This window comes from Chenopodium album, chromosome 1, assembly GCF_948465745.1.
Source record: "Chenopodium album chromosome 1, dcCheAlbu1.1, whole genome shotgun sequence".
Taxonomy (NCBI): Eukaryota; Viridiplantae; Streptophyta; class Magnoliopsida; order Caryophyllales; family Amaranthaceae; genus Chenopodium; species Chenopodium album.
In genome coordinates, this window is record NC_137834.1 from 85,670,756 (window position 1) to 85,742,844 (window position 72,089).

At 33.6% G+C, this 72,089-nt stretch overlaps 5 protein-coding genes and 1 pseudogene across 5 annotated transcripts; 3 read left to right on the forward strand and 3 right to left on the reverse strand.

Annotated features, from left to right (window-relative positions):
- The first annotated feature begins 326 nt into the window (after window positions 1-326).
- On the forward strand, window positions 327-1,203 carry LOC145637795 (uncharacterized). Its single transcript, XM_081688840.1, has 2 exons — window positions 327-397; window positions 522-1,203. The coding sequence occupies exons 1-2, from the start codon at window positions 327-329 to the stop codon at window positions 1,201-1,203; spliced, it is 753 nt and encodes a 250-aa protein (XP_081544966.1).
- A 9,394-nt stretch (window positions 1,204-10,597) lies between these two features.
- LOC145624320 (putative clathrin assembly protein At4g40080 pseudogene) lies at window positions 10,598-12,331 on the forward strand (annotated as a pseudogene).
- A 4,879-nt stretch (window positions 12,332-17,210) lies between these two features.
- LOC145624329 (protein DETOXIFICATION 27-like) lies at window positions 17,211-24,570 on the reverse strand. The gene is made up of 8 exons (XM_081677337.1): window positions 24,191-24,570; window positions 21,760-22,304; window positions 21,000-21,086; window positions 20,103-20,159; window positions 18,882-19,120; window positions 17,890-18,008; window positions 17,691-17,777; window positions 17,211-17,528 (listed from the first exon to the last, which is right to left on the reverse strand). Exons 1-8 carry the CDS (start codon window positions 24,482-24,484, stop codon window positions 17,484-17,486), a joined length of 1,473 nt encoding a protein of 490 aa, XP_081533463.1. The 5' UTR covers window positions 24,485-24,570; the 3' UTR covers window positions 17,211-17,483.
- Window positions 24,571-43,099: 18,529 nt separating this feature from the next.
- On the reverse strand, window positions 43,100-43,870 carry LOC145637836 (uncharacterized). The gene has a single exon (XM_081688861.1). The coding sequence runs from the start codon at window positions 43,868-43,870 to the stop codon at window positions 43,100-43,102; it is 771 nt and encodes a 256-aa protein (XP_081544987.1).
- Window positions 43,871-51,288: 7,418 nt separating this feature from the next.
- On the forward strand, window positions 51,289-54,985 carry LOC145559902 (protein DETOXIFICATION 27-like). The gene is made up of 8 exons (XM_081621183.1): window positions 51,289-51,624; window positions 52,032-52,573; window positions 52,779-52,865; window positions 53,069-53,125; window positions 53,319-53,557; window positions 54,484-54,602; window positions 54,739-54,825; window positions 54,938-54,985. Exons 1-8 carry the CDS (start codon window positions 51,289-51,291, stop codon window positions 54,983-54,985), a joined length of 1,515 nt encoding a protein of 504 aa, XP_081477309.1.
- Window positions 54,986-56,323: 1,338 nt separating this feature from the next.
- On the reverse strand, window positions 56,324-62,199 carry LOC145559893 (protein DETOXIFICATION 27-like). The gene is made up of 8 exons (XM_081621173.1): window positions 61,751-62,199; window positions 60,614-61,155; window positions 59,684-59,770; window positions 58,468-58,524; window positions 57,496-57,734; window positions 57,114-57,232; window positions 56,923-57,012; window positions 56,324-56,530 (listed from the first exon to the last, which is right to left on the reverse strand). The coding sequence occupies exons 1-8, from the start codon at window positions 62,099-62,101 to the stop codon at window positions 56,483-56,485; spliced, it is 1,533 nt and encodes a 510-aa protein (XP_081477299.1). The 5' UTR covers window positions 62,102-62,199; the 3' UTR covers window positions 56,324-56,482.
- Window positions 62,200-72,089: the final 9,890 nt, after the last annotated feature.

Consider the following 72,089-nt stretch of genomic DNA (forward strand, 5'->3'; position numbering starts at 1 on the left):
GAAGACTCCCTCCTTAGCAAGGTCATGAAGGCGAAATACTATCCAAATTGCTCTTTCCTTGATGCGGCTCTTGGCTATGGGGGAAGTTACTCTTGGCAAAGTATTTGGAGTGCTAAAGCTTTGGTGAAAGAAGGGTTGATTTGGAGAATTGGGTCGGGTTTGCAAGTCAATATTTGGAAGGATGCTTGGCTTGCGGATGAGCATGGAAGTTTGGTGACAACGAGCGAAAATGGAGGTCTCTCTCAGGTTAGTGAGCTTATAAATTTTGAAAATATGGAATAGAACACCGAATTGATTGCCAATCATTTTAATGAGAGAGATAAAAAATGTATCTTGTCCATTCCGTTGAGTTTGAGGGGTCCAAAGGATGTTCTTACTTGGGCTTTCTCAATGGACGGTTTGTACTCCACCAAAACTGCTTACATGCTTGGGAAGGGGTGTAATTTTGATGACTTTCATCAAGTATGGAGGTATATATGGAGTTTGTAGGTCTCACCAAAGGTTAGGCATTTTTTGTGAAGATTCTGTACTAACTCCCTGCCCACAAAAGCTCTGCTTTTTCATCGCCATCTTATCGATAATGTTGTGTGCCCTTGGTGTGGGAGGGAAGAGGAATCGAGTGCCCATGCTATATTCAACTGTTCTCGAGTTCAAGAGTTGTGGGAGGACAGTGGCTGCTTGGAGCTGTTCGATGTGAGTGTGATGGATGATCCGTGTGAGTTTCTTGCTAGTTGGAAGAGAGGAAGCATCAAGAAGCAGCAACGTGCGGCTTTCCTTGCTTGGTGCATTTGGGGCGAGAGAAATCAGAAAGTTTTCAGTGATAAAACCACCCCCAACCCTGTTCTTTTAGCACGAGCAATCAGGCTGAGTGAGGAGTATGTTTTGTATAGCAAGAAGGTCCATGTGAGCTTTGCAAAGTCTAAAACTCACAGCAAGAATTCCTGGACAGCTCCCCCTGATGGATTCATAAAGATCAATGCGGATGCCTCTCTTTCGAAGGATGGTTGGGTGGGGTTAGGCGTGGTGGCTCGGGACAGCGCTGGAAGTATGGCTTTTGCTGCAACTCGGAGATCAAAGGCGTGGTGGCCACCGGAGATAGCAGAGGGTAAAGCCATCTGTATGGCGGTTCGTTTGGCCAATAGTCACGGGTATAAGGATGTGATAATCGAGTCCGATTGCCAAGTACTTATTGATCATCTATAGAAGGCTATGACTTTCTTTTCTGATCTTGATAATGTTTTAGAAGATGCTTTGTATTTAAGTTCTTTCTTTAATTCTTGCTTTTGGGCTCATGTTAAAAGAGGTGGCAATGTAGTTGCTCACCATCTAGCTAAGCTTCTTCCTTTCGGTGTAGAACAAACTTGGGTGAATCATGTTCCTATGGAAATTTCACCCTATGTACTCTCGGACGCTTTGTCCATTCGCTAATTAATACACCGAATGATTTCTCTCAAAAAAAAAAAAATATATATATATATATATATATATATATATATATATATATATATATATATAACAATTTATAAAAATTCGAACAAATTAACTAGTGGTAAACCCTAGACTTTGAAATTGATATATTCGATAATTTAAGAAATACTACCTGATAAACTGATTTGATGGAGGGGCTACTTCAATTGGAGGAGAAAGCTCAGAAGCTGTTTCAATGGAGAAGAAAGCTCAAAATCGCTTTAACGGAGAAGAAAGCTCAAAATCCGCTTCAATGGAGAATACGAAGTATGAATGCTCATATTGTGAGGAGAGAGAAAGATTTTACAATTTTATATTTTTGGGTTTGTCTTACTCCGTAGTGTTTTACCCGTCTTTGTTATTTGTGCAAGAAAGGAGCCAAAAAAGACAAATTTTTACAATTCGCCCTTGTTGTTTGGAATTTAGTTTTATCGCCCTTATTGATAAGATATAAGACAACGACTCATTTTTCGCCCTCTTTGATAACAATAAAATAGGGCGAGTTGCGTATGCCCTGCTTGATAGTTTATAAGAAGGCAAAATTCAAATTACCCTCTTTGCCAAAATGAGTCGCCCTCCTTATACTATTTTCTTGTAGTGTATTTATCTTAGCATGTACACGTTTTTTCCTGTTTAGTATTTAAAAGCAAGAGAGTTATAAGGTCAAAAAATTTACATACATCTGTTGGATGTGTAGCGTTTCAAAATTAATATGCCCAAGCAATTTTCATATACTCGTTTTTATTTTTCGAATGAGCTTTTCTTTCTACAAGGTTTGATACTTAAAAGTTGGTAAGCTAATGTATGATCAAAGGACTGATTAAATAGCTAGAGTTAAAATGATTCAACACATTGATTAATGTTAAACAGTGCTCTAGTTTGCTTGTCTTGGTTAGATTTTATATCTTTATTCAGTGAACTTGGGTGTATTTAATTTGTGGAGTTATTAGTATAATGCTTGAGCTGATGATCGATTAAGCAATGAATGTAAAAGTTTATGATCTTGCTTTTGTTGTCTTCCTATTTTTTGATTTTGGATTTTAAAAAAAAATAAAATAAAATAAAATAAAATTGTTGGTTTAATTGGAGTGAGCTTAATTATTTGAATTCCTTAAAAAAAATTTAAAAAAAAAGAAAAAGAAAAAAATAAGCTTATTTTTACTTAAGTAGAAAAAAATAGATAAAACTCATGACTCTACTGTAGTCTTATGACTTTTGACTGCCACAATTTGTTTTTAATGGACAACTAAGATTATTTTATTTTATTTATTTTTAATTGATAATTTCAATTAAAAATATTTTTTCAATTATTTTAAATATATTTTATCTTCCAAGAACTATTTTATAATATTGTTTATATTCTGAATAAAAAATATATATATAATAATTAAAAAATTATTTTTAATTGAAATTACTAATTTAAAATAAATCGAAAAACAAATAATCTAAGCCCTCCATTAAAAAAATAATAAAAAAAAAAGTGCTTAGAAACTATAAAAAATAGTGAAACACTTAATATTATTACTTAAAATATGAAATTTGGATCAAATAATCGGGTCGAATTCGGGTTGTTCGAGTTCAGTACAAATTAGGTTTGGATCTCTCTCACTAACTTCGAGATTGTCAGCCCTACCCATCCATTAAACATTCTTCAGTGGGTCATCTACCCATCTTGTATTCTTTTACTATCAACCATAAAAAAGTTTTTTAGTGTCTATTGAGCTCGCCGTAGTTTTTCTATACTATCATCCACTGTTCTTAAACGAAGTTAGTAATTAAATTAAAAAGATAACAAACCTTAAAGAAAAAAAAAATAGATAAGCAACTTGACTCTTTGAGGTTTTTTAAAGACATTTTCAATGGAGTCAAAGATCAAAATACACGTAATCCAATAATAATCGGAACACATCAATTATATGTACTGCGTTCCTTACTTTCCTTCAAGTTTCATTGAACTATAGTAGGAACGCATGTTTACCGTGTTCAATTATAGAGGACGTTGATCACGGCAGTACAAGACTCGTTTTTTCTTTATTTGCTGGCCCCAATTAATGAGTTGATGACTTTCTATCAATAATAATGGTGATGCATAGTTTTGCTCCTTGTGTATTCCATGTAAAGTGGATTTTTCTCACCCACTAACTTTCTTCCAATTAAACTTCTTGTATTTCTTTCCTTTTATATACAAAGATACTACGTCATGTTAATACAATCCTTAACATATGTAGTTATATACAAAGATACAATCCTTAACAACAATAATAATGGAGTTTTTTTTTTAAAGACAAAGTAAACCATTCATATAACATCTATATAATTTAATAATAGTAAAGATGTAGTATGTATTCTAGGTTTCCAAAACCCAAATCCAAACATCTCTATGATTAATTTGTGGTTGGTGCACCCGAGTGCATCATGCGCATGGTGCACCCAAAAGAACATTTAGTATATTTAAAAGAACATGGGTAAAAAATGAACATGTTTTTATTTTCTTGCAACTTCAAATCCATCACTCTCTTCTCCTGCAATTTCTCACTCCTCTTTCCCTTCCTATCACTCTCTTTCTTGCTGCCAATTTTTACTCTCCTTTACACCATCGTTTTCATTTAAGAATTTCAATGAATTTGGGTAAAAATCATTTCCAAAGTATTCATTTTCTCTCTCCATAACTTTTCTCTCTATCTTTTTCTATTTTTCAAAAAAAATTCAAAATTGTTCATCTTCAAAGTGAAACCCAAGGAAAAAATTGAACTTATTTCAACAATTTAACCTTCAAACTTAAACAAATGGTGGATTCAAGTAAAATGTAAGTATAAATTTTGTACATGGAAATTGTTTTTCTTCAATAATTTTAAAGTTAAAGTGTTTAATTTTGTGAATTTGGGGTTTTTAAAAAAAAAATAATAATTAAAGCTATAAAGTACAAGTGTTCAAAAAAGAACAATTAGAGGAGAAAGAAGAATAGTAATGAATTGAAGCCAACTGGAAAATAACCAAGCAAGGTTAATTTTTCAAACACTAGCTTGTTCTTTTTCAAACACTAACATGTTCTTTTTATTCCATGTTCTTTAAAAAATGCCTAATGTTCTTTTCGGAGGTCATGTTCTTTATCAAACACAAACATGTTCTTTTGTTGAACACTATTATGCATGTTCTTTTTCAAATACTAGCATGTTCTTTTTCAAACATTGGCTTATTCTTTTTCAAACACTAACATGTTCTTTTTATTCCATGTTCTTTAAAATATGTCTAATGTTCTTTTCGGAGGTCATGTTCTTTGTCAAACACAAACATGTTCTTGTGTTGAACACTATTATGCATGTTCTTTTTCAAATACTAGCATGTTATTTTTCAAACACTCATATGTTCTTTTTTTTTTTTTTTTCTCATGTTCTTTAAAATAAGCCTAATGTTCTTTCCGGGTGCACCATGCGCATGGTGCACCCGGGTGCACTATACTATTTTCACTCTATGATTGTACAAAATGAAAACTAAAATTATAGTTATATTAATACAAATCGCACATAATCAACATTTATTAAAAGATGGGAAATTTTAGAAATGCAGTGTCACTAAATTTCTATTTTATTCACCTTAATTTTACTATTAAAAAAAAATAATTTTTTACTTAATCTAAATAGTTTTATTACTTAAAATTACTTTTACTGAATAAAAAAATTATAGTTTTTGGTGCTTAGAGAGCCACAAGAACGGATGATGAGATCGATTGGGAAGCTCTAACCAATTGTTTAGTAGGTGCAGTGGAGTACTACTTAAGAGATTGTAATATTTTAATTGTTTGACAAGGTGTATATAAGTCACTCCAAATTAAAGAAATTCAATCCTAAAACCAGTTGATTAAGGAAAGGATAGCTCCTCAACCTATAAATTGATTCAACACTATCATCATCGTTATTATTGTTATGGACGAGCTCAAAAAAACAAGGTTTGAAATTAGCAGCATGAACCCATAGAAAATCATCATTTTGATCTGGAAATAAATTCTCATAAACTCTTAATTATTAACCATCTAAGGCTCTTTAGCAATTGGCGTGTGCTTTACTGCTTGCAAGGCCTCAATCTTGATTTGGCTAGTTCTTCGGACATGTAAATATCCATCCAATGTAATAATTACTGTGTTCCTACTAGGCTACTACAAGCAAGTTCCTATATAATGTAGTATATATATGTGTGCATATCAACGCATAAACATACTACGTACACACAAATAAACTTCATTCTGAAATCATAAAAGAGTGCCATGAGTCCCATATTTACTTTGGTATTCGTTTTTGTTACTCATTTCTTAAGCCTTTTCCACTCCGTCTTGCCCAATAGTGTAGAGCGTGTTGCCCTCTTAGAAATTAAGTCGAAAATAAAACTTGACCCTTATGGAGTTTTAAACTCTTGGAATGAATCCCTTCCTATTTGTGAGTGGCAAGGAGTCTTTTGTGGCACCAAGCATCCACATCGACATCGAGTCATTAGCTTAAGTCTTCACAACTACAATTTGGTGGGAACCCTATCACCTTATGTAGGCAACTTAAGCTTCCTTCATTTTCTAAAGTTATACAACAATAGTTTTGGAGGCCACATACCACCTCAAATTGGCAATCTAGTAAAGTTAAGGGTTCTAGGCTTAGGATTCAACAGATTTGAAGGCCAAATACCAGCCAATATATCTCATTGCTTGAATCTTATACAACTTGGCCTAACACTCAACATTCTTTCTGGAATTGTTCCATCTCAAATTGGCCTCTTGTCTAAGTTACAAGTCTTAGCACTTGATGCTAACCAACTTGAGGGTGACCTCCTAAACAAGGTCGTCGTCAATTTGACTAGCCTACAGGAACTGTATGCAATGCGTAATGCTTTTCACGGAAGCATTCCAGACAACATTGGAATAACAAACAAATATCTATCTTATATCGTCATTGCGGAAAATAGTATTTCAGGTATTATTCCTCCTTCTTTCTACAATCTTTCTCAGCTTGAATCGATTTCTTTAAACTACAATCAACTCCAAGGAACTCTTCCCTTAGATATCGGGTTTCTTCTTCCTAAAATCAAAACATTCCACATAGATCATAATTTCTTCCATGGAAAGCTGCCAGCCTCTCTTTCAAACCTTACCAACCTTGTAATACTTGGTGCTATTAATAACAATTTCACCGGAAAATTCATGTTTAGTGCTAAAAATATGCCCAATTTAAAAGTCATACAAGTTTCCGGAAACTATCTAGGGAGAGGGGAAGCAGATGATTTAAATTTTCTACAAACTCTAGTTAACTGCAGCAAGTTAAAAACATTGGAATTTAGTGGTAATAGATTTGGTGGGATGCTTCCGAAGTTCTTAGGTAACTTGTCCACAACACTCACTAATTTAAATTTTCAACAAAATAAAATTTATGGGAGCATTCCATCAGGTTTATTTAACCTCTTTAGTGAACCTTGATATAGCAGAAAATGCCTTATCCGGAGAGTTTCCTACCACCCTTAGTAGCTGCACTAGCCTTGTTACATTTAGTGCGGGAGGGAACTTATTCACTCGATCTATTCCTCAATCTTTCAAGTCTTTAACCAGTTTGAGTTATTTGAACCTTTCTCATAATAACTTGTCTGCCACAATTCCTCAATTCATAGCCGATTTTCCAATATTGTCTAAACTAGATTTATCGTATAATAACTTTGAGGGGGAGGTTCCTAGGAAAGGTGTTTTTGCAAATCAAACTGAATTCATAATTCTTGGGAATAGCAAACTTTGTGGTGGGATTCCTGACCTCCATTTGCCCGCATGTCCATCAAATCCTACTACAAAAAGAAAGAGGGGAAAATTGTCTGTTCCTGTGATTGTGATCATTGTAGTAGCCTCTTTGGTCGGGAGTGTGTCCATAGTGGCATTAGTGTATTTCCTACTTTGTTCAAGGAGGAAACGAAACAAACCATCTCAAGGATCCCAGTTGAATTTGATAGAGCCGTTCTCGAAAATATCTTATGACATGCTTCTCAAAGCTACAGATAGGTTTTCGGAAGCAAATTTACTTGGCGTAGGTCGTTTTGGGTCTGTTTATAAAGGGGTCCTTGATCATCAAGAGAGCAATACAGTTGTGGCTGTTAAAGTTATCAGCCTTGAACAGAGAGGAGCTACCAAAAGTTTCATGGCAGAGTGTGAAGCATTAAGAAGTATCCGTCATAGGAACCTTCTTAAGATTGTCACGGTTTGCTCGAGTACTGACTTTCAAGGCAATGATTTCAAGGCTTTAGTGTACGAGTTTATGACAAATGGAAGTCTTCATCAACGGATTCACACAGATCCACATTTTAGAAGACTAAGCCTTCTTCAAAGGGTAGAGATTGCAATTGATGTGGCGAGTGCACTGGATTATCTACACAATGGTTGCGACACTCCTATCATTCATTGCGACCTAAAACCAAGCAACATTCTCCTCGACAATGATATGGTTGCTCATGTTGGGGACTTTGGGTTAGCAAGATTTCATTTGCGTGCAACTGCGAATAACAGTAGCTCAATAGCAGTCAAAGGCACGGTTGGATATGCAGCTCCAGGTAATTAATATGAAATAATAACACTGAAATCGAAACTTATAATGTATTTAATTAATTAATCAGAATTTATAATTTAAGCACGCATCTTTTCTCTGCTTTGAAAAACCCTGTTTTGAACAGAATATGGCCTAGGAAGTATGGTGTCTAAGGAAGGTGATGTTTACAGTTTCGGCATTGTGTTGTTAGAGATGATGATTTCAAAGAGTCCCACTGATGAGATGTTCGAACGAGGTTTAGACCTTCACAATTATGCTAATTCAGCAGCATTGTCTGATCAATTGGAAAACATCATTGACCCAAGGCTCCTAGAGGATGGAGGTACAAGTGAAGGAAACGAAGGCGAAATTTTGACAGAAATTGACAGGAAACATAAGTGCATAAAATCTATCATCGAAATTGGAGTAAAATGTTCCGTGGAGTCACCACAAGATCGAATGAGGATCAAAGATGCTATTGGGGAGTTGCAAGTAACAAAGGATGCTCTCCTTAAACAACTACATGTCATTCGTGCAAAGCGCGTCTAGGTACATACTTTTAAATTTCATATTTTCTAGTATATGCCAAATTCATCACTTACAGTACTGAAATTGCTAGGCTCTTGCAAGAATCGTGCATGCTAGCAGCAGAAGTATAAGACTACTGTGAGACATTATTAGCATAAACTAAGTGTAAGTTTTGCTTTCGATAGTATTTCTCTGTTTAAATGATGTAACAAAAATGCTCAAGAATAAAAAATAAAAAAAAAAGAATATCGATTGCTTTTTGATATTTCAATTCATCATGTTGCACTTTAATATTTCCTCCTATATTGTGCTACTCATACTTGTATATCCTTATAAATTTTAAATTGAGTTGGAAGTTTGAACAATGGTAATCCAATGTCTCTTGAAAAGGAATTTTAGACCTAAAAAGAGAAAAATAAAAAAATAAAAAAAATAAAATAATAATAATAATAATAATAATAATAATAATAATAATAATAATCATCATCATCATCATCATCATTTTAAGATATTCATATACTAGGGATTTAAAGACTACTTCACTTCTTCTTTTTTTTTTCAGCCCAGTGTTGGGTTCAGCCAAGTGTTGGGTCCAGCCCAGCCCAAATTCTTGCCTAAAATGCGGCCGTGATCATCTCTAAAAAGAAGAGTACAGTAAAAGAGAAAAAAATCAACATATACGTTGTATTCCAGTAAAAGAAATTTGTGTACTTGTACTTTTAGTGACGCCGCCTAATACATTCGAAATTATTGAAGGATGGCAATGATTCAGTGAAACTGTGAAACAAATGCAGCCTGCAGTTTGTGGGACCCTCAAGACACGAGGATATTTGATCATGATTGTATTATTGGGATATATTGCTAACACCTAAGTTGATATTGTCTACATTTATAAATAGGTGATCCACTCAAATAGTGATCAGCAAGTGTACCTACCTTAATTTATTATTTGATGGTTAGAAGTTGTGTTGTTGATAATTATACTTATTAGACATGAGTGCATGACCTTCGTTTATTATGTGTGTAATGTGTCCCCTAATATAGAAATAACGGAAATTTCACCATACACCACTGAGTTTAAGCTTCATTCACCGTAAAACACCAAAAACTTTCTAATATACCAAATACCACTCAATTATTGTACATTAACATGAAATACTTTTTTGGCTAACTGCCGTTTGGGATAATTTACCATTTCACCATGTACCATATATCTCCTGATTGACGAAGTTTTTTTTGAAAAATTCTTCGTATATTTATAAAATTAGTGACACGGATGACTTAACAAGCAATAATTCACTAATAATAATGATTAATTCAAAAGATGACACTTACTATAAAAGGTGAGACACAATCTTCAAATAAAAGACTACAAATAATTTTAAAAATAACACTGATCAGATTTTGTTGACTACAATACTTTAAAAAAAAAATATCACGTAGATACATCCTCGATTCAAAGCTAAAATCAAGTGGTGGATAAAAAAAACAAAAAAAAAAAGGTTTATTCATCACATATAAAATCCAATTGTTAAGGGTTCGTTTGGCATCGCTGTGGTTTATTGTTTTTTGGTTTTTTGTTTTTTAAGAGTATATTATCTATGTCACATAATAAATCAAAAATTATTTAGACTTATTAAAATAATGATAATTTTGAAAACTGACAACAGAAAAGTGGAAACACTTTTTTCTTGTTTCCTGTTTTTGGTTTTTTTTTAAAAAAAAAAAAAAAAAAAAAAAAAAAAAAAAAAAAAAAAAAAAAAAAAAAAACTGAAAACAAAAAATGATGACAAACAAGCCCTAAACAATCATAAATCATAAGAGTCCCAAAAACAAATGGTGCAACGTAACCTACTTAAAACGATATTAAATGCAAGATCACGAATCAAATCACGACCTTAACAAAAAATTATAGCACCAATCCATGAGTTGGCCAATTTGAAGATTTTGAACACTCAATAGTCAATAGTAACACGCATTGACAAATGACAATATAAGATGGAAGTTTCTCTTTCATAAGTAATCAAAAAGTTGTTTGCCGGTAAAATTTGTCTCTTTAATAATCCCCTTTATCTTTGTATGACCAGTCCCCTTCTTTATTCTTCCTCCTTTACATTTTAACCCCACCCCACTTTAACTTGAACTTAAATTAAATCCTATAACCGTTGTTATCATTTCGTACCATTCAAACCTTATTCTTTATAAAATTCATATCTTACCTTATATTAAAAACTTCCCACCTTCCTTTTTTTCCTACACATTTCCGAAATTTTCAACTCTAACAAAATATAAAACATGGGACTCTTAGGCGACATTATAGGCAAGGTCAAGGACAAGGCTTCAATAGGCAAGGCAGCCCTCCTCTCCCGCAACCACACCACGGCCGCGCTCCGTCTCACCGTGTTACGTGCCACTAGCCACGAGGCCGATACACCACCTCAAGAATCCCACCTTGCGGCAATACTCGCCGCAGGAGAAGGTCCACGTACGGCAGCAGCCGTAGTGATTGACGTTCTCATGCGGCGACTTCACAAGACATCTTCTTCAGCAGTAGCAATAAAATCACTCTTAGCTCTCCACGTCATTGTCCGACGTGGAAACTTCATATTACACGACCAGCTTTCTGTTTACCCCGCTACTGGCGGGCGTAACTACCTTAAACTCTCCGATTTTCGGGACAACTCGTCTCCGATAACATGGGAGTTGTCCACGTGGATCAGGTGGTACGCCAAGTACCTGGAGCAGATCTTGTCTAGTTCCAGGATTCTCGGGTATTTTCTATTTTCGACTTCGTGTAGCCTCGAGAGGGAAAAGGGTAAGGAAATCATCGCCTCGCTTTTATGCAAGGACTTGTTAAGGGAAATCGATGGATTGATAAATGTACTGGAGGAAATTTGTAAGAGTCCTGATTGTGTTCATTTAGAGGGTAATAAGTTGTTACTAGAAGTAATGGGATTAGTAGGTGAAGACTATTTTACTACGGTAGATGAGATTGTTATTCGAGTTGAGGAATTTAAGGAACGATTGAGTTGTTTGAGTTTTGTTGATTCGGTTGAGCTGGTTTGTGCTCTTAAGAGGTTGGAGGACTGTAAGGAGAGACTCGGATCTATGTTCGAGGTAAATGGGTCGGGTTTGGTTGAGGACTTGTGGTGTTTAGTTAGTGAGATGAAGGATAAAGTTGGAGAAGTGAAGGGGTTTAAGGAGGAGAAGATGGTGCTAAGTTGGGGAAGGTTCGAGTCGGCTCGGTTCGGAGAGCGGGTTAAGCCGCAAGACTCGGTTCAGTTTGCGTCTAACCGGTTTGCGTTTCAGTTTGCTTATGGTGAGCTTGTAAGGTGAGGTGATCTTGGTTCATTTAGGAAATTAAGGCTTCTTAATTAATTCGAAAACTTTTATTTTAGTTTTATTTTTTTTGTGCTTTTTTTTGGGTGTAATTGGTGGGGGTATGAGGGAGGGGGTTTACTTTTTGTATGTAAATCTCTGTATTTTAGCAAAATTTGTGACTAATTTTGTCTTTTTTTTAGATTGATTTAAAGGGATGATATGTTAGTATACTTTATTATTGAATTGTCAACTTAAGTCCTAGTCTAAATTTGGGAAAATTTTTCTTCCCCTATAACTTGTATGTACTATGACTACTTTCTCAAATGTAACACTTTTCGTATTATTTTTAATGTGCATACAAATATTTTTTTAAAAAAAAAAATCTTGAATAAAAATAAGTGTTATGGAGTATACAAAAATTCAGATTACTAATATGATAAAATTGGATCTTAATGTCTTAATGAATGGGTGAATATGACAGTCAAACATCATTATCAAACATGGTAAGAGTACTAAAGCGAAAAGTAATCAGAAATTGCATTGATCTGATATGACAAAATTGGATGTTAATGATGACAATAAGAATTCAAAGCCGAATGATTGCTACAAGCCTACAAGCATGACGCGCATACTCTCTACTACTAATCTTCTAATCTAGGAGGGTGCCAAAATGATGAGTTTCATGACATATTAACCACGTAATTAGCATTAATAATTTAATGCTAAACTTCTATTATGAGTCATTTAATTATTATGGAGTGCATTGTTAGGTTGTATTAGGTAGAATAAATTAGTACTAAATGTCTGTAATTATCATTAATTTATTAGTCATGTCATCTGTTTTATTAAGTAAGATGGACATAAATGAAGCAATATTGAATCGTTAGTCATATAACGTAGCCTAATAAAGTAGTAGATAAACCTTCTAGGACGGAAATAAAAAATGTGCAATAAGAAATGTTCTGGATGGCTGTTATGTGACAAATAGATACTCCCTCCGTAGTTTTTTAAGTGTTACGGTTTGACTGACACATAGTTTTAGACATTTTAATTGACTTAAATAAAATAAGAGGTAAAGTGAGGTAGTTGGAGTATTAAAAAATTGTAAAAGAAAGATAGTGTGGTTAATAGTTTATTGAAAAGTAATGAATGTAAGAGGAAAGATATAATTAAAAAAGTAGTTATGGATTTGGGTGGAGACCATAAGAGGAGAGAGATATAATATTTTAATGTAGCTTTTTGCCAAAAAAGGAAGTGTAACACTTAAAAAAACACGGTCGAAAATGGGAAGTGTAACACTTAAAAAAACACGGAGGGAGTACAATATTTTTTGAGAACAACTATCGATTGTAGTCTGAAAATCAAAAATTGTAGTGCTACTCAAATTTTTTGTGTTTTGTGGTAGTTATTTTTTTTTAAAAAAAAAATGATAGGTAATTGTTCTCTAAAGTAATCAATTTAATGGTAGTGTTGACAAAATCTCCTATTTTAAAATATCAAATTTTTGTAATTTTAATTAATTCTTCCCTACTTTATAAAAAGTAGAATCTTGCTCTTATGAATAGGGTTGTGACAATTATAACCCCAAAAATGTGTATTTATTTTGCCCCCATTTAATATTACAATATTTTTTTAATACTGTATATATTCTCTCTGTTATTACGTACTTTTTCATCTTCCCATTCAATCGGTTGAATTATTGGTTTCAAGTTTCAACCACAAAGTCACTGATAATCTTCAAAGGTATTTTTCAATTTTAATTTCAATTGTTTTATAAGGTTTTGATCGATTTTAGATTTTAAGGTATTATCCTTTTTAAATTTTAAGGTCTGGGTATTCATCTATTTTTCCTAAATTTGATTGGATTTTGAAAGAAAAAAATATAGTAGATAATTAAAGTGAATGGAGAACCAGAAACACTATAAGCGAGGGAAATATAACAACTTCCGAGCACTACCCCATGGAAGCCTCACGTGTCTCTTTCTATTCTTTCAATTTGATCATTTCATGAATATTTGTCAGTGACTTTGTGGTTTGTCCAGTTAAGCGCTACCTATACGATTTTTTAGGATTTTTTTATTTTTTATTTTATTTTTTATGATCATCTTTAGACTGTACTTTGGTTTTGATTTTGGGGATTGTAGAATTTTACAAAGGTGGCTTTCAACATTGCTATTAGATTCGTTGTTATGAGATGCAAAGGACATCCAAATTTGGATTATAATTTTGGGATTAAGAGCGTAAAATGAGAGTCCACAACTTTAAAAGATGCAATTTTTCAAGGTACATGTTTTTTAAAGGGAGTAGAATGCATTTGTGCTTAGGCTCTGGATGTATATTCTATATTTGAAGGAAAGGAGGTGTGAGTAGTTCTCTTATCAATCCTAATCTACCTTAAAGGTTTATTGTTACTTGTTAGAAGAGAAGATACCACTTTTCTGGTGAGATTGATATGATGCATCCTAATAATGCTATATGCTCTACATCTAATGAGTATCAACTTAATGATTTACTGTATTTCTTTGTATTGTTGAGTTGAATTAAGTTGAGCTCAAGCTTGGCTGCATTGGATAACTCAGCTCTTCTTACATTGGGTTTAATTACAGAGTATTAAAAATAAAAAAATAAAGCATCTGGATCAATATACAAAGTGAGGAAAAAAAAAACTACTCCATATTTTATTATTTTGGATTTTTACATTGGGTTCAAGCTACCAAACTTTATATTAGATGATCATATTAGACTTAACAGCAATATTAAGTATAAATGTACGTTGCATTGGACTTGAGCAAAATCCAAACTCAAAACTAAATTTAACACCTAAGAGTCCTAACTACTTATAGGGGTACCCAAGAACAAATTGATACAAAATTTCATTATTCCTCTGTTTGTTTCTCTTTGTTTTTCAGCTTGTAATATGTATCAAAATTTTATTCTAGAAAATCATCTAGACTCTATAAGAAAAGCATGTAAATGCTATTTTTTACTCTTTAAAATACATAAGAAAAGGTTAAGGATATATGATTTTGAACTTAATAGTCGATTATTACTCTTTCTAAAGGTTCATTGTATTAATTCTTACCAGTTTCAAGGTATTTAAAGATTGTATAAGACATTTTATGTGCAAAATGCTTACTAATCATAACTATTTACAAGCTAAAATCTTAAGTACAAAGACAAGCCTTGATAACTTCTCCGCATTGGCTATCCATGTCGCGCGCATCGCGCGCGTTGGCCACCCTAGTATTTATATAAGCATGAGCGGAGGTACGGGAGGGGCCAGTGGAGGCCCAGCCTCCCCGGTCTATATTGGCAGCCTAGTTTTTTTAACTGTTGGCACCCATAAGTTTTATGATATATGTAAATGTTAGCTCAAAATAAAAGAAAAGTTGGGCTGCTTAGTTGGTTTGATGAGGGTATGATAATGTTTTGTTGGCATGAGATCAAGGGATCAATCCTTCATCTATAGTTTTATTTTTGACTTTTTTTTACTTTCTATCATTTTAAATGTATATATTTTGATTTTAAGGTTTTTTTTTAAAAAAAAAAAATAATTATACACATGTGAAAATAATGTGATCTCTTCTACTTCTTCTCAAAGCCATTTCATTCCTATTTTTCTAACTAACTTTTTATTATAATATCATTTTTTTATTAGTATTTTTTTTCTTACAAAATCTATATACATATAAGATGATCAAGATTTGACATTGGTATTAAAATTTCAAATAATTGCATTTTTTTTCCTAATAGCTTTTAAATATTTTTTTCTTAAAAAAAATCTATATAAGAATCGGCCCCCCGGTTCTTAAATTCCTGACTTCGCCCCTGTATATAAGTCATAAGTTACAATTGAATGAAAACTTGTTATCATCGTTATACAGTTATACTATACGGATGAACGTACTTTGAGCAGCAACCAGATATGAAGTTCACGTTTATATCACTCAAAAAATCCCCATAACTCCTTAAAGGTCTTAGCTCTAATAACAATATGATATTTTTTTTTTCATATACTTAAAAATAGAAAATATATTTAGGTAACCTAAATACCAAAAATGGTCATGGTTGTAGGTCTAATTTGTTCATGGAACATGTATTAGTTATGCAAATTGCAAAGTGTAAATGTAGTCATTGGCGAGGTAGAACATAAAGAAGAATGCTATCCGTATTTTAATTGGTTACTAGTCTTTTTAATTACTTAGTACATGTGATGACCAAGGTGGGCCAGTGGGCCGGGTTATAAATGTTGTACATCAAGTTGACGGGCCTTCTATTTTTGGCTTTATTAATGAATAAGAATATAGTTTCATTTACACGCTTTGATCAATATCTCTAGTTCTCAACTTCCTCATTAACTCACAATATCATTCCATGCATAAATACGCCGGTAGCATAGCATGTCACATCATTTATCTTCTTTGGTGTAATAAGTGTGTTAAATACGGGTTTGAGTCACACCACAAATTAAAAGAGATAGTCCATTTAACTATATAAAAGGAGATTTTATCCTATAACCATATGGCAAATAGGCCCATTAGCCACTTAGCTTTATAAAATGTTTAACTCTCTCAACTTTTATCAATGTGGGACGCTTATATGTGTTATTTGGTATGATATACGTAAACAAATTGTTTCTATAATTCATTCTTAATTTGATCATGTTTACAATTTACTTCGTATTCAAGTAGTATAATGACTATAATCGTGATTGTGTCTATAGCTTTAAGTGTGATTATAAAAATACTTTGTTCTTAACTAGGTTAAGCCCATGCATCGCACGGATTTTACAAAAAAAATCTGCTCATCTATTTGCAATGTACTTATAAATGATAAATATTCTAAATTAAATTTTTTATACATATTATTTATAGATAGTAGCATTCGCAGCAAGTCTTGTAGTGCCATTGAAAATTTTGTGAAAATAGAAGGGGAGTAGGTCTTTAGGATCAAGGAATCTGATACATATAGAGAATGGAGTGAATATATTGAGGGAAGTTCTTATTGTTAATTTGCATTGATTATGAGCAGCATATTTATAGTAATTACAAGAGTATATACTACGTATATGATAATAATAATAGCTATAGTAATTCTAGGAGGAAGTTACGAAATAATATATACAAGTTAAGCTAAAGTCTAAGAGCCAACTTTGAAATATAAACAAAATAATCAATTGTTATAAATAAGTATTGACCAGAAAATCAGTCAATTATAATCCTTATCAGGAGGTTGTGATTATAGAAGGTATGTTTTGTTCAGATTATTTTCTTTTCATTTCAGTTCTTAAATTGGGAAGTTGGATTTGGTTTAGCTTGTTTCACCCTTTGTATTGCTTAAGCTCAAGCAAGCTAATTTAAATAACACTCGTAAATCAACTTTCAAAGTACTTGATGCGATGTACTCAGTTTCTTAAGATATGGTCCTATTCACCTAAGAATTTGCCATATCCTGATTTGAATTCTCACAATACTAGTACAAATCTTCTACTTGCACCTTAATCAAATTATCACAACACTAATACTAATTATACTACGAGAGTTAGGGATGGTTTGGCTCAAGTGGTTAGAGCTCCCTTCCCGATTCCAAGTGATCCTGGCTTGATTAACAAAAAGTGCATATATATTATATAGCCTCCCACTTATGGACGTGTCTGCTTGCTTTGTTAGCCTGCGATGTGAGCATACATAACACAATATTAGTTGTTGTTATATATCGAATAATATATACAAGTTGTAACAACAATAAGCAAATTCAATCCATTTATTTTTTGAATGAAATATACGTATATACGAGGAATAGGGTCATTTTGAATCTGATCGAATTCCTTACCTCTTTCTCCCAGTTGCATCTCATTGTAATAATGCCTAATATCATTGTTTGAACTGCAGTTCCTACAATCATTCCGCCCCATATACCCTATGTATTCGATCATTAATTTGTCAAATTTTCAAATATTATTGTATCATCGGACTGAAATGAAACAAATTAGAATACTTAAATGTGAAAGGTAAATTAAATATTTACGTACGGTAACACCTCCATGTAATGTCCATCCCAGCAAAAGGCCTAGAGGGATGCCTATGAGATAGTAACTACCAATATTTACGTATGCCACAATACTTTGCCACCCTGATCCGACCGCAACACCTACAAGGAAAAAAAAACAAAAAACAAAAAAAAAAACTAAAGATTAAGGGTCTGTTCTCCTTGACTGAACTCAGCTGAATTGAACTGAACTGAACTTATTAAATCTGAACTGAACTAAACTGGACTTAACTGAATTGAATATTTTATAAGAGGGGGAAATTAGGAGTTGAACTGAACTGAAATGAATATTTTATAAGAGAATAAAATTATGAGCTGAATTGAACTGAGCTGAACTGAACTTATTAGAGCTAAACTGAACTGAATTGAACTGAAAATAATCGTATGAGAACAGACCCTAAGTAGCACAAACAATTTTTTTTTATCTTGTTATCTTGCATTTTTATAATATTTTCTATATGCTTCTTGAATTATTTATATTTTTCGATTTAGACTCTAATTAAGTATGTTAAGGTATTATACGTAACTTATAAAATGGACCATGTGGTGTCAAGTATTTAAGAATTGATTTATAATATACTCCCTCCGTCCCAAAAAGAACGACCCATTTGGGTTGATTACGCGGGTATTAAAGAAGATAAGTAAAAAGAAGTAAACGTATATTGGAAAGATAAATTTACATGGGGTTTGTAAAAAAATAGAGAGAGAAAGTAATAAAATAACATGGAAAATGAAACTTTTATATGGGGAAGCTAATTTTGCACATATATTGTTGCAAATTGGTGGTGTTTTAATGCAAATGGGTCATTCTTTTTTGGACAAAGTTTTGGCTAAATGGATCGTTCTTTTTGGAACGGAGGGAGTAGATAATTAGACATATCGATGGTTAAGCATGTAGCATGTTTCATACAATATACAATTGTGGCACACTAGACCTACTACGTAGGTACGTGTTTTAGAAATTTAAGAACTTACCGGAGAGAACGGGTTGGAGACTGTTGAGGAGGATAGTGAAAGCAAGAAGGACAGAGAGTTTATCAACCTCGTCAAGAACAGGTTGGCTGTTTGAGAAAATTAAAGCCAATTTGTCGTGGAAAATCATAGCCAAAAGCCAGAAGACAACCCCTATGGCTATGGAGGTCATCGATGCTACTATGGTTGCAAATCTAGCTCCTTTTCCATTCCCAGCTCCTAGTTCATTTGCTACTCTTACGCTGTATGTTTATTCATCATCAAATTAAAATTAATTATACCATTTTTAATTTATGAAACTTGCAAGTTGTAAGCATTTCATTATACTTGTTTAAATTAAATCTACCAGAACAATTAAAAGCATAACATTATATATTGAGGATGCCCCATTTTCTCATGGTGTTTCTCACCTGACATTTTCGTAAATAAACCAACATTTTTATTCAATTGTGGAGCCCACAATGATGAAAAAGTTGTTGATTTATTTACGAAAATGCCCCATGAAAACAAATTTCGCTTCTCACCATGAGAAACAGGGAATTTCCCTTATATATTAGGGTAATTAAGCAATTAAAAATTTGGGAAATTCTACATAATACCCCTGAGGTATTGATTATTCCACGTTGTGCCCCTCCCTTTGAAAAGTTCCACACTATAACCTCAAGGTCCCAAATTAAAAGTGATTAAGTTGTACCCCTGCCGTTATCCCCTGATATATGTTGACGTTAGTGGGGCCCACTTTACAACTATTTATTTATTTTTTCTCGATTTACGTGCTAAAAAAGTCCCATTAAAGATTTTTGGGGTAATTTTAGGCTTAAAGGATCCAAATTGAGCTCGGATTTTGCAAAAAAGTAACGTAAAGCCCCGGTTTATGAATTCTAAATTTAACTATGAGAATTCAAATCCACAAAACGAGGCTTTTACGTTATTTTTTTTTTTGCGAAATCCAAACTCAATTTAGAATCTTTAGGAATAAAATGACCCCTAAAACCTTAAATGAAACATTTTTTTTAGCACGAAAATCGAGAAAAAAATTAAGTAGGTGTAAAGTGGGCCCCAGTAACGGCAACATGTAACAGAAGGATAACGGTAGGGGTACAGCTTAATCACTTTTGGAACCTTGAGATTACAGTGTGGAACTTTTCAAAGGGAGGGGCACAACGTAGAATAGTCAATATCTCAGGGGTATTATGTAGAATTTCCCTAAAATTTCTTACATACCCAACACCAGCAAAGAACGCAAAAGGTATCATTATTTCCCACTGGTTGATGCTGGTGCTACAAAACAGAAACAATTAACCAAAATGCTCAAGTTAGAAAAAGAGCTTATCAGAAAAGACAAGAAAAATAAGGCTGAAAACAAAACTTGAGAATCACATCACAAATGTCAACCAAGTTTTCAACAAAAATTGCATGTACTAGTACTTAGCTATCTGTGGGACTAATATTAGCCTTGATTGTTGGCTATTTGTTGCACCTTTTTTGTCAATGCAATATCGTGATTAAAATATACTTCAAGCTAGCTATGTATTTCAAAAAATTATACGTAGTAGTGTTTATTGTAAAACAAATTAAACCGTAAGGTTTTAAAATTATACCTTGAATTTAAATCTAACAAAATATCACATTTTAATCTACATGCCTACAAATCTACCAAAGTACGAGTACAAATCACTAAATATAAGTTAAAATAGAGTATATATAAATTGTTCAAAATGTCTAAATAACTAACAGTACAATAATTTACTAATAAACTACTAAGTTCCAATATTCCAAAGGAAAATCAAAGTGAATATCCCACATTGGTGAGGAGAACAAGAGGTAGAAATAAAACAATTTATCCGTTGGCTATTGGTTTTTATACAAATATGAAAAATTAAAAAATTGTTTAAACTCTCTTGTTCTCCTCACCGATATGGGATTTTTTTTTTTTTTCTTTGAGGAAACCGATATGGGATAATCAGATACATAAAGTATGCCTTATTTCGGTGCATCTAAAGTATTAATAAACAAGAAATTAAATATAAATACTGAGTAAAAAAAAATAGCCTTTAAATAGGAGACAACTTATAATAAAAATAAAATTCACATTGAACAAGTTGATTCAAAACATCATACCATATTGACAAAGCATCCAAGGCGATATCTGCATTCTTCAAATTTCCTGTCATCAACATCAATGCTGTAGAGTACCAGTACTCCAAACTGCCCATTCAATACATGTACACCAATTAATATTGACAACATTCGTGATGATACTATCATTGACTATAGAACAAATTATCCATTGCAACATTCAAGATGACAATTTATCCACTTCACATTATAACAATTTGTGCTTCCAAGAATAATAAATTCTTATAGGTTAACAATACCTACATTTCCTTTATTCATATAATAAGGTCTTGTTCATTTCACCAAATATTTTTCTTAAACTTCAATTATTTTTACTGAACTGTATTATTTTTATTGAAATAAAACTATTTTTACTAATTCTACATTATTTCGTTTTTCTTAATTTTATTTCATGATTACTCGTATTATCCAAGATTGTTGATTTTACAAGTAATTATACTTAGAAAAAAAAAAGTTTAAAATACTTAAAATTGCATGTTAGCCTTAATTTATTTTTTAAATAGAAATTGCATCTTACTTGAATTAAGAAAAAAAAATTGTTTTTTAATATAAACAATACAAAAGACCAACTATAAGCATTTAAATTATTTTTTAAATTATTATAAAATACTTGAATTACATTTGAGTTAAAATGAATAAACAAAATTGAATGTACTTTTAAATAATGAGTTTTTTTTTTAGTATTCGTGAATGAGATTAGATCGAAAAAGTGCAAAACTCAAAGTGTCAGTAACACAATTACCAGATCATGACACCGGAAGCAGCAGAGAGCTTGATAAATTCCCATAGACCAGAAAAGGCTTCCATAGAGAAACCAGCCCAACAAAGGGGGCAACCACCCCAAAAAACAATGTATCCAAACAACACCAAAGCTTGTATCCACCAAGCCAAGCACAAAGCAATGGCTACTCCCATTACACCCCACCCAAGTACCGTGACCAATATCCATGAACCAATAATTTGAAAAATGACACCAACTATCGAAACCCATGCCATGATCCCGGGCTGCAGTTGGCTTTGAAGGAACGTCTGCAGCGGGAAGAGGAACGGGAAACATAGGTGCAATGGTATTAGACACAAGGTCACTGTCCCGGCTAGATCCGCAACATGGTCCGGTTGACCAAATAGCTTTAATAATTGGGTTGAAAAAATGAACAAAGGTAGTAGAAGTATAGAACATGTGAACAAAACTATCCATGACCTTTGCATGTACACACCCAACATGTAATACTTTTTTGCACCATATGCCTGTCCACATAACGTCTCTAGTGCACTTGCCATTCCTACCTATTAAAACAATCACGATTATAATATATGATTAAATTTCACACATTGACAAACACGCAAGTCAAAATGAAATAGCTAAGAGAATTTATTTTTCCGTATGTTGTTTTTGTTGGTCTTTTATAATTTTCACTTATCAATTTCATGGTTATCATATACTAATAAAAGGTTCTATCAGTTTAATTAAGCTAAGATAATCAAGGTGGATTATGTTCAAATAAATAAAAGAAAATTAGGTGAATAAAACTTAGTATCTACCACAACTCTTCAAAACCTAAATTGTCACCGCCTTTACAGTGTTTACACTCCCTCATTAAACAAACAAAATATGGAGTAGTTTCTACACTCTCCGATTCTTTTCGATGTTATTGTTTGAATGCATCTTTTAAATCATTCCCAATATATACAAATCAAACATTAAAGCCATGTAGTGGTGTGTTATATATGTCTCAAAATGTATACTTTGGGACTATTAAAATTTAAAATTAAAGTTTTCTATTATATATGGAATTAAAGGTACGGAGTATTAAATATATGTGTCTAGACAACATCAATAGTCAAAAGATGAACATAAAAAAATGAAGGGAGTTCTTTCATTCTCTTACACTCTCAGCCTTTATTTTAATTACCTTCCCAATTACATTTTGTGCAATATTTAATGTAGAACTTTGAACATTAATATCTTTAATTTTGTATTATACAGTAGAAAATACTCCGTATAAAACATTAATGCTATGAAAAAAAAAATAAACCTAATATAATCCACCTAATATTTTTTTTTTTCTTATTACTCGTAAATAGAAATCACAAAAGACAACTAAAGTTTGACAACATAAATAATACAGAGTAAATAGGAAAATAAAAATAATAAATAAATAAAATAAAAATAACTACTACATAATTTTCTTTTCAACATCCAACGCATTAGGTATGGAGTACATATAATAACAAAAGATTGAAAAAAAAATCAAAGTCAAGTTGATTAATAGATTAAATTATACAGGAGGTGGTTTTGCGTCTTAATTAGCATAAAATTTAGAGGTTAATTGATGATTAGATTTGAGTCACAATCACATATAAATACTCTCCGCTTATTTATATTTAAAACATATATTCTTTTGACACGCATTTAAAAAGAATATATTTAAATAAAATTAATGAGAATGAAGGATTAAATTACTAATCACAAATCATTAGTCACCTAAAATCTGAAAGGGAGCTCTAAGCTTCTAACCACCTGAGCTATCCCTCACTCTGTCCTCCTAACTTCTAATCTTTACCATTTTCATGTTACAATTTATTACTCCCTTCGTTCCTTAATACAATGCCTCTTTTGAACATTTATTCCTTACATAATAAAGAAAAATAGACATTGTATTAAGGGACGGAGGGAGTATTTTTTTTAAAAAAAAAAAAACAACAAACAAACAAATAACAAACAAACGAAACTTCAATTTTGACCACTTATAACTTGTACCCCGTGAGCCGTATATCTCTTATAAGGTTCACTACTTCACTTTAATAAATGGAATCGAAACGTGTATCACGGACTAATGTGGCGGAAAGATAATTTTGACTGGATAGGATTAATCATCTTATATTATTATTATCTGGTAAATAATTCACAGAAAAAAAAAATAAAAAAAATAAAAAAAAAAATCTCTTCCTATGATTAAAAATTAATAGAAGTAAGGTAAAAAAATGTTAATACTCCATACCTTTTTTGTTAATTACACTAAAACCATTTTTCTCTTAAAAAATATTTCAAATGTTAAAAAAAAAAAAAAAAAAAAAAAACAAAAAAAAGGAGATTGTAAACACCGAATCAAGAAAAAGCTTGTACTCCTACTCCACATAAAACATGAGTAAAAGAGTGTAGAACGTAATACCAATAGACCACAAGTAAGGCCGACGATGACGTTGGAGCCAAGGGAGATGGCAGCGAGTTCAACATCACCGATGTGGCCGGCGAAGGACTGAGCGATGACAAACAACGTGTAGGCCGCGATACGAGTAACGATAGTCGGACCAACAATGTGCCATAGCTTCTTAGATTCAATCCATACCCGCTTAGAAAGAGCTAGGTCGTCGTAAAAATAATCATAATTTTGTGTTATTCCTTCATTTGATGTTGAATCTTCGTTATTTTCTGATATCAAAGGAACTGCTTTGTCTAATACCATGGTAGCCTGGTTTATAGGAATTGTAGAGAGAAGACGGAGAAAAAAATGTAGAGAGAGGTTTTTTTTATTACATCAGAATTCAGTAGAAATGAATTCGCATTAATGTCATTTAATGTCATTATTACAATTGTACAGTATATATACTCGAGTTAGTTACACCTAAATAACTTTATAAAATAATAATTGTAATAAATCTAATACACCCCCTGTTAGAAGTGGAGGAGTGGAAGTAGGCACGTGGTGGGTTGCTAAGTTGAGTATTATTGCATGAGTTGAGTGAAGTGAGTACATGCAAGCTCCTATTTATACTAACTAATGTAGGTTACTTCCACCGACTTTGCTCCTTCAATTTGTTTCTCCTTTTTTCTTCTTCTTTCAAGATTAATCTAGGTAGTATGCTTTTGTTTAGTTTTCTAGTTTTTTCTTATTAGATATTTATCCTAGGTTTGTACAAGATATTTCTAGATTACATTTAATATATTACTCCAAGATTTTTCTAGATTAGTCTTTTCAACACTCCCCCTTAATCTGAAAAATCTTGAACACCGAGTTGTCTTCGAAAATGGAGGAATTTATCTGTTGGTAGTGCCTTGGTGAATATATCAACAGCTGATCTCCCGTCTTGCAGAATTGTAGCTCGATCTCCTGTTTCTCGATCAGTTCTCGGATGAAGTGATGTCGTATCTCGATATGCTTCGTGCGACTATGAAAGACTGGATTCCTTGTCATGGCAATAGCTGACATATTGTCACAATGGATGGTTGTTGGATCTTCCGTGTCTTGCCGTAGATCTTGAAGAATTCTCCTTAGCCAGACTGCTTCACATGCTGCGCTTGTGGCCGATATGTATTCTGCTTCTGATGATGATAGTGCCACCGTTGCCTGTTTCTTTGATGACCAGGAGACGGACATCGATCCTATCTGGAACACGTATCCACTCGTACTTCTTCAATCATCAATGCTTCCAGCCCAGTCGCTATCTGTGTAGCCTGTGAGCTTGTAGCCGATCTCGGACTCGTACATTATTCCATGGCTCTTCGTCCCTTTGATATACCTGAGAATCCTCTTTACTGCTGCAAGATGTGTCTTGCTAGGTTCACTCATGAACCTAGAGACAATGCTGACTGCATGTACTATGTCGGGCCTTGTGTTTGTGAGATAGATGAGAGATCCAACCATGCTACAATAGAGCGATGCATCTACTTTCTCCTTTCCATCATATTTGGAGAGTTTCTCATTCGTAACCATTGGTGTCGCCATTGGCTTGCAATCGCTCATGTTGAAATTTTTGAGCATATCTTCAACATATTTCTCTTGTGAGAGAAAAATTCTTCCTGGACTTTGCTTGACTTGCATGCCAAGGAAGTATTTCATAGCTCCAAGGTCGGTCATCTCATATTCCAACATCATTTCTTTCTTGAAATCTTCGATCATTTTTTATTTAGTGCCCATGTAGATAAGATCATCTACATAAATGCACAAGATGAGAAAATCATGTGGCCCTTGGGCCTTGATGTAGAGTGATGGCTCACTTGGGCTTTTTATAAACCCATTTTGAATAAGATAGCCATCAATATTGCTATTCCATGCATGAGGAGCCTGCTTGAGCCCATATAGGGCGAAGACGATACACCTTTTCTTCCTTGCCTTTGATTACATATCCTTGCGGTTGCTCAACATATACTTCCTCTTTTAGCTCGCCATTAAGAAAAGCACACTTGACATCTAATTAAAAAACTTGTAATTTAAGTTGAGCTGCGAGTGCAAGGACTGACCTGATTGTCTCCATTCGAACAACTGGAGCATATGTCTCGTTGAAATCAACTCTGGGTTGTTGTGAATAGCCTTTTGCTACTAGGCGAGCTTTATATTTTTGAATGGAGCCATCTTCATTGTACTTGATTTTGTAGACCCATTTGAGGCCTATTATTTCTTTGTCTTGTGGCTTGTCAACAAGCTCCCATGTGCGATTCTTCTCGATCATCTTGATTTCTTCATTCATGGCGTCAATCCATTTTTCTTCTTGCGCCGCCTCTTGGAAGCTTTGTGGTTCACTGGCAATGAGGGCCATGATAGCATGATTACATTAATATTTATCCAAGTAGGCCGGAGGACGCCTTGGTCGTTGTGATCGTCGAACTTCTTGTGCCGGACTTGATTCTGGTGTTGAGCTTGAGCTTGATGGTGACCTTGGGCTGCTCTGTGGTGATCTTGGGCTGTTTGGTGTTGATCTTGAACTGCTTGGTGTTGATCTTGAACTGCTTGGTGTTGATCTTGGGCTGCTTGGGCCTTCACCTTCATCTAGGCTTGAAGATGGAATGACTGCTGCAGAAACTTCTAGATCTTAAACTTCTGGATTGCTCTCGTTCCATTGCCATTGTGCTTCTTCGTTGAATATGACATCCTTGGAGATGATCAACTCCTTGGATTCGGGCAGATAAAGACGATATCCTTTTGACTCGTCACTGTATCCAATGAAGATACATTTTTCTCCTTTTCCGTCTAGCTTATCCCGATTCTCCTTCGGGACGTGGGCATATGCAATGCACTCGAAAACTTTGAGGTGCTCAACTCTTGGCTTTCGTTTGTGCCAAGCTTCGTATGGCGTCATGCTTCTTATTGCTTTCGTGGGAGACCTGTTCAGGATGTAAATAGCTGTGCGGACAGCTTCTGCCTAAAAATGTTTAGGCAGATTTTTTTCCTTGCATCATACTCCGAGCCTTTTCAGCAATTGTCCTGTTTCTCCTTTCTGCAACACCATTTTGTTGTGGTGTACGTCTCACTGTGAGCTCCTTTTTGATGCCGTGCTCTTTACAGAATTTGTTGAATTCATTGCTTGTGAATTCTCCCCCACGATCGGTTCTTAGAACCTTTATTGAATGCCCACTTTGTTTTTCTGTGAGGGCTTTAAATTGCATGAAGTGGGATAATGCTTCTGATTTTTTCTCCAAGAAATATACCCACATCATGCGTGAAAAATCATCAACAATCAACAGAAAGTATCTTTTTACGCCAAGAGACGGATTCTTGGTAGGACCCCATATATCAGCATGGACAAGCTCTAATGGAGCTCTAGCCCTCCAAGATTAAGTTGGAAATGGTGATCTATGCATTTTGCCATAGATACAACCCTCACAAATTTTCTTTTCATTAGTGATTGGTGGTAGCCCAATCACCATTTCTCTATTTTTTAACAGTTTTAAACTGTCAAAATTTAAATGCCCGAATCTCAAATGCCACAAGGTGGACTCATCCACTGTTGTGCTTAGGGCAATGTTTGACTCCAATTGCATTTTAAGTGGAAATATTTTATTTGGAGCCATTTTAGTGGTAGTGATTAATTGCCCTTTTTTCTTGTCATATATGTGGCATTGATTATTATCAAATTTTACCATATAGCCCTTTTAGACTAATTGGCCCACACTTGGTAAATTTTGTGCCAGCCCATGAGCATAAAAGACGTCGGGGATGAATTTAGAGGAGCCATTTTTTGTTTTAACAACAATTGTTCCCTTTCCGGAAACTTCTTGATTACTCCCATCACCAAGAGTAATTTGTGATTTTATATTTTCATCAAGAGTTACGGTAGGGAATAGATTTCAAGCCTTAAATCCCACTAGCTTGAACCCCATTGTGATCATACACTAAAGTACGGTGGCGTCCAAAAGGGAAGAAGATAGAGCAAAAGAGTCGCCAACAAGTTTTAGGAACTTGTAAACCGTTCACGAGGTGAAGGTTACACCCCTTAACGATCCAAGAGATCGTCAACTCCATAAGGTCTAGAACCAAATAAGGGTTCGGGGGTGAAGGTACAAATCCAACCTAAAAGAGATTGAACCTGCCCTAATAATAGGCCTCTACTTTATTATGATCGTATTCATGTGCGCTTTTTAATTAACATGCAATCAATAGGATTAACCCTAAACCTGTTTATCTATGTTGGTTGAATATTAATGCACAAACAAATCTATTATTGGCGACCACTTGAATTATAATCACATTAACACTAAACAAGATTATTAATTATCTTATTAATCGTGATTACAAGTACCAATTCCCTTTAAACATGCATAAAAGGTGTGATCAAGCAATAAAAATAAATATAATATGTATCAAGCAACATAATAAAAATAATCAGTATCATGAATAATAAAATTATAATCATAATAATAATCATCATAAATAAAATAATCATCATAAATTATAACAATAATAATATTCATAATTATAACAATTATAATCATAATCATGTTCATGTTAATACAAAAACATAATTATAATAGCAAGATCCTAGGCATGATACTAACAAGATTAATAACAAACCCTAGCATGTCACTAAGCAATAAAAATCAAATCTTTAACCCTAACATGATACTAACAATCATAAGTATTAGGAAGAACATAGGAAGCATCATAACAATCATATTTAATATTAAAGTTACCCTAGACATGATACTAGGAATATCATAATAACAATGTAAACATGATTTCTACATCATAATATCAATTAAAACCATTAAAGTACTTACTTTGATGCCTCGTACCTCTTTCTAATAACAAAATACACACGTTAGTAACTTCAAGGAAAATAATAAACAAAACAATTAAATTAAATAATTGAAATAGAGATTTGGGACCAAACCCTCAGAAATTAAAACCTTTCACGTCTAGGGCGAAGGCAACTTCGAATATGGCTAGGTGTTTTTAGATCTTGTGAATGCGGAATTTTGTATATGAAAACAAAGTTTAAAAGAAAAAGAGAGAATGCTAATTAAAACTGATTGTAGAACTTGTGTATGATGAGAATTGGTGAAGATGATTGAAAACGGAGTTTTTAATACGATATTTATAGAGAAAATCAGCCAAAAAGATAAATAGACAAAATAGAGTCTAACGCACAGAAAACAGGGCTGGCGCCAACCCTGGCTAGCTGGCGCCATGCACCAACACTAGCGCCAGGCGCTAGTGGCTAGCGCCAGGCCTGGTTCCAGGCGCCAAGGCCTAGGGTTAGGCGCCAAGCCTGATTTTAACGCGTTTTCGAAAATCCGATAAGTTTGCCGTACTGGAGGATAAAATCATATAATTTGCTCGAAAATGCTATTTGATTTTGATTAAAACTCTTAAAAGTCAACAAAAGTCAATTTATCAATGCTAATTGAATTAGGAATGAAAAGAACCTTCTAGAAGATTCTAGAAGACTAAAACCATTCCTAATTTCATTAGAAATGATAAATCATATTAGGCCCTCCCCTAGATCATTGGGCCGTACTTAAAGCTCAAACCGGGCCCAGTTTAGTAAATTGGCCATAACTTCCTCAATATTCATCGGAATTGGGCTTATAATATATCGTTGGAAAGGTCTTTGCAAGCCCCATACAACTACAATACTATTGGACCCATATCATGGACCAACCAAACTGGATTGGCTGTTTTCTTAAAATAAGTTTTCAAAAACAGAGAGAAGAGAAAAGAAATTAAAATTATCCGCAACACTAGAATTTCCACACTTTCACTTCATTCGATTATGATTCGACGTCAAAGGTACTCATCACTGGGTTTGTTTTGGGGAGACACAAGTGGGTGTCTACAGAAGCCCCCACTTTGACTGAGTTTGGAGAAACGCGAGTTTCGACAAACGAAAGTCAAAGTAACCGACTTGCTGTTTCGATGACCTCCTGCTAGTTAGAGAATGCCATCCCGCTTGAAAACCGCTACGCCCGTAACTGCTTCCAAATATAGAAGATTTCTTCGCCTGAAACTATCCTCCTCCGCTATGATAATATTCCACGTCCAAGGGAATACCATCGAAGATTGCTTCTCTTGAAACAATCCTCAGCTGTTTGTGACAACTCTCCACAATCTAGGGAACGCCACCTTGCTGTTTCGATGTTCACTCGTCTCTGAACAAAGAGCTTCCTTTTGATATCTTCAATTTCCGCTGTGATAGTCTTCGAAAAGATCACTGCTTCTTAATCCTTAATGCTGCCATGCCAGTACGTCGGCGCTTTGCTGCTTGTAAACCAGTATGTCGGTGCTTTTGCTGTGATGACAATCCTCTTTTCTTTGGGAATAGTTGCCAACACAACTCTTGTATGATGTATGACAATCCGATTTAGGAAAAGTTGTCAATGCCACGTAACAATCCATCCTTGGAAATATTGCCACGATGAAACGACAATCCGTATCTCGAAAAATTCGCCAAAATCCAATTTTTGGAAAAGTTGTCAATGCTTCGTAACAATCTTTCATAAGAACTTTGCTACGATCGATAATCCACATCTTGGAATATAACTCTTGAAAGCAATCCACCTTGGAAATTTTCCAACGCTATGCGACAATCCTTTTAGGAAATTATTGCCACAATTGACAATCCGCGTCTTGGAATATTTGCAAAAAGAGTAGACCGACAATCCACTTCGAGAAAATTTGCCACTTACTGAAATGAATGACAATCCACGTTGAGAAACTTTGCTGAAATTTATGATGAATAGAGACCTACAACAATCCTTTGGGAAATTTTGCCATAGGGAACTGGGTGTATGACAATCCAATCTCGGAAAACTTGCCAGCGATCTATGAATGTATGACAATCCGAATTTGGAAAAACTTGCCAAACAGAGAAGGAGCACGACAATCCACGCTTGGAAACCTTGCCAGGGATGACAATCCAATTTTTGGAAAACTTTGTCGTTTAATAAGAATGCGCGACAATCCATATTTGGAAATATTGTCGTTTAAGTGCTTACTTTTGAACCGATTGTAATGAGCCAATGTTTTAGGCGCTTAAGCTAAGTGAGACGATTTTTTGTCAGGTCAATCACTTACTACGATTGTAATCGAGCTGACTACTAATCATGTCAAATTGCTTATAGGGGCTAACTGGCGTACCAAGGAACCTGAAATTGCTGCATGAGGTCGAAATCACCTTTCTGAGAGGCTTCGAGCTCTGTCGTTGCTGAGATATCTCTGGAGCCAAGAATTGGCGTAGGGTCTTCCCTATTCTGCTGCACCTGTATTTATTTTAGACTACAAAACTTTACCAATCTTTTTAATCATCTTAGGGTTGACCTAAGGTTTAGCATTGCTTGACTCATCGACTTGACACGACTCAAGGTATAAACTTGACTCTCTGTGATTGACTGACTCGAGGTTGACTCGACTCGAAGTGAAATGACACGTGTGACTCGTGACCCGTGTGTGCATATTATGACTCAATGTGACTCAAAAATGCAAAAAGCAAAAATTTTCCGTCATTTTTTTGTGGAGGGTACCGACTTTTTCCCGAAAAAAAAACGTGAAAAAAGAATCGAAAGTGTGAAGATGCATGTTGAATGAGCTTAGTCAAATGTTGTTTGATACTGTCTCTCAAGGTGCAAGGATTAATTCATCCTAGGCTATCTCAACTGTTGACTCAATGATGAAAGTATTTAGGTAACTTAGGCACGGAGGCTAAGCACTTCATACTTCAATGTACAATGACAATTATGATTAATGAGCGATTTTGATATGACAAGGCATGCTTCAACGTTATGTTAAGATTTCATGACAAAGGGTTCCTAAGGGAAGTATATTTGGTCATGTATCTGTGCGGTGTGTGAAATTGACACTAAAGTTAGGCCGCAAGGGCTAAGTGTGTGGAGAAATATTATTTTTAGAAGAGTCAAATAATGGTGACTCTTTAGGCTAGGTAAGCTAATGATATGAGGATCAAGCCCCCAAGTCTAGCTCTAAATGAATAGGGATGAGCATAGGGAATCCCTTGATATGATTATGGTGTAAGTGTGTGAATATGAATGCAGGTTTATTACGGCCGCACCTCGATGTGAGGTTGCCTACGTATCCGTTAGGAATCAGGCCGAACGTAGCTCTAGCCGAGCCTCGCACAAATGTGTATGCCTCAAAAAGGTCTTTTTAAAGGTTGTAACGTGGTTAGGCTAAAGGCTGAAGAAGAAGGGGATAAAGGCTCAAGACCCTAGATAAGCCCCTAAGGTGTGCAACCTTGCTTTTGAATGCTTGAGTTTCTACTCTTTTTTAGCTCTCTTTTATCTTTTGCTTTAGCATCTATTTTATTTTTATAAGTGTGAGCAATCTCGATCATGCTGTCTATCACTCACTTGGCATTCATGTTTCTCAGGCACGGTACCGAGCACTCGATAAGAGACGCAATCTGAGACGTGTTCTTATCAAAGATATTTTCATATCAAAGACATTGGAACACTTACCCTTTTGTACACTTTTATTTATTTTTTTGCTTTTGCTTATTTCTGCTATTTATTTTGATCTTTTGAAATCACTCAAGCTTTTGAAATTGCATAAGTTACACACCATCCCATCTCAAGGTTAGGTAGATATGGGTTGAAGAATAAAGGTCTATCGTTAGACGAGGCTCAAAGTGGTTTATGAAGAAAGGATGTATAATTGAAGGGTGAAAGGAGATATGATGTGGCTACAAGGAGTGCCTCAAATCATTGGTATATCTTGTGTTTAATTCGACATGGATTTTTTTTTTTTTATGCAATATAATGAAATGATCATATATAAGGAAATAAATGCTCATTTTATTAAAAAGGGGAAAAGGAAAAAACTATAAAATTAATCTAAAGGAAAAGAAAAGGTGCCTATGCTAGACTTATAGGGGAAAGAAAAAAAATGAAAAAGAAATAGAAAAAGAGGTCATGAAATCTTGTCGTTGAAGCTCGCCTCTGTCTTGTGTTGTTTGCTCCGACATCATCCAGTCTTCTCGCTAGCTAGAGGCAATGGGATCTTGTTTGCTTCTATGAGATCTTGAATGAGATTTTGAAACCTATAGCATTCATCAGTAGTATGACTGCGCCCTCGATGGTACTTGCAATAAGAGTTTGGATTCCATCTCGAAGATCGATTTTCTGGTGTTGGATCCTCGGTAGGGCCAATAGGTTTGATTAATCCTCGATCGTAAAGACGGTCGAAAGCAGCATCGTAGGTCATTCTAATGGATGTGAACTCTCGCCTCGGTTTCCTTTTAGATCCTTGATTTTCCATGGCTAAGACACCACTATGGTCAAAGGCACTAACATTATTACTAGAGTGGGCGTTTTTGGAAGAAGAAGGATTGTTGTTCTTCTTTCCTTTCCAGCCACCGTGGTTACTATTGTTAGTAGCTTTTTGCTTTGCGAGGTCATCTTCGATTTCAATTCCAATGTCACAAACGGCCTTGAAAGTATTCAAATTGTGTTGATATTTCAAATGCTTCGAATACTTCTCTTGAAGATTCTTGATAAACATCCTCACAGACTCCTTTTCGGTGGGGACCTCAATCATCTTGGCGGAAGTTTCCCTCCATTTATTAAAGAAAGAAGTAAAGCCTTCATTCTTTTTTTGTCTTAGAATCTCAAGTTGTCTATGATCGGTTTCAACTTGAATATTGCACTTGTACCTATCAATGAAAGCGTTTACTATCGATTCCCAGGTAGAGGTTTTCTCCTTGTCAAGGGAGAAGAACCATTGTTGGCAAACGGTTTCAAGAGATAGAGAGAACAGAGAGGGAAAAACCTTCTTATCGATACCCTTAATACTCATTATGGTTTCAAAAGCTCTTAGATGAAAGTAAGGATTATATGTTGCCTTGAATTTTGGGATGTCGTTGGCATTGAACTTCTGCGGAAGAAGATCTTTGTCCACCGAGACCCCTTGTGATGTAACTCTTGAAACTTGTAGTCGCTAGAAAACTTGCTTATACTCTCTTGCATGAGGTCCATCTGTTGTTGCTTCACGGGATCATCAATCTTGAGTGCGAGAAGCTTCAGTGTCTCAGTCACAGTAGCCAGTTGGTTCTTAAGATCATTGACTTCTTCTTGAGTTGCCATTATCTTCTTAGCCTTCCTCTTTTGACGATTCGGTTTATCAAAAATTGAGACTTGAATAAAGAGGTTGTCCTTGATTAATCGCCCTTCTCTCCTTGACCAAGTAGTGTGGAAAAGGAATTTGGGGATACTTATTGTTAATTATTTGACTCAAACTTTATTCAACATGCAATGGATGGAGAAAGTGAAGAAAGATTGGAATAGAATGTGAAGAATATTTAGATGGAGGGATATGAAGAATTAGGAGTGGAATGTACCCCCAACTCAAATGACGGAAAGACCGACTCATGCATGAACCTAAGACATGGTCAAGGTGACATATACTCAAAGTGTATGCTAAGACTAGTGAGTGTTGGTGACATGTTGAGACTCGTGTCATGACCATGTGGCTAGACTATGTGACTAAGACTCGATTAATGACTCGACAAGGTGTTATTGACATCGAAAATTAACCGAATTAATTAGCAAACTGGTTAATTAGACACTAGGTGATGACTCGACCAATAATCCAAACTGTCGGCCAAACGACAGGACTGGCGTCACACCATGGAGCTTGGCGCCAGACGACAGAGCTGTCTTCAGACGCTACACTTCATAGTGTGGCGCTACAGCTCAGACCTTGGCGCCAATATTGGAGCTTCGGTCTGGGACTTTTTTCGGTATTATTAGTCAATCGGGGTATGGCTAAAGTCGTACTAGGTCAATTCCGATTGAAATATTAGACTTTAATGACTCTAATTAATTAATTAATTAATTAATTAGGCAAAGTTCTTTAAGCCATTAATTTATTTAATCTCAACACAAGTCAAACAAACGGTTAAGAGAAACATAGAATATATATGCTCAACAAAATAATGCACAATTAGTCAAGTAGGCACAATATGATGCAATGAGTTTGCAACCTAACCATGGCTCTAGTTCTCTAAAGTTCGGGATATGGTTTAGTCAAAAAGGGTCCATGGTTAATTGTCCGGATGCACCGCGCGGAAGCCTAACCGTGAAGGGTTGGCGCGAGTGGATGGGACACCGCGAGTTTTTTTTAGAAAAAACTCGCTTCCATGGTTTGGTGAATTCAACATCTCGGATGTACCCTTTGTTGCACGGAGCGTTCAATCGGGTAGATAGAGCATGAATTCCCAGAGGGTTATGTCCATATGTAGAACACATATGGGTTTCAGAAAAGTGAGAAAAAAATTCAATTAGGAAGTAGGATCGAGCAAACAATACGAAACACCGGTCGAAATTAGAACGCATATTTCTGGCTCGGTATTGGGGGAAATTGGCGCCAGCAATCAGAGACTGGCGCCAGCTTTTAACTGTAGCGCCTGGCGCCAATACTGGCGTCTGGCGCTACAACTAAAATTCTGGCGCCAAGCTCTGGCCCCTGACGCTACTTCCCACATGCCTCAGCAGCTTTCTGTGCTCGATAAAATTTTCCAGCTTCGCGTGGTGTTATTTCAGTCCTAGTTGTGAAAGACATTCCTCAAATTTCCTACGTGTAAAATCCTATGTTTTTAACTCATTACGGATGGTCTTTCCAATGAGATCTTTTTTATGCATATGACAATAATGTTAATCAAAATTACGCACATGAAATACTTAGAACTTTTCGAGTCTCATCCACTCATTCTAAATCATTGCCGAAACAAATTCAGGAATTAAAATAGAAATCCTCCCCAGTGGAGTCGCCAAAAACTGTAGGGAATAGATTTCAAGCCTTAAATCCCACTAGCTTGAACCCCACTGTGATCATACACTAAAGTACGGTGGCGTCCAAAAGGGAAGAAGATAGAGCAAAAGAGTCGCCAACAAGTTTTAGGAACTTGTAAACCGTTCACGAGGTGAAGGTTACACCCCTTGACGATCCAAGAGATCGTCAACTCCATAAGGTCTAGAACCAAATAAGGGTTCGGGGATGAAGGTACAAATCCAACCTAAAAGAGATTGAACCTGCCCTAATAATAGGCCTCTACTTTATTATGATCGTATTCATGTGCGCTTTTTAATTAACATGCAATCAATAGGATTAACCCTAAACCTGTTTATCTATGTTGGTTGAATATTAATGCACAAACAAATCTATTATTGGCGATCACTTGAATTATAATCACATTAACACTAAACAAGATTATTAATTATCTTATTAATCGTGATTACAAGTACCAATTCCCTTTAAACATGCATAAAAGGTGTGATCAAGCAATAAAAATAAATATAATATGTATCAAGCAACATAATAAAAATAATCAGTATCATGAATAATAAAATTATAATCATAATAATAATCATCATAAATAAAATAATCATCATAAATTATAACAATAATAATATTCATAATTATAACAATTATAATCATAATCATGTTCATGTTAATACAAAAACATAATAATAATAGCAAGATCCTAGGCATGATACTAACAAGATTAATAACAAACCCTAGCATGTCACTAAGCAATAAAAATCAAATCTTTAACCCTAACATGATACTAACAATCATAAGTATTAGGAAGAACATAGGAAGCATCATAACAATCATATTTAATATTAAAGTTACCCTAGACATGATACTAGGAATATCATAATAACAATGTAAACATGATTTCTACATCATAATATCAATTAAAACCATTAAAGTACTTACTTTGATGCCTCGTACCTCTTTCTAATAACAAAATACACACGTTAGTAACTTCAAGGAAAATAATAAACAAAACAATTAAATTAAATAATTGAAATAGAGATTTGGGACCAAACCCTCAGAAATTAAAACCTTTCACGTCTAGGGCGAAGGCAACTTCGAATATGGCTAGGTGTTTTTAGATTTTGTGAATGCGGAATTTTGTATATGAAAACAAAGTTTAAAAGAAAAAGAGAGAATGCTAATTAAAACTGATTGTAGAACTTGTGTATGATGAGAATTGGTGAAGATGATTGAAAACGGAGTTTTTAATACGATATTTATAGAGAAAATCAGCCAAAAAGATAAATAGACAAAATAGAGTCTAACGCACAGAAAACAGGGCTGGCGCCAACCCTGGCTAGCTGGCGCCAGGCACCAACACTAGCGCCAGGCGCCAGTGGCTAGCGCCAGGCCTAGTTCCAGGCGCCAAGGCCTGGGGTTAGGCGCCAAGCCTGATTTTAACGCGTTTTCGAAAATCCGATAAGTTTGCCGTACTGGAGGATAAAATCATATAATTTGCTCGAAAATGCTATTTGATTTTGATTAAAACTCTTAAAAGTCAACAAAAGTCAATTTATCAATGCTAATTGAATTAGGAATGAAAAGAACCTTCTAGAAGATTCTAGAAGACTAAAACCATTCCTAATTTCATTAGAAATGATAAATCATATTAGGCCCTCCCCTAGATCATTGGGCCGTACTTAAAGCTCAAACCGGGCCCATTTTAGTAAATTGGCCATAACTTCCTCAATATTCATCGGAATTGGGCTTATAATATATCGTTGGAAAGGTCTTTGCAAGCCCCATCCAACTACACTACTATTGGACCCATATCTTGGAACAACCAAACTGGATTGGCTATTTTCTTAAAATAAGTTTTCAAAAACAGAGAGAAGAGAAAAGAAATTAAAACTATCTGCAACACTAGAATTTCCACACTTTCACTTCATTCGATTATGATTCGACGTCAAAGGTACTCATCACTGGGTTTGGTTTTGGGGAGACACAAATGGGTGTCTACAGTTACAAAGAAATTTTTATTTCCGGTCATGTGGTTGGAACAACCACTATTTATATACCATATGTCATTTTCCTCTTCTTGAGCATTTAGACAGGTATAAAATATTTGATCATTATTTTCAGTGAAGTTGGCCTCTTCTTTTTGCCGGAAATAACAATCTTTTTCAAAATGAGAGTGTCGTGTACATCTTTTGCATTTGTACCGACAATCTCTTGTATTATGGCCATTTTCTTGCATAATATGCAAAAAGAGCTATTATCTCGGCTCCCTTGATTTTTATAATTTCCTCTTCCCCGACCTCGATTATTAAAAATTTTCTTTTTTGGTTGAAAATTATTTTCATGGCTATTTTTATTTTCTCCATTAGAAAATTTTAATTTATCCTGAAAGGCTTGTTCTACTAGCTGCTCATCAAATCTACGCATTCTTTCTTCATGAGCCAGTAGAGAGCCCATTAGCTCAGTCATGTTGAGCAATTTTAAATCTTTATTAGATTATTCTATGGCAGCCACTATGTGATCAGATTTTTTGGTGAGAGTGCGTAGTATTTTTCGGATTATTTTAACATCTTCAATTGTGTCTCCATTAGATCGAATTTGGTTAACAATATTTGAGACTCGATCAACATAAGATTGAATTGATTCATTATCGGTCATTTGTAGGCTATCAAATTGACCCCACAAATATTGAAGTTTAAAGAGTATTACCTTTTCTGAGCCTCTATATTTTGTCTCCAGGATACTCCACGCCTCCTTTGCCGTTGTAGCGGCCATGATCATAGGTAGTATTGTTTCATCTACCCCACGATAAATTATGGAAAGGGCATAATGATCCCTTCTTATGTTTTGTTTGTATTGGCCTCACTTAGAGGCATCCCAAGAAGCCTCTTCATTGGCATCTTTGGGTTTCTCATAGCCAACTTCAATAATTTCCCAAATGTCTTGGGTGATGAAGATTGATTTTATTTGCATACTCCATTGATCAAATTTCTCCCCCTTAAATGTAGGTACCCAATTAACTTGGGGATTAAAATTGTTTGTGTTTGGATTTGGAATAGGGGATGCCATTTGAATTTATGTGGAGTTGTTGTTATATTTGATTTTGGATGATGAATGGAAAATGGAGGCTTTGGATTAATTGGCTCTAGATACCAAATATTAGAAGTGGAGGAGTGGAAGTAGGCACGTAGTGGGTTGCTAAGTTGAGTATTATTGCATGAGTTGAGTGAAGTGAGTACATGCAAGCTCCTATTTATACTAACTAATGTCGGTTACTTCCACCGACTTTGCTCCTTCAATTTGTTTCTCCTTTTTTCTTCTTCTTTCTAGATTAATCTAGATAGTATGCTTTTGTTTAGTTTTCTAGATTTTTCTTATTAGATATTTATCCTAGGTTTGTACAAGATATTTCTAGATTACATTTAATATATTACTCCTAGATTTTTCTAGATTAGTCTTTTCAACACCCCCTTCATGCTGGACATTGATCCAATATGCCAAGCTTGGAAACCAGAGACCAATGCTGTGTAGAAGCCAAAGGTTTAGTTAGCACATCTGCCAACTGTTGGTCAGGAGGAACATGAACAGTCTGAAGAAAACCATTCTCAACCAGTTCTCTGACATAATGCATATCCCTCTTCAAATGTTTAGTTTTCTCATGAAACATGGGATTTTTGGCAAGCTGTTCAGCTGAAATATTATCACAATAAAGAGTCACGGGTAACTGAACTTTGACTGCTAGATCTTCAAGTAAACCACACACCCATTCAAGCTCACTACCTATAACAGACATACTCCTATACTCTGATTCTGCTGAAGATTTGCTCACAGACCTTTGTTTCTTGGTCTTCCAAGACACCAAATTTGAACCAAGAAACACAGTATAAGCACTCAAGCTTCTACTGCTAAATTGACAGCTACTCCAGTCTGCATCACTGTAAGCCTGAAGTGATAAATCAGAATCTGCAGAATACCACAGGCCTGCATTCATAGTACCTTTTAAGTACTTAATGACATGCAATGCTGCTCTCAAATGTGAAACCCTGGGAGTATGCATAAATTGACTTAAGTGCTGCACAGAATAAGACAGATCAGGTCTGTAGATAAAGGAGTTGAGACAGGAATACAATATTCCATACCAGCATCAGAAATTATATCCCTTATATACTTCTTCTGAGACAAGAAAGTACCCTTAGAGTTCATTGAAATCTCAATCCCAAGGAAATATTTCAGATCCCCTAAATCCTTGATTGTGAAAGCATCATCAAGAGCCTTTTTAATATCACCAATTTGAGAACTTAAAGTTCCAGTTAACAACATATCATCCACATAGACAAGAATGATCAGAAATTCATCATTTTTATGTCTAGTAAACATAGAATAGTCTTGAGTAGATTGTGTGAAAGCCAAAGATTTCAATAATTTGCTCAACTCTTTATTCCACTGCCTAGATGCCTACTTTAGTCCATAATGGACCTTTTAAGTTTACACACTTGACCAGACTTAGCCTTGTCATAACCAGCTGGTGGCACCATATACACCTCCTCATCCAGAAACCTATGTAAAAAGGCATTATTTACATCCAATTGACATAAAGGCCAGTTGTACACAGTAGCAAGAGCTATCACAACCCTTACAGTAGCTAACTTAGCAACAGGTGAGAAGGTTTCAGTAAAATCTTGGCCTTCTACTTGCTATAACCAATAGCCACCACCCTAGCTTTATATCTCTCTATTGTGCCATTAGGGTTCAACTTCACCTTGTAAACCCATTTAGATCCAATAGCTTTCTTACCTTTAGGTAAGAAAGTCAAATCCCAAGTCTCATTGGCTTCCAAAGCCTTCAATTCTTTCTCCATTGCACTCACCCAATTAACATCCTTCTTTGCCTGATTATAAGTACTAGGCTTAGTCACTCTTCTAGAGTTGACATTAAAGGATTCAGATTGTTCTGAAGCAACATCTTTATGAGGCATATATGTTGTTTCAAAATCTTTATATTTTTCTGACAGTTTAACATGTCTAGAAGATCGTCTAGGAACATTTTGTGAAGGCAGAATAGACTGAGAAATCAGAGAAACTGATTCAGCAGATTCAGAACTATCTTCTGCTGAACTGGAATGAAGATGTTGTAGAATAGGAGACTGAATACTACCAGTATCAATAGTATCATGAAAAGAATTTTGAGAAGAATTAGGTGTGACAGAAGACAATATCACACTTTCAGAGCTGAAATCAATGATTTGAGAAGGAACAGGAATAGGACATTGAGAAATCTTTTGATCTTCAGCTTTATAGGGAAAAACATTCTCAAAGAAAATCACATCCCTAGAGACAAACCTTGTATGAGAATTGAGATCATACAATTTAAAAGCCTTTTGGCCAAAAGGATAGCCAAGAAAAATACACTTTCTTGCTCTAGAGTCAAACTTATCCCTATTAGGAGACAGATTGTAGGCATAACAGAGGCAACCAACAACTCTAAGCTCATTATAATCTGGTGGTTTATGAAAAAGAATTTCATAATGAGACTTCCAGCCCAGAACTTTAGTTGGAAGTTTATTTATCAAATGAGTAGCAGAAAGTAAACAATCTCCCCAAAATTTCTTAGGCAAATTAGCATGAAACCTAATGGCTCTAGAAATTTCAAGCAAATGCCTATGTTTTCTCTCAACTCTTCCATTCTGTTGAGGTACCTTAGCAACACTTTTCTGATGTAAAATTCCTTTAGCAGCAAACATATCTAAACAAAACTCCTTCACCAATTCAGCTCCATTGTCAGATCTAATTACTTTCACCCTTTTCTGGAACTGTGTTTCTACCATAGCCAGAAAACCAGCAACAGTCTTCTGAACTTGCAATTTATTGTGAAGAAGGGAAGTCCATGTTACCCTACTATGATCATCAAGTATAGTAAGGAAATATGAAGCTCCATTAAGAGCCTTAACCCTATAAGGACCCCATAAGTCGATATGAACCAGATCAAAAGCTTCTACAGCTCTACTGTCACTCACAAGAAAAGGCAATTTATGTTGCTTAGAATGCAAACATACATCACAATTATATTCATGTATTTCAGAACAATCAAGACCAATAACATGCTTTATTTTGGACAAAGAAACATGTCCTAACCTAGCATGAAACAGAGCAACACTCACAACATCTCTTCCTTTATTACAAATACTGGTACTAGTCTTATTTGGCAAAACAAGACCTGCATCATTGCCATTCTCAACAGTATTACACCCTACTTTATTATCAGCAATAATACCAGGAATTACCTCATTGTTGGAGAAGTAATACAAACCAACTTGCCTTAGTCCATATCCAATCACATTATCACTAGAATGGTCCTGAAAATAGCAACCATTCCTAGTAAAGAACACCTTAACACCAAACTGTTCAATCAACCTCCCAATTGACAGCAAATTATGCTTAAACCCCTCTACCAGCATAACATCATTCAACACTATCTTGTCATTCAATCTAACAGATCCAACCAGAACAACACACTTAAAAGACCCATCAGGTAAACATACCCTAATAGGACTATTAAGTTTCTTCTTATTTATAAGCAGAGATTCATCATAAAACATATGATCACATGCACCCCGAATCTATAATCCACACACAATTTGCTCCATAATCATTCGTAGAACAATTAAAGGAGTAAGTGTCAATACCTGCAAAATTTGCAAATGACAGACCAGAACCTCCAGTAGCATGCTTGCCTTTCAAGGTTTTCATCACCTCTTGACAGATCACACTCAGCATATCAGAATCAATACCACTAGCAGCAGCAGCATTATCCACAGAAAGAGGATCTTCTTGAACTTGTTCAGCATTAACATTGGCAGCAATCTTCTGACCGCCACCAGGATTCTTAGCAGCCTTAAGAGCATTATACCAATCTGGATAACCATGAAATTCAAAACAAGAATCCACAGGATGACCCTTCCCTTTACAATAGTCACACTTCTTGTCAAATTTTTCTTTCTTCCAGTCCTTCTTAATTAACAACATTCTGATTGTTGTTATTCCTCTGAAATTTCTGAGTATGATTCCTCTAAAATCCCTAAGCAGCCATAGCACTGCTCTCACCAATCTGCTCAATGCTACCACTAACCTCCTTATGTTTCTCAACTTGTTGAGCAATAGAAAAATCCCTATTAAGACTAGGAAGAGGATCCATGGAAAAAATGTTTGTAATAGTAGAATCAAAACCACTATTCAAACCTAGCAAAAACTGCATCAACTTATCATCAGCTTCAAGATCAGCAAGTCTCTTTAAGAATTGACAAGTACAAGTAGATAATGCACCACATGTACACACAGGAATCTCCTTCAAACTCTGCAATTTATCCCACAACTTCTTGATTTTTCCATAATAAGCAATAATCGACATATTTTCTTGCTTTAAAGCATCAATTTCTTTCTTCAATTGGTAAATCAAAGGACCATTAGATTGACCAAAACGTTCTTGCAATTCACTCCACAATTCAACAGCAGAATCAAGATAAGCAAAATCATCAGCAATTTCAGCAGTCATAGAACTCAAAATCCAATTAATAACCATGTAATCAGCTCTCTTCCACCTAGGATAATCCTTATGAAACTCATCAGATTTCTTCAAAGAACCAGTAACAAAACCATCCTTATTCTTAGCAACCAAAGCACGTTTAACACTACGACTCCATCTAATGAAATTATGACCAGAAAATGGAACAACAACTAGAGAAGCAGTAGGATTATCCAAATTCGCAATAAAAAGAGGATCAAAATTACCTCCAAAAGAATTCGAGTTCGTCTCAAAGGTCGCATCACCATTACCAGAAGCAGCTGCCATTAAAACAGCTCAAATATCTTCAAGATTCTGAAAAACAATAGCAATCGAAGAACAAGATATGCAAGAAAATGATCAAAAGAGTAATCAAATGATCAAGATATGCAAGAAAATTTCGCAATCGCAAAACAAAACCGCAATCGCAAGAAACCTTCGCAATCAATCAGTAAATCAGCGAAAACAGAGATGATTGAAAAAATCAATCAAGAAAAACAAAGAACGAACCCTAATCTCGAGTAAGATTTGCTCTGATACCATATAAGAATTGTAGAGAGAATGAAGAAGGAGAAAAAATGTAGAGAGAGGTTTTTTTATTACATCAGAATTTAGTAGAAATGAATTCGCATTAATGTCATTATTACAATTGTACAGTATATATACTCGAGTTAGTTACACCTAACTAACCTTATAAAATAATAATTTTAATTAATAAATCTAATATGGTTTACTTGCTTGAGAGAAATTACACAATAGAGAGAGGGTTTTTTTTTCTTTGGGATATAATAACGATTATAAAAACTTTGGTCAATTGATTATGAAGTTATATGTAATACCCCGTATTTTCAATGTATTTTATAAATTATTTATTTAATTATAAAATATATTTTGGGTCAAACTATTTTAAAGATTTGGATTATAAATAAAGCAAGTATTTATATTTGGGTCAATAAGTATTTAATCCAAATGTAGCCCATCTTCATCATAAACCCAACCATCCTATTTTTATATTTGGGCCAACTCTTTCATCATCTAAGTTTATAATTTTTATAAGCCCAAAATTTGCCCTAACCTATTCTACACTATGAATACTCCTTCAATCCCCAAAATTTCCCACACAAAAAGTCAATTGGTCAAGGTAATTATTTTCTCCCTTATTTCTTTTTTTTCTTTTCTTTCTTTTTCTTTTCTTTCTTTTTCTTTTCTTTTTCCTTATTATTTTCTCTTCTTTGTTGCTCCTTGGGTTCATACGTGGGTATGAACATGCATGGCCATCATCACTTACTTCCACCCCCTTGCCATGTCACCTTGCCGGCACCGACCCCAGCCGCCGTCAGCCACGTCGCCGACCACCCCTGTAGGTCCGACGACCACCCACACACACACCTTGGTCGTGAGCTTCACTCTCTCCTCCTTGTTGTAATTTAATTTATGTATTATACATATTTTTGGGTATTGATTCTTGATGGTTAAATTATGATTAGTATGTTTTAAAATTGTGTTTTTGATGATTAAAGAGTATAAATTTCAGATTTTGTATTGTTTTAGATTATGATTTTATAAGGTATTAAAGTTAGGGTTTTGAAATTAGTAAAGTGTTGATTTTTAGGGTTCTAACTTACAATTGATTTGGGGGTTTTATATACCCATTGATTGTAAGTGGTAATAAAGCTTAAAGATTGTATCTTTATGGAGTTTTAATGAAATTTTAATGGGTTTTTGTTAATAGAATAATGCTGGAATTTTTATTTACATACTACTTTTGTGTATTAATTAAAAGGAGTTGATTACCCATAAGTAGAGAATATTTTAAGTGGTTTTAATATAATTTTCAGATTTATTTAAGGGGTTTAAGCCTTAAAAAGTATGTTGGAATTTTTATATGAACACTATAATTGAGTTTTCACTTTGTGGTTTTAATTACCCTCTTAAAGAGAGAGTTTTAAAGGTTTTAAACCAAAATTTCAGCTTGTTAGTGAGGTTTTAAAATGTTTAAAATTTTCTGGAAATTTATGTATACTAAGGTAATTAATATAGGTTTATTGTCCCTTTATGTAGGAGACTTGGTTCGAGAGGTGTTGTAGTGTATTTGGCCACTTTAAGGGCTTAATTAAGGTACGTACGTGTACTTAGCATATTTTGATGATGTAGAATCATGCTAGGCTTGATTTCAATCAATTACAAGTAGTATCATGCTAAGGTTTATGTATGGAATTGTGAATTAATGGTGTTGGTGATTGAATTGTGAAGCATAAATTATTTGTGATGGTTATGGATTGGAAAATTATATTTTGGGCATGTTGTGTTTGAACCACATTTTTTATTTATGGCATGTTATAAGGCATGATTAATTAAACTACATGTTTAATTATGTTTGGAATATTGAAAAGGAATTTTATTATGGTTCAAATAATTTTTATTGATGTTTTAAGCATGAGGAAGGAGCTATATAAGTGTCTATGTACACAAAGAATAAATTGTATGTTGGTGCCTTTGTGCACTTAAGGTGTTTTTAACACCGAGGGATAGGATTTTTGGCGCATTATGCGTTTAAGGTGTCTTTGACACTGAGGTAGAATTAAAAAGGGTTCAACAGTAAATAATATGTGGTCACTAGTTATTCAAGAATTAATTTGGTATGTTTGGTTGATTGAATAATTATTGTTGATTGTTTTATGATGGTTTGAGAGTCATCACCAAGTCCAATAAAAGGTAAATAACGTAAAGTGAAAGAGATTACGCACTAAAACTCTTGGAACGTATATACCTTGAGTATGAACAATGGGGGGAGTTATGGGGTTTTATATTTAACCATAACTTCTAATGGAGTACAAGACGCTGTATATTCCTTTTTATTTATTATTATTCGCAGGAATTCCGCCACCTTTGAGTGGTTTTGTCGCTGGCACGGTTAGCTCCCGTGTCAGTTAACCTCAATTTATTTGGGGGAGGTTAGGAGGAGGAAACCCGTTCGATGCGTAATCAACGCCAAATGAATTAATTAGTGTCTAGTCATTGTGTTTTATTGATTGGTGTGTGTGCTTGTGAACAGGTGCAATGAGGTAAGTGTGTGTTGATAGGTGAAAGCATGTTAGTGTGGTTAATTTACGCTTATGTACTCAGCTTTGCTGATTGTGTGTGTTTGTGTATTTGGCCATGTCTTTACCTTGGCCCTATGATGACCCATTTCTAATGGAGAGTAGTGAAAACAAGTAGAGATAAACTTTTCAGGTATTGAAGCATGATCATGATGGGGCATGAGAGAAGAGTGAATCTTACTAGTTTTCATTAGGTTACAAGGTGTTTTATGCTTTATTTATTTATTACATATTTTATGTGGACTAACACAAAGGTTTGGTTTTGGAACGGTTTTTGAATAAGGGCCTTTAATGGTTCCAAGTTGTAGCTTGATTTTATTTGACTTTGTTTGTTGGGTTTTAAACTTTACTTTCGTTTGGTTGACTTTTGAGTTGACTTGATTAAACGGTTTTTAATTTTGAGTCTTCCGCTGTGTATCTTTGATAATTGTCTTAACTGTTTTCACGATGGCGGTAATATCTTAGATATTCCTATTTAAATTAGTAAACAGGGCAAAACAGGTATTTTAAAAGAAATGAATTTCTAGGGTGTTACATTATATTATAAGAGTAAGACAAATTTTTTGAAATTATTGGATCAGAAATCATTTTGATATTGATTAAGGATGTTAGGAACTTTGGTCATGTGGTACACACTTTGTTTATAGTACGGAGTAATACATTACTAAAAACTGCTAATTAGCTGTCATAACTCATAAGAAGAGCTAAAAACAGTACTCCGTAATAAACTAAAATCTACTGTACATACTAAGGGTGAAAATTCTATAGTGGTCGTTTGAATATGACTATCATAATATTTTAATGATTATATAGTTCATAATTAACGTATTTTTATCCAACTAATTAATTATATTACTCTATTTTTGCTATAAAATATTATTATCAATATTTTTTTAATTTATCAAATTAAATTTTTAGTTTTATTTATGTAATTTTACTCTTATTTTTATAGTTTAAATATTTATTTTATGTTGGATTAACATTTTCAAAAATTATATTTGCACTATAGAAATTAGAATACTAATTGTGTCCAATTTATAGTGAAACAATGAATCGCTCATATTGTTTATTATTAAAATAATAAGGTAGTCATATTTTAAACCACTTGTAGAAACTTCCTTCTGGTGAAAACGTTATAATGCATATATGTATTGCTAAATAGGCATATAGCTCGAAATTTGGTTATATACCCTATTAAAAGCAACTTTAAATCTCAATTGTGGGCAATTGTGGCCTTGTGGGTGTAGTAAGGGTCTCCTCATACTCAATACTAAAACGTCAAGTTTGCTCCACATATTAAAACAAAGTTTTAACTTTTACTTGATACATTGAATTTAATTTATTTTAGATGACAACATGCTTTGATTTTAAATGTACTTAAAAGGGGATAAAAATAATAAAATAAAATAAAATAAAATAAAAACACTCATGCACTATTGTTAAACTAATTTCTTCACATACGATGTCTCAAAAAATAAAAAAAATATAAAAAAAAAAAACTTCGCATACAAATATATATACCTAGTTTATAGAAACACAAACAACTTATGCCACATGTTACCTCCTTCAATATTTCTTTTTTTATATGTATGTTTTCTTTCTGACCAAAAAAAGACCTACCTTGTACATTTTTTTTTATTAATGTTATATAATTCATTTCCCCTAAATTAATTTCTTCCACAAGTATATTCAATGACCTTTTCATTCTCTCCTTTCTAAACTATTTTTATTTCCGAAAATATACGAAGTATGTCTTTGTACTACTTATCTTTCATTTATACATGTATTGTAAGTCTTTGTACATCATACATCCACAATTGATAGGCTGCAAGTTGCAGAGAAATTTTCAAGCTACAAGGCCTACAACTACTTCAGTCATATATGACTATAACAAACTTCGTTGGTATTAAATAATTTATAGGTAACTTTATATTATTTAGTAAAAGTTATTCCAATTTAATAAAAAGAAAAGGAAAAATTGATATTTACTACCACCGAAAGCACCCCGTATCAGATTTACTACCCATTTAAAAAAATATTTTATTTTGCTACCACTCAAATCCCTAAAATGTATATTTCACTACCAAAGACTAAGACCGTTACTGTTTCCGTTACTTGGGTTTAGCCACTGTTCAACCACCTTGCGGCCACCCCTCCACTTCACTGCCACCCGTCCCCTCAACTGCCACCCCCTTCCCCCAGCCGGCGCGACCCCACCCCCTCCCTTCCCCCACCTGCGCAACCAACCCCCTCCCTTTTCCCGTACTTGCTGCCCCAACCCCTCCATTCACACCGTCACCCACAACTCCGATCCCCTTCTCTCTCCAACATCACCAAGCCCAGCCCACACTTCAACCCCCACCGCAACACTGCAGCGAGCACCACCGCAAGAAGCTTCGCTCCACCAGCAGCCCTGCACGACCATCAATTGAAGCTGAATACACGTAGCTGCTATTGATACAAGATGAATGCCCCCATTGATGCAAGATAATGCTTGGACTCCATTTCCGTCAACCGTAAACCACCATCGCCACACAAAAATTTCCCCCCTTTTCAAAACCCTAATTGCTTCGATTGTGATTTAATTTCAATCAAAATCTTCTATCAAATCACTTCAATGGCTCTTCGAACCATTTTCGACGCTTTAGTGCTAGGAACCGAAGTCGAAAACGCCGGAATTAATGGAAGTAATTCAATTTGGGGTGGGGGTTGGGCAGCGAGAACAGGGAAAGGGAAGGAGGGGTTCGTTGGCTGCGTAGGGGTGGGGGAGAGGGAGGGGAGTGAGTTCGCACCGGCGCCGGCCGAAGCTCTGAGCGCCGGCCGCCGGTCGCCGACAGGGGGGAGAAGGGGTAACAGTTGAGGGAGAGGGGTGGTTGGGTTAATTTTTTTAAAAAAATCTTTTTTTTTTTTTTTAAAAATAAACTTAACGGAACCTTAACGGATTCCGTTAAGTGGTAGTGAAATTTTAATTATGTGATTTTGGGTGGTAGTAATATAAAATATTTTTTTAAACGGACAGTAAATCTGATACATGGTGCTTTGGCTGGTAGTAAATGTCAATTTATATAGGTAACTTTAAAGAATAAATATGAATCGATAAAAATAATTTAAGGTCGGCAAAATATAATTTTAATTTGGCAATTAAGGTGAAAAAAAAAGTATTAGTTTGTTTAATGGGAAACGATTAAAATTATTCGTCTAATCAAACTACTACTAGATTTAAAAAAAAAAACAAATAAGAAGTATAAAGTCAGATGACAGCAATAAGAATACCTCAAATGGAATGAAAAAGGCATATCAAACCACCCAATTCAAAGCAAAAAGGCAAGAAGAAGTTGACGAGATTTAAAAGAACTGTGAACTTAAAAAAGACGAAAAAAAGGACTAATATTAACTAATCCATGACAAAACTTTATAGAAAATAAATTTGTGAATGGTAGAGATCTAAAAGATTTATTTAGATGTAAAAAATAAAATAAAAAATAAATAAAAAGTCAAAACAAGTAACTTAAAAAATTGATGATTTATTTTCATTTAAATTAGCTAGGAAGACCATAATTTTGCAGTTTGCACATGTGACATGAATGACGCTCCATGTAAAAGTGGACTTTGAAGTTTGAACAATCATTATACGATGATTACAATGAAAGTACTCCATTTGTTTCATCAATTCTCAATTGTTCAAATCATCTATCTTTTTTTTAACATTAAAAAATTCATGTTAGCCATAGATATCTTTCACTGCATATTAATAAAAAGTTAAAAGTTGATAATTTAAAACATGTATTCAATCAATTGAATAATTGAATCTTTGCCAAAAAAAAAAAAGAATTATTGAATCTAACAAGAAGCAAGATAACGTTCAAATGACTATGTTTTTTTTATACTAAGGGCATGTTCACATTTACTTAATTTTAGTCCAGTTTAGTTCAGTTCAGCTCCTATCAGTTCAGTTTAGTTCAGTTAAGCTTTTAATTTCTCTCTCTCACAAAATATTCATTTCAGCTTAGTTCAGTTCAGTTTAGCTCCAATCAGTTTAGTTCAGCTCAGCTCAGTTCAGTAAATGTAAACAGGCCCTAAGTATATCATAGGATATTCATGGACAAAGCTGATAAGCTTTGAATCCAAAGACGGAATTAGGGTAATGGTGAATTCTTCATATGCATCGTACTTAATTTGTAGCTAGTATATTGTTTTTTTTATTCCTTACACTTTTCTCAAAGCATTTCTTTTATTTTACCTTCCACTTAATTTCATTTTTGGCAATTCATATTTTAACCCTTTTTACCCTATTCAAAAGGACGTGTTTTTTTTACTTGTTTGCGTTTTTTTTTTAATGCAAGTATTAAGACTATATTAACAATAAAGAAAATAAATTATCAGATGAGTAGTTTATACTTTTCTCATCATCGATTTATAAAAAACAAAATGTTATTTTGTTCTCTCTTTAGTCATTTAACTAATTAATTAACTTAGCTTCCAGCCTTCCACCAATCCACCATAACCTATCCACTTTCTATTTTTTAAGGATCGAAATTAGAAATTTGGAATATATAGTCATAAAATTATAGTTATATCTAATAACAATAACTCTAAGAAATTAAAATGGATGAACAAAAGATTCCCTTTCTAAAAAACTACAATCATTCAGATAATGAAGCAATTCAATCATCTAAGCAATTATTGCAACATAATCTTACACCGAATTATCAAGTTGGAAATCAAGAAGATGATTTTGTTGAACACACAAGTCTTGTTAAAAGAGTATGGGTTGAATCCACGAAGTTATGGCACGTCGTTGGTCCTTCTATCATCGCTCGTATCTCTGCCTACACTATGCTGGTTGCCGGTCAAGCTTTCGCCGGCCACCTTGGTGACCTTGAGCTTGCTGCTGTCTCCATTGCTTGCAATGTTATTGTTGGCTTCGACTATGGACTCATGGTAATTATTACAATACAAACTTTAACATACTGTCTAATGCAATGTGTAGCATGTATATATGTGACGTTACTGTATTCTAATATGAATATGGCGTTAAAAAAATAAATAAATAAATAAAATTATAAATACAAATATGATGTACAGTTTGCTAAATATATACCCTAAATTTTTCGTGATTTTACTTCTATTAAATGGATCTGAACAACTAAATCCGATATAAATATATGATGATTAATGAGTTTTTGTTTGTATTTTAATTTTAATGCATGATGCGCATATACAAGTTAAGTGTAATAATATATGTAACACATACTATTATAATTTTTTCTTTCTTAAGCTTAGAAAATGTAACATATTACTAACAAAAATGATTTATTTTTTTGATATGTTTACTACTTTTTAAATAGTTGGGAATGGCAAGTGCATTGGAGACGCTTTGTGGACAAGCATATGGAGCAAAAAAATACCATATGTTAGGAATATACATTCAAAGATCATGGATAGTATTATTCATATGTTGCATCCTTATGTTACCGTGGTACATATTTTCCTCCCCTATGTTAAAACTATTAGGCCAACCGGACAACGTGGCCGAGTTAGCTGGGGAGGTGACCCGATGGTTGTTGCCACTTCACTTCAGCTATGCCTTTCAATTTCCGTTACAAAGGTTCCTGCAGTGCCAGCTTAAGGCCGGTGTCGTGGCGTGGGTCTCAGTGGTTGCACTGGTGGTGCAATTATTTACGTCTTGGTTGTTTGTGTCCGTGCTCAAGTGTGGTGTAATTGGTATTGCCATGAGCCAGAATTTAGGATGGTGGGTTTTGGTTATTGGGCTGTTTGGTTACACTGCTTTGGGTGGGTGTCCTCTTACTTGGGCTGGTTTTTCAATGGAGGCTTTTTCTGGTCTTTGGGAATTTGTTAAGCTTTCCTCTGCTTCCGGGGTCATGATTAGGTAATAATCCTTGTTTTGATATCTAGTCGTTTCATTTTGACTTTTTACATTGTTCAGGTGTTAACCTGATTTATTTTATATGTATAATAAATGTTACGCTAATAATGTAACGTGTATGTAAGTAAAGTCGGTTGCATAGCTTCATATGCTTTCTTATAGAAGGAAATATATAGATATAAAATTGGTATATGTTGATTATGAACAGCTTGGAGAACTGGTACTACAGAATATTGATATTGATAACGGGAAATCTGAAGAATGCAGAGATAGCCCTCGATGCTTTAACTATATGGTATGATTCTAGTACTCATATAGTCTTATTATATGTCATAATGTCAAGGCTTGTCTTTTAATTAGTCCAACATTTTATTAAAGGTGTATAAAGCTCAATGCTCCGTATATTGGAGTTGTTCCTAAAGTAATAAGATGTTAACAAACAAACAAAACACATATGGTTTTGTTAAATTTAATACAATGGTTGTACAATTGTACCAGCTTGAGCATCAACGGATGGGAGATGATGATTCCTTTCGCATTCTTTGCTGGCACTGGGTAAGTTCGTGTGCTATCTAACAAATTTGACCCGACTTAAATTCAAAATGTATTCAATATTTGACAAATTAAAATTGTATTTTATATTTTTGCACTATATGCATATTTAATTTTCTTAATTTTTGATCCATTATGTAAACTTTTGAATTATTGTTACGAAACAAGTTGATGAAAGTATGGTAAATATGGACAGAGTAAGGGTAGCAAATGAGCTAGGAGCAAGGAATGGAAAAGGAGCTAAATTTGCAACAATAGTCTCAGTAACAACGTCCTTAGCAATTGGGCTTTTCTTTTGCCTGCTTGTTTTGATTTTTCATAACAAGTTGGCTTATATTTTCTCAACTAGCCAACCCGTCGTTGAGGAGGTTAAGAAACTCTCCGTCCTCTTGGCCATTACCATCCTCTTCAATAGTGTCCAGCCCGTGCTCTCCGGTAACCTCTCTACTCATTATTGAGGCCACAACTTAGGCCATGTTTACTTCACCTTTAAAAAAAATAGTAAAAATAATTTTAGTTTACCAAAAATAATTTAAATTCTTGTTAGGGCCTATTATTGTGTATAGCTATCGGGCCTATTTCTTGTGCCCTACTCTATTTGCTAGGTTGTATATATACACTTCTTTACACTCTAATGATACACAGAAAATCTATTCACTCCAATTTGACATGGTATCGGAGCCTCTATACTCTAAACCCTAAATTTTTTTTCTAATCTCTGATTTCTAATCACTACTCTGCTCTAATTTCTATTACTCTAATCGCTACTCTGCTCTAATTTCTATTACTCTAATCGCTACTCTGCTCTAATCTCTATTACTCTATTGATTGATTATCAATGGAAAACGACGGGAAACTTGATCCTTCATCACCTTTTTACCTTGGTGCCGGAGATCAGCCTGGTAATTTGATTACCCATGTGGTTTTGAAGGGCGAAAATTATCTTGCGAATTCTTTAAAAATAATTTCATTTCAGTAAAAATAAAAAACTTTAAAGAATAAATATAACATAAAATCAATAAAAAAATATTATTATTATTATTATTTAAATTTCGTAAAATTGATTTCAGTTCACTAAAAATAATTTTGATCAATTCAGTAAAAAAAAAAAGGTGAAGTGATATGGCCTTATTGTATGTCCATTGAGTCGTGGACACACATTAGATAGATTGTTATTTGGGCTTGTTGAAAGCATTTATTTATAACTAATTTGGGCCGCCTGTAAACACATATAGGCAGATTTATACACAATTAACACAAACCATTAAGAATAATACCCGGTATATTAGTGAAGGTGACAATTTTTTTCAGACATTCTAAAATAGAAATTATGTTTTAATTTCGACGTTTTTTACTTGTAGATGTTGCAGTGGGATCAGGATGGCAAAGCATAGGGGCTTACATTAATATCGGATGCTACTATCTACTTGGTCTACCACTTGGAGTTTTTATGGGATGGAAATTTGAGCTAGGAATCATGGTACGTAATGAATATTTCCATATGTATCTCGTTGTTGATTTTGTTGTTGTAAATGAACATTGTTTGTTATGCTTCATTTCTTCCAAATTTAATGGTCTTGTTACAATTTTTTTTTTTTTTCTTTTGTTGATTATAGGGTATATGGGCTGGAATGATTGGGGGAACGGCAGTTCAAACACTAATATTAGCTATCATCACAATAAGATGTGATTGGGAAAAAGAGGTACTTCTCCGTGTTTTGTTTATATTAATCGCAACACTTCTCTTCCTAGGAAAGTTTAAATTTCTTGCAATATTAGAAGATTGATTTAGACCGCTAATGCAATTTAATGCAGGCTCAGAAGGCAAGCATGCATGTCAAGAAGTGGGCAGAAGGAATCTAACAATGATTTACAACTGTGTGATATGTCTGAAAATAAATAAATTATGAATTTTTATCTGCAATACCAGCGTAACTAGTAAAGATATTAATGTAATTAATCACTTCACAGTGTTTTTAGTATGCTTTTCATTAATTATAAAGTACTGTATAACACATTATCAAGAGTCCTCAACAGTGGCGGACCTAGAAATTTGATAATGGGGGGACAATTTCGATAATTCAACTAACATCAACCTATTTAAAAAAAAAAAAAAACGGGTACACAATACAAGTAATTTGGGTTTTGTTGGAAAATAGGAATAAGGGAGTAGTCGAGTGGTATGGTTGAAATAAAACACCCCAAAAAAAAAGGAGTGATGTTACAAGGGGGATTCGAATGCCATATTATTTTGTGATGTTAATTTCTTAGCAAACATTTGCCGAAGATGCTCGCTGCAGTCCGTGACTCGTGGTCGCGTGGGTGGTGGTTCGTGCCTCGTGATTGGGAAATAGGAATAAGGGAGTAGTCGAGTGGTTTGGTTAAAATAAAGAAATTTTTTATTTTTACCACCTCTAAAAAACAACTTAATTACTTTTACCACCTCCATAAAAAAAAGGTTTTATTTTATCAAAACCCAATAATATGGTGACACGTGGACATGATAGGCCCCACTAACGAATTTGTGGACAGAATCCGTTAGTTAGAGGTGATTAGTGGTAAAAGCCAAATTTTATTTTTTTTATGTGGTAAAAGTCAAAATAACTTAAAATAAAAAAGAAAAAAGAATGATGTTACAAGGGTGATTCGAACCCTGATCTAGGTAAACCTGAAATTGGGCCCCTTGACATATTAATTTTAGCCCACGACCAACTTAGCTAAGGCAAACTTCTTGTTTATTTTTACACTCAATTTTATATAACTATTTTTCCAGTTTTTTTTTTTTGTTCCTAAATTTTTTTTTCCTCTGTTTTTTTTTTCCCGAAAGTGGGGGGACAATGGTCCCCCCTTGTTCCTTCATGGGTCCGCCCCTGGTCCTCAAGGTTACTATTGAGATCTTTAACAGTTTTATAAACTGTATTAAAAATGTATTTAGTTCACCTAATTTTAATATATCAAGTCTTATCGAAACTTATTTGATTTTTTTTTTAAGTAACTTAATTATTTGATCTTATTTCAGCTTATATGAACTTGTTACACCTTGTTTTTTAAACTTATCATACTTGTGATATAAATATTACTTGAATATATAGTGAAGTTCATTTATTTGAACTAGTTTGTCTGAAATAAATGAAAATAAAGCGAACATAATAGGGGCCTAGTCTAAGCGAAATGCCTTAGGAACAATTGTACACATGGAGATGGCATAGTGAAACTACAATAATTTTTATTCCAGTGAAGATTGGCTTGATTACAAGTCAGGAACATTTTTCTCCTGCATAATTATATCTATAAAAAATAATTAATTGTTTCCCAAACAAAACAATTTAGGCGTCATTACAGCTTCAAATCGATATGATGTTAGATGCCCTCTCCCCACTTCTCTACATGGAAGGTTGCTCTCTGAGCCTGCAATTCATAGCATGAAAGATCAAATTGTGAATCATCCAATCGAAGTGAAGAAAAGAATAGATACTTTGTCTTCATAATTATTTAAAAAATATATATAAAAAATTATAAGAATTCAGCCGATTTAGATTCAAATCTATAACTTAAGTGGCTATTATTCTGCGATATTTGTTAATACTTAATAGATCTTTCATATAAAGTCGATTTAATATAATCAGTAGGTACACTTATAAGCTATGGTTCAAAAATTACTCCCTACATATTTTAAAAGGTTTTACTCATTCACGTGATATCTATATAATAAAATTTAGTCATTACAAGTGCTATATTTTGTTATAAATTAAACTAACCATCTTAGCTACTAATGAACCGAATTTTTGAATTTTAATTACCTCTTTCTCCCAATCGCATCGAATTGTGATGATAGCTAATATCACAGTTTGAACCGCAGTTCCCCCAAATATCATTCCAGCCCATATACCCTGTAATCAAATCTTTTCTTTTAGTAACAAGAGTACAAGACCAATAAAATATAGGTCATTGAGCAAAACAACTAAAAGTCAAATTATAGGAAAATAATTACCATAACTCCTTGTTTAAATGTCCACCCCATCAAAAACCCAAGTGGTGCACCAAGCAAGTAGTAGCATCCAAGATTTATGTAAGCCACCAAGCTTTGCCACCCTGATCCTACCGCAACACCTACAAACAAAGGCCACCAAAAATTAAGAATGTTACGCCGGTGGGGCCGTATGTCATCGCCAATCAAATGTTGCCTATAGAGCTGCAACAACTATTGTTACTACGTATAAAAAGGATATATTAATAAATCATTGGAGAATTAAATGTATTATATGTACATAGTACATTTAATTGATTGCATAACAATAATGTGACAACTGACAACGTACTATATTTGGACGAGGAAAATTTTAATGCTACAAAGTAGAGAACTCGTAACTTACCGGAGAGAACGGGTTGGACACTATTGAGGAGGATAGTGAAGGCCAAGAGGATAGAGAGCTTCTTAACCTCCTCAATAACGGGTGTACTAGTGGAGAAAATATAAGCAATGTTTTCATGAAAAAGCAAAACTAGCAACCAAAAGCAAAGCCCTATTGCAACGGACGTCAAAACTGCTACTGCTGTTGCAAATTTTGCTCCTTTTCCATTTCCTGCTCCTAGCTCATTTGACACTCTAACTCTGTTCATATTTCACACATATATTAGCATTAATATATCTCGTGATGTTTATTGCATCAAATAAGTTCATGTAAGATAAGTTCGGACAAATAACCAAACTCAACTAATTTCTAATTACCCCTATTATTATAACCAAATATAATACGAGTAATTTGTTTGCATTTAAATTGCATCAAAAGAGAGCATTTTTATTAAAAATGTAACAAATTGAACATTAAATGGAATATTGAACAACTAATCTTTAGTTAAAAAGTGGGAGCACTTCATATAGATTTTAGTAAAATAGACATTTATTTTGAGATGGCATAAACTTTTATTTTTTATTCCGTAAAAAACAATAAAGAATCATTTGAGTCATAATAGAAAGCTAATTGATTGCACTTTCTTGTACCTTTGCCTAATGTCTACTACTCCGTATGACATTTCTATCATAACAATCAATTAATAAAAAGCTAATTGATTGCACTTTTTGTAAATTAAAAAAAAAAAAAAAAAAAAAAAAAAAAATTAATAACTCGTCATGATTTAAGTATAATTCAATTTGAAAGTTTCATTTGACTTACATTCGCGTTTATTATAAATTGATTTTAGTATGATAAATGGACCATCCTTATAAATATTAAATACTGTATCAAATTAATTTTGAGTTGAATATACACAAATGTTTTAATAATACGTTACGGGTCAATATTGCGGAGTTTAAAGAGCACGAGAAAGAGAAGCCAGCAACTTACCCGGCGCCAGCAAAGAATGCAAACGGAATCATCATCTCCCACCCGTTGATGCTCATGCTGACAAATCACCACAAAATTACTCACGTGTTATCAATATTCAAACAACACATTTTTATGATAAAGAAAGAGGTGGCCTCATTTGCTTCAATAATGAACCAACCCACTTTTGTCAACAAACATACATTTACTCTTTTTTTTTTTTTTCCGAGTATATATCCTTTAAAATCGTCTTTATAGTATACTTATATACTATACATAGTGCGGTCTATTCTCATTGACCGAGCTGAGCTAAATTGAACTGAATTATTAGAGCTGAGCTGAACTGAACTGAACTTATTAGAGTTGAATTGAACTGAAATGAATTGAAGTAAATATTTTATAAGAGAAGAAAATTAGGAGCTGAAATGAATGAAAGTAAATATTTTATAAGAGAAGAAAATTAGGAGCTGAAATGAATGAAAGTAAATATTTTATAAGAGAAGAAAATTAGGAGCTGAACTGAACTGAACTAAACTTATTAGAACTGAACTGAACTGAAAATAATCGTATCAGAACAGGCCCTACGTATATAAATTGATTCTAGATTCAACCAAAAATTTAAGCATCACATATATATTTAAGACCACAACTTTACTCTCGCTTCTCTTACTCATTCACCAATTTTATTTGCCTCATCAAAACTTAAAGATGTAGGGCCTGCTCATATTTACTTATTTTCAGTTCAGTTCAGTTCAGTTCAGCTCCAATCAGTTCAGTTCAGTTCAGCTCCAATCAGTTCAGTTCAGCTCTTAATTTCCCTCTCTCATAAAATATTCATTTCAACTTAGTTCAGTTCAGTTCAGTTCCAATCAGTTCAGTTCTGTTCAGTTCAGTTCAGCTCCAATCAATTCAGTTCAGCTCAGTTCAGTAAATATGAACAGGCCCGTAGTATGATGGATGGGATGGAGGAAATAATATAAAAAAACGGGTCCACTAGAAAGGTGGTGGTTTTGGAAACTAATCCATTCTTTTATGAGGACGGATAAAGGCGTATATTCATTAATCATTATAGAGGTGTCAATTCAGATATTTAGATCAGATTCAATTATATCATTTTAAATTTAAGTCATGCTAAATTATTATTATTAAAAATGACTTATTATGCACCACAATCTGAATGTTGATATTTAATAGTACAAGTGTATAAGAAATAAAAACGATAGAGATATTATCGTACCATATTGATAATGCATCAAGGGCTATCTCAGCATTCTTCAGATTTCCAGTCATCAGTATCAATACTCTGTAGTACCAGTTTTCCAAGCTGTTGATTATAATATACACCAAGTTAGTTGGATCTTTAAAAAATATCTAAACAGCTAAAAATAAAATACTACTCCGTAGTAAAATAAACTCCCTTCATTTTGCATTACCATACTACCATGTGATAGAATCCAATTAGGGACAAAGGTAATTAATAGCTAAGATGGTATCCCCTAATTAAGGCATCAAGACTAATCAACATTCATGTACATGGTTTTAAAATTGGATCTTTACGCTAGATTCCATTTTTATTAGTAATAGAAAAGAGGTTGAATTAATAAATAATTGGAGAAAAAATAACAAAGGTGACATAGATTATGTTATCTTTGTGGTGGTTTTATAGGCTCGAAAAAACAAAAGTTATGGAGAAAAATACACAAAGGTGATATAAATTAAATTATACTTTTAAAAAATTTAGGATCAAAAACAAAAGTTATGGAGAAAAATTAACAAAGTACATTATACTATTTTTGTGGTGATTTTATAGACTCAATAAAAAAACAAAAATCATGGAACCAATTAATGAAATACTCCATACATCTATTATCGAGTCAATCACTTTTAAAAATAGCAGATATTTCCGAAAGTGAAATTTCTTTATTTGTTCTACTATATCAATTATTGATATGCACTTACAATTTATCTTATTCGTAAAATCTGAATTTTATTTACTTCATCTAAATGAACTTACTCTTATGTTAATCAATAGTCAAATCAAATGGAACAACTGTATCGTGTCCCAAAATAAGTCTGATTTTTTAATGACTCGTAATAACCCGCCTAATAATCAAATTAAGGAACCATCAATATGAGTTATTTTACAATAGAAAAGGAAGAGAATTACCAAAGCATAACTCCGGAAGCAGTAGATAATTTAACAAACTCCCAAAGGCCAGAAAAAGCCTCCATAGAAAAACCCTGCCAAGTTAAAGGACACCCACCAAAAGCAGTGTAACCAAACAACCCAAAAACCAAAACCCACCATCCAAAATTTTGGGTAACAGCCACACCAATGATGCCACACTTGAACACGGACACAAACAACCATGACACAAACAACTGCACCACCAACGCCACCACGGACACCCACGCGACGACGTTGGCCTTAAGCTGGCATTGCAAGAACCTTTGTAGTGGAAATTGAAAGGCAAAGCTGAAGTGAAGTGGTAACATCCATAACGCCACTACTCCGGCCATTTCGGACACGTCGTCCGGTTGGCCTAGTAGCTTCATCATAGGACTAGCAAATATGTACAAAGGTAACAAAAGTATGCAACATATGAATAACACTATCCATGACCTTTGCATGTATATTCCTAACATGTGGTACTTTTTTGCTCCATATGCTTGTCCACATAGTGTCTCCAAAGCACTTGCCATACCCAACTGTCCAAAAAAAAAAAAAAAAATCATTTTTGAGGAAAAATTACTTAATTTTAGACAAGAAAAAAAAAAGTGTTGGATTGAATAATAATCAAGCATTAAATTTAGACAACCATAAAGAAAATTTAAACTTGTTACTATGATAAATTAATAAAACAAGTCCCGGCCCACAATATTGTTGCACTTAAACATCATGTATGCCATAGCAAGCAGTTCCAAAGAAAATACAGTTTATAGTCAAATTCATAAATCTTTGGACAATTTTAAAAAGATATTTAACAATTAACATAAGAAATTATAATTATCAGATTGATGCAAACTAAATACAGATTAGTTGGTAAACAAAACCTAGGAATCTAGGATAGCTTAGATTAATTCACGTCTATAGTACAACCTTTTGTTGCTTTCTATTGACAAAAAATATAGTAATAAAATATAAAGTACTCCGTACTAATCAACAATCGATCAATCTACTCAATTATTAACAAACTAGATATCAATAATTAAATATATATATTATACTAGAACATATAAAATTATATTATGAATATGTAGATTTTATAACATGAAACCTCACTTAAACATGTATTTACATTACCATGAGACCAAAGTCGAACCCAACAATGACATTACACCCAATAGAGATAGCAGCAAGCTCAAGGTCACCAAGGTGGCCGGCGAAAGCTTGGGTAGCCACCAACATAGTGTACGAGGCGATACGAGCGATAATCGAAGGACCAACAACGTGCCATAACTTCTTAGATTCAACCCATACTCTTCTTACAAGAGTATCATCGTTATCTTCATAATAATCAAGAGTATTATTAGAATCATGTAACAAATGCTTTGGAGATTGAAAATGATCACCTTCATTATTTGAAGGATTGTAGCTTTTCAAAAGAGGAACTTTTTGGTCATCCAATTTCTTGGAGCCATTTTCCCTGGACATTTTTTTTAAGGACTAGTTTTGAGAGTAAGAGAGTCCAATTTTTTTCTTTCTAATCTTTAAAGAAAAGCGATATGGTTGGCAAGTGGAGAGAGAATTTATTATTTTAAAAAAATGAGTGAGAATATAATGGATACGTGATTGAACTTTTTTATTGTATAATACAATTTTTTTAATAATTAAAATATTGACAAGAGAATAATTTTTGAATTTCCCTTTTTCGGTTATTATAATTCCAATTTTATTATCCATGAATAATATCAATATGCAATGGATATTCACAAAATATTTTAAGTTGTTGTTCATGTCCACATATTTTTTAGAACTATGCCAAACACTATTGAGATCGGACTTTTTCGGGGTAATCGATCAAATTGTGTACAAAGTAAGAAAAATTGTATCTAGTGATGACTTGACTTTTGGCCAATATCAATTATTAATGAGTTACGGGATTTAGTGTCTGTTCTCTTCCGTTGAAATTCAGTTCAGTTTAGTTCGGTTCAGTTCAGTTCAGTTCAGTTCTTAATTTATGTCTAATAATATTGCTAATGATATAAAGCCAAATTTCATTCTTTCAACAACAACAACAACAACAAAACAATAAATAATAATAATAATAATAATCAATAAATAATAATAATAATAATAACAATATTTTTTTTTTAAAAAAAAAAAATTATTTAAATGGGATAGATACATGTAAGTGTTTTGTGTTCTTTTGTCATAATACTATTTTATTTTTAAATTAAATAGTATATGTGTTTAAAATATTTAGAGGTTTCAAGTTTTTAATATATTTTCCATAAATTTTATAATTATATAGTATATTTTTCGTAAATATTTTAATATGTACATTTGTATATACACATATGTATAGTAATAAATAATCAATAAGTAATCAAATATCACTAATCCGTAGTTAAAAATCACTAATTAATAAGTTCAGTTCAGTTTAGTTCAGTTCAGCTGAGTTCAGTCAATCAGAACAGGCCCTTAGTTTGTAATTTTGAGGTTATAAAGGATATGGAGAAAATTCTTCCCACTACAAGTATCTGGCAGCAAGGATTCATGACCATTCTCCTCACTTTCAAGTGACCAGCTTGTAAATACTAGACCAAAAAAAAAAAAAAAAAAAAAAAGTGAAGATTGAGTGGTTGAGCCATTGATGTCCGACTAGAATCATTCTCCTTATCTTAAAGCTTAAAAGAGAATTGCAATTATTAACATAAATTTCGAAATATTAAAAAAATTAAAAAAAAAAAAAAAAAAAGGTACCTTAAAATCAGCAAATTTATTAAACTACAATGGTAATCTTATACTTGTACTACATTTAATCTTGTTCTAAAACACCAACACAACTCTTCCTATTTATGGATAATTACAATATTTTGATTATGATAAGAGTATAAAACATATTCCTGAACCTCAACCATCAGCTTTAAATTGGTCCCCTAACATGGTATCAGAGTTAGCGTGATACAAAGGTCACAGGTTCAAATCTCATCCATCCCTCTTTCAAAATGGACCCCTTTTCAAAATGGAATTAATTCACCCGCCGGATATGGGAGGGCCTGTGCAGCATCCATATTTCAAGTCCAAAGGGTATTTCATGTGAAGGGGAGTGATAAAGTATAAAACATATTCCTAGATCTCAAGTGTGTCAGTTCAATCATTATATTTAATTAATTAGAAACGAACGATAAGTAACAAGTTTGTCCAATACTCCATATCAATCAAATATTCCGTACCAACAGTAATCTCAATTTTCCACCACTATACACGTCACATATTCAACTACGTTACCAAACTCAAGTGTACAATACATTTCTACTACTACAACAATTATTAAAACTAGTTAACTAGTCAAATTTTCAACAAAATTACACAGGTTCACATCAATGTTGCCCAATTTTTAAAAAGTGATGTTATAATTTAATTTGTATAATATTTCCAAGAAGTGAATATATAGATCGACGTCATGGATGATGAATTTGGTAAGTGTATATATGTGTTGACTGTTGAGTCGAAAAAGAGGTGCTAGAGTTTGAGTATAAATAATTTAGTATAGTGAGTACAAGTTGCAAACTTGCAATGTTTGTCTGTTTACAAATTGTGGCCCTTTTTAATTTATGTCGTACTAGCTTTATTAGTCTTCATGAAGTTTTTCTATACGGTTCAAAAAAATTATTATTTTTTTTTTTACATAAAGTATTTAAGTATATTTTTTCTTTCAAGTTTTATCTGATGTTTTGTACTCGTACTAATTATATTTGATCGGCTTTGTGTTGTCTCTTTTGTCTGCGTTTGTCTTTTTGTTGATTTGGATTTTGTGATGCAGAATTTGCCAACATACGCTTCTAGGAAAGTCGAGAGATAAATTTCAGTCACCGAGCTTCATGACTCAATCATCTCTTACGCCACATACATAGGGCCTGTTCTGTTTAGCTTAATTTCAGTTCACTTTATCTCTAATCAGTTCAATTCAATTCCTGATTTCTTTCTCTCATTAACAACTCAGTTCATCCAATAAGTAAATCAGAACAAACCCTAGTACTAAGCTCTCTTCACTTTTTTATTACTTTTGTAACTGCGGATTTCTTCATAATTTTTGGAGTACGGGAAAATAGAAAGAAAAATATAGAGGACTCATATAATAGAAGAAAAATAGAGAGAATTCATTAACTAACAAAAATAATTTATTTATTTATTTTTATTTTTTTTTTGGAAATACTAACAAAAATAATGTTTAATGTACATCATAAATTAAAACTTATATGATGTATATTTTTTTTCAAAATGACGCATTTAAATGTACATTTTAAAAATAACCCTTAATTATAAACCTAGGTGTAATATTTTTCTAAATGAAAATATTTTATACATTTCTATCATTTCTAATCTCATATCCTTTAATTTCATACTTTGATAAAACTCTCGCCCATACATAATATTCTAACAAATTCAATTAAACAAGTTAAATCTATGCACAAGTCAAGCTTGTTGCACTTAGAAAAGAAAGTAATACAGTATTTTATTTATCTTATTAATCAAATAATCCGTGGTAAGATATGCACTAATTTATTAGGTAAAACCATTGAATAAAGATCAAAGTAAAAATTATACTCCGTACAATATAGAAACAGTAATAAAGATGTAGTGCAAGTGAAATTAGTATGGACTACCGAGTACTCCATACGAGATACCATATAGACAATATGGCCTGGTGTAGTACAGTGATTGATTGGATCCAAAATAATTGCTGGCCCTAATGAAAATTGAACAGCATAAAACATTGATCATCTAATTGCAAGCTTAGCAGTTACCCTCATATGCGCCATATTAATTACTACGAGCTATATCTGGGCATTACTTTAAGTACGTCAATTAAACCCAACTAATCATGCTACTAATTGCTAATTTCAGATTGTATTATCAATTTATCACCGTAGTTCTCTTTTATTAACACGTTTAACTCGTGCAACTTATTATAAACTCCAACAAAATAAATAACATTAATTATCTTGACAAGAACAGTTCATAAAGTACATTTAATTTCTTGAATGTTTTTATTTATATGGTTAAATCATAGCGTTGTCCGTCAAATCAAGTCATTACCAAAAAAAAATGTCCAGTTCAAATTTTGACCCACACTCATGTTCCTCACGCTAGTTGTTATAATAATAACATGTTATAATTTTGGTTAGTTGTTTTTGTAAATTTCTGTCCCACATTTATGCTTTTCACTTTTTCAGCTTTTAGTAGAACTTGTGGATTTACAGGCCCTAATTACCAAACATGTACTCCATAGTCCATACCTTGATTTGTAAATGGAGGAGTAACAATGGTCGAGCAAAGGTGAGTTACTATTTTTAAATTTACAATTTTGATATGAACATGTGATGTCCTCTTTTCATGGAATTATGTGATGACAAAATTATTTTAAGGAAAATCTAAACTCACCGGTCACACGAGTTCCTCTTTGTTATAACGAATGTGAGAAAGAACAAATTAATGAATTTAAAAGAAATAAATAACACACAGATTTACGTGGTTCACCAACAGTATGTTGGCTACGTCAACGAACAAGCGAGAGTTATAGTTTTATTGATCTTGGGGAATACAGATTACAGATTTAGAATAGATTTGAGACCAATCACAGAAACAAATTGATTGTCTCTCAGATTTCTAATGTTATCTCTTTCAAATCTCACAGATGAGAAATACACAAAAGACTCTCATATTTCTGAATAATCACTCAACTGATCAACTTATTCGGTTTGGAGTAACCCTAAGGGGTATATATAGAACTCTCCAAAATAGAAAACTGATTTGGGCCAAGCCCAATTAATAACCACACGAACCAAAACCACACGGCCATGTACCTTGACCCACACAGCCGTGTATATCGCGCAGTCAAATAGTGTGCCCATCTACACGGTCGTGTACCCTGAATCACACGACCATGTTACAAGTCTTGTAGTAGTGGAACTACACGATTATGTACCATGAACCACATGACAGTATATATTGAAGAGTACATAATAACACTGACTGCACGATCGTGCACAATGGACTACATGATCATGTACCTAACTCGGTCACCGATTCAAGGCATATTTCTCAACACTCTTAAAAAGCAAGGGTAATGCTAATTATATTTCTTTTTTTAGTATTAAGTTGGAAATTTATTACTACAAGTAAATCGGTGTAATAATGTCTATTTATTGTCTATTCTATTCTTTCTATGCCGTAGCATGTATTACAATGTACAAGAGTCAAGAGACATAATGATCATATTTTTAAGCATGAGGAACCGGAAAAGCAAAGAGTAAAAACAAAAGTGAAAAAACTACAGAAATTTTTAAAACTACAGTAGTAAATGAAACGTTTTAAATACCAATTACTGTGTAATTTACTTTGTACCAAATTCTTAAGATCACGAATTTCTTCCATTACTATAGGTGTAAAGAATTAGACATGTAGTTGTCCTGATATCAAATGGCCTGTCTAAAAACACATGGGCCGGGCAAAGGATTGTGGGCTAACCCATGAAAGCCCATTCAATAAGGCATCATCTTGTTGCCGTTCCATCCCAAAGTACTCCGTAGTAGATTCGATTAGTTGTATCTTTCTTCTGAATTTGTTAATAGCAACAAATTGACAAATGTCAAACTATTATGAGTAAGATAAAATGGATTTCGAAATTATTACTAATGCCCTTTTAATCGTAAAGTAATAACAGATAGGTAATTAACTAAAGAGAAATTTGTATGTAGAACTATATATGTACTACCTCCGTTTCATATTATGTGCAACAAAGGGGTATTATTTATGAGACATAAAATATTCCTTCGTTGCACATAATAAGAAACAGAGGTAGTATATATTATTCATGATGAATATTGATCCCAAATGTTTTCCTTCATACATATTAATATTAATTAAAAATTGTTAAAGTTATCATCAGATAGATTGTGTTTCAATAAAATAATTGAATTAACAAAACTTCACCTCAAACAAGACTTATTAAGTTATTGTATTTGTTGTCTATTCATTTCATTATACCAAGTTACCAACATGAATACATTTCATACAATGCTACCATTTTATATACTCTAAAGATAACTGCTCCAATCCAACTATCTGTAATGACAAAAATAGTTGAAACTGTTAATATCATTTTTATTTTATTTTTTTAAATCTAAGTATTCTATGTAACCGATAAACAGGTGCGGTCATACGGATAGATCATAAATAATGTAGAAGCCAATTGGCCATGACAGCTGCCCACACCATAACGAATGGTCCTAATCACGTGTCATTGAACAGGCAGAACATCTAGCACGGCCCAGTTAAAAAGCCCATGGAAGTAGACATGTAGTCTAGCAGAGCAGACTTTATGCAACATTTGTAGCCCATTATCTTCATCACTTGAAGTTGGATAGATGGATAGGGTTCCTAAGTTGGCACTCTTCACAGTTAAAATATTATCTCTGTTTTATATTATTTGTAACAATTAAACACTTTACATTCATACTTTATGTCAAATCGTTGTAAATAATATGAAATAGTGATGGTAATTAACATTAGTTTGGTCAATAAACAATGTAGGTGTTGGGAGTACATCAAGGATTCAAGGGACCTCTCAACGCATTATGCATCGACTTTTTTTTATTATTATTATTACCAAAATGGATTAGATTGTCATTTTGCCGAGATTTCTTACTTATAAGATTTGGGTTATATTCTTCTCATCTAAGGCCCTGTTCTCATTGACTGAATTCGGCTGAACTGAAATGAATATTTTATAAGAGAAGGAAATTAGGAGCTGAACTTAATTTCAACGTATGAGAACAGACCCTTAGGGCATGTTTTCATTGAATAAACTTAACTTAACTTAATTTATTATCGTATGATAACATGTCCTTAATTTCGCTCATTTAATTTATTGTACTCTACTAGTATTAGGCTATTAGCCATCAATTAAATGTAAAAGCACGGTATTATTATTCTCTACTTCCTCCGTTCTTTATTACTTGACTTGCTTTGACTTTTACACTATTTACCACCCTTCCTTTGACCGTCTTTTGTGAATAATATATAAGGAAAAATATATTCATGTATGATCTTTTGTATTCGTCTCAATAAGTACTATCATAATATATAACTTTTATAATTTTTACAAATGGAGAATTTAAGTTATTGATCGTTAAAGTTTTACATTGACAAGCGTGATAAAAGAAACAGGTAAAGTAAAAAAGAACAGAGGAAAATATTTCTTAAAGGAAACAACCAGCCCTTCCAAAGTTTCTCCCTTTGGCCCAGCCCTCTTATACGACTGTAGCCAACTCATCATACCAAGATTTCAACTATCATCTAATTTTAATAATTTGTTTACATTTTCTTCCTTTTATCTCATTGATTGATTCCTATTTTTCTGATCCCTCCTTTTATCAATAATTTGATCTTAGTATTACTTGTATGCCTTTTGAAAGTATGGTTTATCAATAAAAGTTTAGATAAGTTTGAATAACAACTTGATGAACATCTAATGTGAACATTTTGAAGTATAAATTTTTCAATCCTTCATCATTTAAGGGCTTACGAGTCGAATAACATTTGAACTATTTCATAATCTTATAATTCGTATGTTTCTTCTTTTGTTTATTATGACCCTAGTCAATTGAGTATTCCCTTTCCCCCTATACATAGCTTAGTACGAAATAAGTTACACATGACCATTAGATTGGACTAGAGGACCAAATTGATTATTCAATTTAGGTACCAAAAAACAAAGGACTTATTTGACATTAATTTTTATTTTCTTTTCTTCAAAACAAAAGAGAAAACCACATCAATAATGGTATATTAGTATTGGTTAAGTTTTTATGCCAAAAAAAATCCCCATAATGTTACAATACACATGAATACACGATGCATAAACTACACATTTAAGTTAAAGTGGCTTTTACAAGTGTAAACTAATTCACACTCAAATAGGACCATATTTTTATTGGTGCCAATATAACATGGCGAGTAAAAATACTTTCTGTTATGGCAAATTGAATATTTTCAAAATTACCCAAACGATATTTTGCAAGTTGGTAGAAAATTAAGGAACAATCTTTGTAGGGTGAAAATCAAATCGAATCAAATCTCGATTATATGGTTGGAAAAAGGAATTTTAACCACTAAATCAGACTGATTCTTGACTCTGCATCATAAATTGGACTCATGAAAAGACTTCTATAAATATCCGGATGCATGATATTATTCCTCATTTATACCAAGGGAAAAGCTGATGAGCGCCCTGGGGCGTTAGATAAGAGAATTAAAATGCAAATATTAGAGTAAAATTAACATTAATTACACCAAACGGACGCATAATTTTGTCATGAATTCGTAACTTAATACCATTTCAACCAATATAATTTATCCTTATATAACGCTCGGGTGCTCGTTAGCAAGATCGTTATACGAATTATATATTTTAAGTATGATGAAAATTATAACCAAAAAAAAATTCAAGAAAAGCGCGTTTTAATTATAGTCTTAATACGGAGTATAGAAAACCACGTTCTAAACCACCTATTTGATACCAAGTAAAATAGACTTTAATAATTTAGGGTCTTTCTCATTGAGATTCGGTTCAGCTAAATTCCTAATTTCCTTCTCCTTTAAAACCATAAAGCCATGAATAAATAAATAAATAAAACGGCAAAAAATAAATAAACAAGAGAAAATATTAAACAAAGAGAAATTCAGAAAAATTAATCAACTTTTTTATTAGTAATAATAATCCATGTACATGGGATTCTTTACAAAAGAATTTCTACTCAAAAGCACCTAAGAATCCATGAAATCCATCACCAAAATAATAATAATAATCCTCAACAGTCAACAACCAAATTCAATAAATGTAATTAAATTTAAAATCATAAACCCAAAATTAAATACAAACAAAAAAACATCTAAAATCAAATTAAACCATCAAAGCAGCAACGAACCCACCAAAAAGAACGGCACCGGCAACAACAGACCTTCCTGCAGAATTAGTGTTGTCACTAGCCGGGGTATCGGCGGATGGACCACCAGCCCCTGGTCCCTCTACTGATGGACCAGAAGCACCCGGCCCTTCGACAGTGGGGGCGGGTGCACCAGGGGCCTCGGCAGAAGGACTAGTAGCGGGTGCCGTTGACGGGGTTGGTGCAGCTGTGGGTGTCGCAACAGGGGCTGTTGTAGGCGCTGACACGGGTGTTGCTACTGGTGTTGCGACGGGTGTTGCGGCGGTTGGTGCGGGTGAAGGGGCGGCGGTGGGTGTTACGGGGGTGGCGGTGGGTGTGGGTGCGGGTGCTTGGGCCATAGAAGTGGCAACCAAGAGAGAAAGTAAGAAGAATACTTTAGTTTTTGTGTATGCCATTTTTTTTTGTTTGTTGTTGTGAGTTTTTAAGAGAGAGAAAGTTGTTTTTTGGTTTTTAGAGAGAGAGTTTTATAATGAGAAGTGTTGAGATTTTATGAGATTCCAAAGGAAGAGAATAATGTATTTATAGGGAGTTTGTGAGAAGGTGGGAGGGGGTGACTTTGGGTTTATGGCGGTGCCAATGAGTTGGAAAATGCGGTGAACTTTGTTTCTATGACTTTAGAATATGATACAACTAGCAATTGAAAATTTTAATAATTAATTAATTAATTACGGAGTATTGTTTATGGTTGAGCACTTGAGCATATATTCTTTTATAAAATTTATCTTACTTTCCATCTATTTTAGATTTAATAATAGCTTTTTGATGATTTCATTAGTAAAACTCCCTATTTTATTACTCGTATTTGTTTTTAAGGAATATAAAATTAATTTAGGTAAAAAGATATGATTTCAAAAAATAATCTTTTGTTTCTTAATATTGAAGATTCTATGATAATTGAAAGTTCTTATATACAGAATGTTATTACAAGTGCACAATAATTGAAATGATATATTGAGTGTAATTTTCTTTTATGGAAATTATAATCATACTTCTTGTAACTTAAAATTTTTACTAGTAAGGAGTTTTGGGAAGATCCATATGTCATTTCACCGATTAAGGGCTTGTTCACATTTACTGAAATGAGCTAAATTGGTTGAAACTGAACTGAAATAAATTGAATTGAAATGAATATTTTATGAGAGAAGAAAATTAGGAATTGAATTAAAATTAAACTGAACTGAACAGGCCCTGCCCTAAATCATGTATAATGTATGGAATGTGTATGATTTATTTACGAAGTACATAGTATTTATTTTTGTGCAGCGAAAGCCATAAAGACTAAACATGTAGACGAGATTTAATTCTAATCTTAATTCTAAATACCATCACTCAAAACTTTAACTAATTACGTAGTAGATTAAGTAGTTTATCATCTACATGAATGTGAGTGTACAATACTCCTTATATAAGTTATATCGCCCAACAATTCCAATATAGATGGCAAAATTTTAAGAACAATCCCCTAA

Bases quoted from the DNA above. Each gene is read 5' to 3' on its own strand.
- LOC145559902 (XM_081621183.1), top strand. From the start codon at position 51,289: ATGGATGAACAAAAGATTCCCTTTCTAAAAAACTACAATCATTCAGAT. The intron at 51,625-52,031 runs GTAATTATTACA...CTTTTTAAATAG, and splicing joins GCTTCGACTATGGACTCATG to TTGGGAATGGCAAGTGCATT. The intron at 54,603-54,738 runs GTACGTAATGAA...TGTTGATTATAG, and splicing joins AATTTGAGCTAGGAATCATG to GGTATATGGGCTGGAATGAT.
- LOC145624329 (XM_081677337.1), bottom strand. From the start codon at position 24,484: ATGGTATTAGACAAAGCAGTTCCTTTGATATCAGAAAATAACGAAGAT. The intron at 21,087-21,759 runs GTAATTGTGTTA...TTGAATGGGCAG, and splicing joins GCTTCCGGTGTCATGATCTG to TTTGGAGTACTGGTACTCTA. The intron at 17,778-17,889 runs GTACGTAAATAT...TCGAATACATAG, and splicing joins CATTACATGGAGGTGTTACC to GGTATATGGGGCGGAATGAT.
- LOC145637795 (XM_081688840.1), top strand. From the start codon at position 327: ATGTATCTTGTCCATTCCGTTGAGTTTGAGGGGTCCAAAGGATGTTCT. The intron at 398-521 runs GTTTGTACTCCA...TTTTTTGTGAAG, and splicing joins TTGGGCTTTCTCAATGGACG to ATTCTGTACTAACTCCCTGC.
- LOC145637836 (XM_081688861.1), bottom strand. From the start codon at position 43,870: ATGGCAGCTGCTTCTGGTAATGGTGATGCGACCTTTGAGACGAACTCG.
- LOC145559893 (XM_081621173.1), bottom strand. From the start codon at position 62,101: ATGTCCAGGGAAAATGGCTCCAAGAAATTGGATGACCAAAAAGTTCCT. The intron at 57,735-58,467 runs GTAAGTTGCTGG...AAATATGAACAG, and splicing joins GCATTCTTTGCTGGCGCCGG to AGTTAGAGTGTCAAATGAGC. The intron at 57,233-57,495 runs GTAAGTTACGAG...CTTTGTTTGTAG, and splicing joins TGTCCAACCCGTTCTCTCCG to GTGTTGCGGTAGGATCAGGG.